Raw genomic sequence first — 70,742 nt, forward strand, 5'->3', positions numbered from 1 at the left:
CACTAGAGTTAGGCATATGCTAGCCCAAGTCTGGCTTCTAGATCCATGGTTCCACCCACTGGTCATTTCCCCATTCCACAAATGTATAGTTGAAATAGACATATTAGTGGTTGTTATTATTCTTATATTCACTTTCTGACCCATAGAGTAAGAGCTTTGTAGTAGGACAGGCAAAGAAGAAACCTCCGAAACTGCCCTTTGACCCCATACCAAGATAATAAATAAAAAGCAAAAACAATATTGCATCCCGGGTTGGGGGTGGAGATAGCAGATATTGGTGCTACCCTTTAGGACCTAAAGGACACAAGAGTAGGGTCCTTGTTATATCTCCATTGAAATAATTGATCTGACTCCTGCAAAAACCAGACAGAACCTGGAGATGACAGTGGAAATTCAGTGAAGTGGTAGAAAGCACAGCTGCTGTGCCACACGGGGCATCCTTGCTAGCGCAAATTATCGGGACCTCAGTACATGATATTTGGCTATTGATCTGAGAAATGCATTCCTTTCCACCCTTATCAGAGAATAGTTTACATTCAGTTGGAATGGATAACAGTACACATTTACAGTCTTGGCCCAGAAATATGTTAACTCTTCAGTCCTCTGTCCCATTACAGTTCAAAAACACCCGGATTATCCAGACATCCTGCAGAACATTGTATTTTTCTGCCATATCAATGACCTCATGCTAATCGGAATGGATAAGCAAGAAGTGGCTAGCACATCGTAGACCTTAGTGAGACCCATCCACCCCAGAGGGTGGGAGGTAAGCCCAGGAAAGTTTCAGGGTCCTGTCACATCAGTACAAATATTTGGAGCCCTTGTGGTCTACAGCATGCTAAGACATCCCAAGTAAAAGGCAAATAACGACATCTTGCACCTCCCTGCTCAAAGAAGGAAGCGCGATACTTCTAGGCCTTTTGGGGTTTTGGAGGCATTGTCCACGCACAGAAACACTCCCCAGACCACATCTGAGGATACAGGAAAAGCTGCCAGATTGGAGTCAGCCCAGAGCAGGACTGCAGTGCAAGAGGTACTAACTCCTGGACCATACGGCCCAGAGGACCATATGGTGGTCGAGGTGTCAGTACTGGGGAAAGACACCACATGGAGATTTTGGCTAGCCTCAGAGGAAGAATTACAACGCAGACTCTTAATGTTCTGGCACAAAGCCATTCCATGCAGAGAATTATAAACCTTTGGAAAAGCAGCTCCTACTATGCTCCAGGGCCTGGTATAGACAGAGTTTCTGTCTATGTCTATTAGTCTGTTTTCACACTGCTATGAAGAAATACCTGAGACTGGATAATTTATAAAGGAAAGAGGTTTAAGTGACTCACAGTTCCACATGGCTGGCGGGGCCTCAGGAAACATACAATCATGGTGGAAGGGGAGGCAAACATGTCTTTCTTCACATGGCAGTATGAGAGAGAAGTGCCAAGCAAAGAAAATGCCCCTCATAAAACCATCAGATCTTACGAGAACTCAGTATCCCGAGAACAGCATGGAGGTAACCACCCTATGATTCAGTTACCCAGCGTTAGGTCCCTCCCACGACACGTGGGGATTATGGGAACCACAATTCAGGTTGAGGTTTGGGTGGGGATACAGCCAAACCATATCACTCTGCCCCTGGTCCCTCCCAAATCTCATGTCCTCACATTTCGAAACACAGTCATGCCTTTCCAACAGTCCCCCAAAGTCTTCAATCCAGCATTAACCCAAAAGACCAAATATAAAGTCTCATCTGAGACAAAGCAAGTCCCTTCTGCCTATGAGCCTGTAAAATCAAAAGCAAGTTAGTTACTTCCTAGATATGATGAGGGTACAGGCATTGGGTAAATACACCCATTGCAAATGGAAGACATTGACCAAAACAAAGGGGCTATAGGTCTCATGCAAGTCCAAAATCCAATAGGGCAGTCATTAAACTTAAAGTTCCAAAATGATCTCCTCTCACTCCATGTCTCACATCCAGGTCACGCTGATGTGAGAGGTGGGCTGCCGTGGCCTTGGGCAGCTCCACCCTTATGGCTTTGCAGGATACAGCCCCAGTCCTGGTACCAATTTACTGTGTTAGTTCATTTTTATGCTGCTATGAAGGAAAGAGGTTAAATCGACTCACAGTTCCACATGGCTGGGGGTGCTTCAGGAAACTTACAATCGTGGCAGAAAGGGAAGCAAACACGTCTCTCTTCACATGGCAGCAGGAGAGAGAAGTGCCGAGCAAAGGGGAAAAAGCCTCTTATGAAACCATCAGATCCAGTGAGAACTCACTCATTATTACAAGAACAGCCTGGGGGTAACCGCCCCCCTGATTCAATTACCTCCCAGTGGAACCTTCCTGTGACACATGGGGCTATGGGAACTACAATTCAAGATAAGATTTGGGTGGAGACACAGCCAAACCATATCACCGTGGGATCTCAGTGAAACTGCAGCCATAGCTGCCCGTCATGAGCTGGGTCCTGTCAGAACCACCAAGTCAAAAGGCCAAGTGAACTCAGCAGCCTCCTATCAAAAGATGGAAGTTGGCCAGATGCAGCACTCACACCTGTAATCCCAGCAGTCTGGGAGGCCGAGGCAGGAGGATCGCTTAAGGCCAAGAGTTTGAGATTGGCGTGAGCAACATAGCGAGACCACATTTCTAAAAATAAAAAGTCAAAAATCAGCCAGGTTTGGTGGTGCACACCTGCAGTCCCAGCTACTCAGGGAGGCTAAGGCAGGAGAATCGCTTGAGCCCAGGAGTTGGAGGCTGCAGTGAGCTATGATTGCATCACTGTGCTCTAGCCTGGGCAACAGAGTGAGACCTTGTCTCTATATAATAATAAGATAGAAGTGGTACACCCAGGATCAAGTGTGAGCAGGGTGGGAGGACACAAGTGAGCTATGTCAGCAGGGAGCCTGGGCCCATGAGATCCCCACTGCTGCACTAAGACCTCTTCCTCAGTTTACCTCTGAGGCCATATGGTGAGGGGTATGATCAGCTAATGAAAGAGGAAAAGGCTAGAGCTTGTTTCACAGATGTGTTGGCTTGTGCAGAAGCAGGTAAAAAGTGGACGGAGGCCTGGCATGGTGGCTCATACCTGTCATCCCAGCACTTTGGGAGGCTGAGGCAGGTGGATTGCCTGAACTCAGGAGTTTGAAACCACCCTGGGCAACATGGTGAAACCCCGTATCTACTAAAATACAAAAAAAAATTGGCCAGGCGTGGTGGCACATGCCTGTAATCCCAGCTACTCCGGAGGCTGAGGCGTGAGAATCACTTGAGCCCGGGAGGCGGAGGTTGCGGTGAGCCGAGATCGTGCCACTGCACTCCAGCTTGGGTGACAGAGTGAGACTCTGTCTCAAAAAAAAAAAAAAAAAAAAAAAAAAAAATGGGTGGTGACCAGGGTGCAGTGGTCACACCTGTAATCCCAGTACTTTAAGAGGCCAAGGCAGGAGGATTGCTTGAGGCTAGGAGTTAGGCAGGCCTGGGCAACACAGCAAGACCCCCATATCTTTTTTTTTTTTTTGTAAATAAAAATTCAAAATAAAAGCTGATGGTGTCTGCACTGCAGCAGTGGATGGTGTGTGCACCACAGCTCCACCCAGGAGTGGCCTGGAAAGATGGTGGTAAAGTGAAATCCTTCCAACGGGTAGAGCTTTAGACACTGGTCATCCACTTTGGGGGAAAGGGAAATGGCCTCAGTTCAGAATACACATGGACTCATGGGCAGTGGCCAATGGCTTGACCAGATAGTCAGGAGCCTAGAAGGAGAAAGAGTAGAAGTTAGGAGACAAGGGGAAGTCATGTGGACGGGACTTGGCACAAAGTGTGGCCAAAGTCTGTCTCTCACATTAGCACTCATTGGAAGATGTACCAAGCAACCAAGTAGGCAGAACTACTTGGGCACGCAACATCAGCCAGCTTCTGTCATTGGCCTCTTCACGGCAGGTACAAAAGGCACACGCAAGGAGGACGTGGTGACAGGGATGGAGGCTATGCATGGGTCCAACAACAGGGGTGCCCACTCACCATGGCTGATTTAGCTGCTGCTATTCCTGCTGCCAAATCTCCAATTCTCCAGCAACAGAGACCCACGCTAAGTCCCAAATGCAGCATCATTCCATGAGGACACCGGCCCGTCACTTGGTGGCAAGCCCATCACACTGGATCCCTTTCATCCTGGAAGGAGCAGTGATTCATTTCATCAGGAATAAACACAAAGTCTGAGGATGGGTTTGCCTTTCCTGCCCGCAGGGCCTGAGCCAGACCACAAACCCAAGGGCTTACAGAGTGTTTGATGCACAGCACGGCATCCCACGTGCCATTGCATCAGATAAAGGGACTCACTTTACAGAAAGGAGGTGTGAGGGTGGGCTGGTCATCTCATCCCTCCAAATCTGTCAATCTGATAAGCAATGGACGGGCCTGTTAAAAGCACAACTTTTTGCAAAGATGAGGTGCTGTTCTCCAGAGCAAAGTATGTACCTTAAATGAACAACAGGTGACATGGGTCTACCTGGGTGTGGTAGGCAGAATGATCACCCTCTTCCCCTAAAGAGATGTACATCCTGGCTCCCAGGACCCGTGGTTATGTAACCTTACGTGGCAAAGAGAACCATCTCCACAGGACGTGATGAAGTGAAGGATCTTGACGTGGGGAAATTATCCTGGATTACCTGGGGGTGAGGGGCAGCTAATGTAATCACAAGGGTTCTCCTAGCTGCAAGAGGAAGGCAGGAGAGTCATTGGGAGAGTGATGCAGTGTGAAACGGACTCGACCAGCCTTTGCTGGCTTTGAAGATGGAGGGAGCCATGAGTCACGGGAGCAACAGGCCCCCAGAAGCTGAGAAAGACAAGGAAATCGCTCCTCCCTGAAACCTCCAGAGGTAATGCAGCCCTACCTACACCTTAATTTCTACCCTGGAGACTCATGTTGGACTCTGACTTTCTGAGCTATCAGGTAATAGATTTATGTTGTTCCAACTCACCAGATCTGTAGTGGTTTCTTACAGCAGCAATAGGAAACCAATGCACTATGTCCTAGGTAAAATGGGTCTGGGAAAAAAAAGAGTAGATGCAAGAGGTCCTGCTTACCCTCATGCTCATCTGCCCACTTGAAGAATGTGTGCTTCTTATACCCACAACCCTGGGCTCTGAGGATTTGGAAATCCTGCTTCCCACATGAGCAATGCGTCTGTCGATGAACACAGCAAGAGTCCTGTGGACTTGTAAGCTGTGGATGCTGCCTGGACACTTTAGGCTCCTTGTGCTAAGACACCAGCAAGCAAGACGAGTTGCCCTCTTGGCAACTTAACTAAGTGACATCAGCCAGCTTTTGTCCTTGGCCTCTTCATAGCTGGTACAAAAAGCACACGCAAGGAGGACATGGTGAACAGGGATGGAGGCTGTGCATGGGTCCAACAGCATGGGCTCCCACTCAGCATGGCTGATCTAGCTGCTGCTGCTGCTGCCAGATCTCTGATTCTCCAGCAGCAGAGAACGATGCTAAGTCCCAAATGCAGCACAATTCCATGAGGACACCCATCCATCACTTGGTGGCAAGCCCACCACACTGGATTCCTTTCATCCTGGAAGAAGTAGTGACTCATTTTGTCAGGAATAAACACATATTCTGAGTATAGGTTTGCTTTTCCTGCCACAGGACCTGAGCCAGACCATAAGCCCTGATCATCAGCAAGAAGGAGCATTTTTATTATACAGTGGAGCCGGGAGAAATCTATTTGGTGCCTGGTTAATCCACTTGGATGCTTTTCGGTACTCCCTTGCCCAATTTTGACAGTGAATGGGCAAGTGCAGCAACTCTGGTCTGAGAAGTGATGTTGGCCAGAGTCTCAGACCCCTCAAGGATGAAGATCTGGTTTCCCCACCAGGTAAGCCCCAGAGACCAGGTTGCTATTCACTGAGGGTACAGGAGTCCTGAAGAGATAATAAGGAGGAGAGAAGATGAGTATCTATTGCAGCTCCAAGACCAAACGTGATAGTGGAGACTGTAGTTAATCTTTTTTTTTTTTCTTTTTTTTTGGAGACAGAGTCTTGCTCTGTTGCCCAGGCTAGAGTGCAGTGGTACAATCTCGGTTCAGTGAAATCTCTGCGTCCTGGGTACAAGCGATTCTCCTGCCTCAGCTGGTATTACAGGCATGTGCCACCATGCCTGGCTAATTTTTGTATTTTTAGTAGAGACGTTGTCCAGGCTGGTCTTGAACTCCTGACCTCAAGTGATCCACCCACCTCGGCCTCCCAAAGTGCTGGGATTACAGGTGTGAGCCACTGCACCCAGCCAGCTGTATAATTGAATCTTCTTCTAAGTTCCCCCATGGAGAGGCACACCAGAATCCTGGAGGAGCCGCTCATCAACACATGAAAAGTTCATTAAAACATGGGTTCCAGGCATGCAAGAATTGGGCTGCGTTGGACACTGCAATGCATCAGCCAGATCCCTTTTTAGTGATGAAGGGCATAGCCCCCTGGCTTCTGGGAGTAGTGCCTGCAAAGTCTTCAGCCATCAGTTCCCTTCAGGGAATGCCTCAGGTGAAGAGGAATGCCTCACACAAGATCATACTTCACATCCAATGACATATCCAACAATCAATGTGGGGACATAGAGGCCCAGCTCACTCACCGCAAATCGGGGGACAACTCCTTGTTGGGGCTTCTGTAAAGGCTGCATAAGAGTTCAACTTCTCCTTGTTCCCACTCCTTCCTTGCCCTTCCTTTTACAATTGGTTGATGCAAAACACATTCCTACTCAACCTCCTACACGCTAACATCCACCTCAAAGTCTACTTCCCAGAGAGCTCTGTCTGCAACAGAGAATGAAGAAGCAGAGGCAGCAAGGCTAGAGAAGTAGGTATAGCAGTCCATGCATCCCATGTAGGACAGTGTTAACTTTATCATGAGAACAAGGGAAGCATTTGCAAGGTGTTGTTGTTGTTGTTGCTGTTGTTGTTTTGAGGCAGAGTCTTGCTCTGTCACCCAGGCTGGAGTGCGGTGGTGCAATCTCAGCTCATTGCAACCTCTGCCTCCTAGGCTCAAGCAATTGCTTCAGCCTCCCGAGTAGCTGTGATTACAGGTGTGCGCCACCATGCCCAACCAATGTTTTGTATTTTTAGTAGAGACAGGGTTTTGCCATGTTGGCCAGGCTGGTCTCGAACTCCTGGGCTCTGGTGAGCCACCCGCTTCGGCCTCCCAAAGTGCTAGGATTACAAGCATGAGCCACTGCACCCGACCCTTTGCAAGGCTTTAAGCAAGCAGTTGCATGATCTTTGGAAAAGATTTCTCGGCCGGGTGCGGTGGCTCAAGCCTGTAATCCCAGCACTTTGGGAGGCCGAGACGGGCGGATCACGAGGTCAGGAGATCGAGACCATCCTGGCGAACACGGTGAAACCCCGTCTCTATTAAAAAAATACAAAAAACTAGCCGGGCGAGGTGGCGGGCGCCTGTAGTCCCAGCTACACAGGAGGCTGAGGCAGGAGAATGGCGTAAACCCGGGAGGCGGAGCTTGCAGTGAGCTGAGATCCGGCCACTGCGCTCCAGCCCCAGCGACAGAGCGAGACTCCGTCTCAAAAAAAAAAAAAAAAAAAAAAAGATTTCTCTGACTTCCAGGGAGAAACAGACTGTCAGGGTGGGATTGAAAGCCAAGGCAGAGAAGGGACCCTGGAACTGACACCAGTTCTTGATGTTTCTGTCTCCTATTTTGCCGGCAAAGCAAGTTACATGGCCTTGTGTAGCTTCAGAGGAGGCAGGGAAGGACAATGCCACCACACAGCCCTCAAAGGAAGAGAGCTGGGAGTTCTTGGGCAGCACTTATCACTAACACGCTAAGGAAAGAGCACTAGAGGCAAAGGGGTGGCTGTCTGAGCCACATGTTGCTGAGGGGTCAGGTAGCTTGAGGGCTGAGAGCTATCCTTTGAATTAAGCTACACAAAGGTCCTAGGTCATGCACCATGCCTCTCGCCTGTAGTCCCAGCAATTTGGGAGGCCAAGGCAGGAAGATCACTTGAGATCAGGAGTTGAAGACTGGCCTGGGAAACATAGAGAAACCCCATCTTTGCAAAATACAAATTTAAAATTGAGCAGGGTACTGTGGTATGTAACTGTACTCCTGGCTAATCAGGAGGCTGAGGCAGGAGGATTGTTTAAGCCTGGGAGGTCAAGGCTGCAGCGAGCTATGATTGCATCCTGGCACTCCAGCCTGGGCAACAGAGCAAGACCTTGTCCCTAAAAAAATAATAATTTTTTTAAAGGATAAAGGGGCCAGGCACAGTGACTCACACCTGTAATCCCAGCACTTTGGGAGGCCAAGGCAGATCACGAAGTCAGGAGTTCGAGACCAGCCTGGTCAACGTGGTAAAACTCCATCTCTACTAAAAATACAAAAATACAAAAATTAGACAGGTGTGGTGGCATGTGCCTGTAATCCCAGCTACTCGGGAGGCTGAGGCAGAAGAATTGCTTGAACCTGAGAGGTGGAGTTTGCAGCAAGCTGAGATCGTGCCAATGCACTCCAGCCTGGGTGACAGAGCGAGACCTCCATCTCAAAAAAAAGGATAAAGGTCTCTGATGACCTGACAGAGCAGTATTTGGAGACCTTAAGGGAACAAAGGTCAGATGGCAGACTGGAATTGGCTGGGGAGGAACTGGGAGGTGGACAGAAGATGAGAAGTGTCCCCTGGGAGGGGTGGAGGGAGACAGGGAAGAGGCTGGAAGCAGAGGCCACGAAAGGTTAAAGTTTCGTTTGTGGTTTTTAGTGGGAGGTAACTTGAAAATATTTGATGGTCACTGGAAAGGAGCCACTGAAAGAGAGAGGCTGGCTGGGTGCAGTGGCTCATGTCTGTAATCCCAGTGCTTTGGGAGGCAGAGGCAGGAGGATCGCTTGAGGCCAGGAGTTGGAGACCAGCCTGGATAACACAGTGAGACCCTGTCTCCACAAAATATTTTTAAAATTAAAAAACAAAGAGAGGCCGGGTGCAGTGGCTCATGCCTGTAATCCCAACACTTTGGGAGGCCAAGGCGGGTGGATCACCTGAGGTCAGGAGTTTGAGACCAGCCTGGCCAACATAGTGAAACTTCATCTCTACTAAAAATACAAAAATCAGTTGGGTGTGGTGGTGTGTGCCTGTAATCCCAGCTACTTGGGAGGCTGAGGTAGGAGAATCACTTGAACTCAGGAGGCAGAGCCTGCAGTGAGCCGAGATTACGCCAATGCATTCCAGCCTGGGTGACAGAGTGAGACTCCATCTCAAAAACAAAAAACAACAAACAAACCAAAAAAAAAAAAAGGGAGAGATGAATTATGCAAGAGAAAGAAAAGATGATCAACAGGGTTAGAGGTCATACGGTCTGTATATATTGGCATCCCTGGGACCCTGAAATTTGCTGCCTATACTGTCCTGAGTATGCAGCTAGGGCCTTTGTGGATCTCTTCCTTAGGGCCACTGGCCTGAGTGGGGACAGCATCCACTAGTGTGTGCACCCCAGGCTCGAGAGGTGGTCAAGGGTGGCTGGTTGGGGGCATGTAGACAGAGCCTGAATGTGCAAGCTAGGGCCATGCACATGTGTACACACAAGGCCTCCACAGTGGGGTGAAGCCGGGGCCAATGAATTACCCTTTCTGAGTTTCAATTTTCCATTCGTAAAAAACTGAGGAAACCCCCTGTCTCCCACAGGGCTGCTGAGGGATAGAGGGATGATATAGACAGATACAAAAATACATAACTATAGGTATCATATGAACATATAAGAGATAGATGAATAAAGTGTATATGACAGAGAGGATACTTGGGGTTAATAAATGGCACTACTATTTGTGACTCCTTCCTTCCCACTATGTATTCTCTCTTTTTTTTTTTTTTTTGAGACAGGGTCTCACTCTGTTGCCCAGACTGGGGTGCAGTGGTGTGATCACAGCTCACTGAAGCCTTGACCTCCTGGGTTCAAACAATCCTGCCTTTCAGTCCCCAAAGTAGCTGGGACTACAGGCGTGAACCATCACATCTGACTAATTTTATTTTATTTTTAAAATGGAGTCTTGCTCTGTTACCCATGGTGGAGTGCAGTGGTATAATCTTGGCTTATTGCAACCTCTACCTCCCAGGTTCAAGCAATTCTCTTGCCTCAGTCTCCCAAGTAGCTGGGATTACAGGTGCCCGCTCCTATGCCTGGCTAATTTTTTTTTTTTTTTTTTTTGAGATGGAATCTCGCTCTGTTGTCCAGACTGGAGTGCAGTGGCTAGCTCTTGGCTCACTGGAAGCTCCACCTCCCAGGTTCACACCATTCTCCTGCCTCAGCCTCCTGAGTAGCTGGGACTACAGGTGCCCGCCACCATGCCTGGCTAATTTTTTTTCTGTTTTTTTTTTAGTAGAGACGTGGTTTCACCGTGTTAGCCAGGATGGTCTCAAGCTTCTGACCTTGGCCTCCCAAAGTGCTGGGATTACAGGTGTGAGCCACCACACCCGGCTATGCCTGGCTAATTTTTGTATTTTTAGTAGAGATGGGGTTTCACTATCATGGCCAGGCTGATCTCGAACTCCTGACCTCAAGTGATCCACCTGCCTCAGCCTCCCAAAGTGCTGGGATTACAGGCGTGAGCCACCACTCTCGGCCCTACCATATATCTTTACTAGCTTTATGATGGCACTCAGGGGAGCTGGATCCCTTTTCTCTTCCTGCCTTTCTAGAGAGGGTTCAGCCTGGTCAGGGGGATAGCCTGCTAGAATTGGGACTGGTTGGCTGGGACTTTGTGGTCACTTAGGTCCAGAAAAGCATATTGTGGGGACAGGCACCAGGTTTTAAGGACATCGTTAAATAGCTCACAAGGCAGACCTTGGCTGCGTGTCTTCTAACACAAAATGGCCTCAGCTCAATGAGTCCTAAGAAATAATTAGCCCTCCTTAAGTCATTCCTAGAGCTCTTCAATAGCAGCCAAACTATACACATGAACCAACCCCTCCAAACAGCGTGGCTATGCAGCAGGTCAAAAGAGAAATGCATGTTGGACTTAGCATTGGGCTGTGGGGGGAGCTGCTTCACCTCCCTGGGCCTCGGTTTCTCCATGTATGGAAACGGCCAGTGATATGGTCTGGATCTATGACCCCACCAAAACTCATGTTGAATTGTAATCCCCAGTGTTTGGCCAGGAGCGGTGGCTCACGCCTGTAATCCCAGCACTTTGGGAGGCCGAGGCGGGTGGATCACAAGGTCAGGAGATCGAGACCATCCTGGCTAACATGGTGAAACCCCCATCTCTACTAAAAATACAAAAAATTAGCCGGGCGAGGTGGTGGGTGCCTGTAGTCCCAGCTACTCGGGAGGCTGAGGCAGGAGAATGGCATGAACCCCAGAGGCGGAGCTTGCAGTGAGCCGAGATCGCACCACTGCACTCCAGCCTGGGCGACAGAGCAAGACTCCATCTCAAAAAAAAAAAAAAAAAAAAATCCCCAGTGTTGGAGGTGAGGCCTGGTGGGAGGTAATTGGATCACAGGGGTGGTTTCTCATGAATGGTTTAGCACCTTTCTTGATGCTGTTCTCGTGATAGTGAGTTCTCCGGAGATCTGGTTGTTTAAAAGTTCATAGCACCTTTCCCCCTCACTCTCTTGCTGCTCCTCCAGCCATGTGATGTGCCTGCTTCCCCTTCACCTTCTGCCATGATTGTAAGTTTCCTGAGGTCTCCCCAGCCATGCTTCCTGTACAGACTGCAGAACTGTGGGCCAATGAAACATCTTTTCTGTATAAATTACCCAGTCTCAGGTATTTCTTTATAGCAATGCAAGAACAGACTAATACAGCCAGCTCTTCCCAAGCCAGCACATTCCAGTACCCCACTCCAAGGAACCCAAGAATTCCAGACCGAACCTAGTCTTCCAGGTCATTATGAAGGTATATTTGTCAAGGTGGGAGAATACAATGTATGTTATTAAACAGTTGCTAGCTCGATTTATACCTTTTAGGTATTTAGACATATCATATGTGGATCTCTATTTATCCTCTTCCTCTCAGCCCTGAAATGTTAGGGTTGGGCCAAGACATGTAATACATACACATATATAATTTTATATAATATCTATAGTATATATAACATATTATATATATTATATAATTATAAATAATAGAGTAACGTGTATATCATCCCAGTCTAATTTGTGTATGGATGTGTATATACACACACACACGCACACACAGATATAGTTTATAGTAGTCAGCTATTGCCATGTGACAAAGACACACGCAATTTCAGTGGCATACAGTGATAAGCACGAATTTCTCCTGTGTCTGTGGGAGGCTTATGCAACCCCACCCTGTGTATCTCACTCTGTGGCTCCAGTCTGCAGCTGCCTGGAGCTTATTCTTATGGCCACTGCAGAAACTCCAAGTCCAGCCACAGAGGCACACTTTAAGCCTCTGCGTAGTCACTACCTGCTAACTCCCCCTTAGTGAAGCCCAGTATCAGGGTGTGGAGAAGTTATTTCTGCCAACCACGAAGCTGTGGCGAGGGTGTAGTTGTCTCTAGGTACCACAGGGCAGGGAAAAATTGCAATCAATAATTTAACCTATCACACATACCAAACAGAGGTTCCCTAGGAAGAAGAAAATGAGATTGCCAGGGTGCGGGGGATTAATTTGTAATTAGTTCTAATTACTAAAAGAATCGATGTTTTAATTTTTTACAACGTATCTGTATTCCCATATTCTTTCTGTAATAAAGCAAAAATCAGAAGCCCTCAATTCTCCCCAATTCCAGTTAAAATCCTAATAAATACAATTGTTACGAGTTGATTTCTTTGGAAGACTGCCTAGCCATTTTGAAAAATAAATTCTTTTTTAGATGCAGACCTCAAGCCATAGACACGAGTTAATTCCAAAAGGATGAGAGACCTAGATGTAAAAACAGAACTGTAAAAATTCAGAGGGCGATAATATTATGAAATACATCAAGATGCTTTTTCTTTTTTGCACTTCCTTGGGTGACCTTCTAGCTTTTCAGCCAGAGGCTTGCATTGCCTGGAGGTGGTGGGGGATGGAGGGAGGGAGATGAGAACGAGGGAGGGAGGGAGGAGGGAATGGGGAGGAGGAGAAGAGAGAGAGGACAGGGAAGGGAGGAGGGAGAGAAGGGTGACAGGGAGCTGGTTGAGGGAGGGGACACAGAGCAGGAGACAGAGGCCCCATGTGGATCAAAGGAGTGACAAGGGAGGGCGCCTCCCATGCTCAGTGATGTGAGAACAGCAAGAGGCAACAAACAAGATACAAAAGGATACATACTTCCATCCCATTCATGTACAAGTTTAAAACCTACACAAATATAACCATTGTTTATGAACACATTCCAATGTTGCAAAAAGTATAAAAGGGTGCACAGGAGGGATACAACTGGCTGGGGAAGAAGGGAGGGGTTTAACACATCTGTATCATTTCGTATTGTTTTTTAAAGAGGAATCTGAAGCAAATATTCAAAACAGTTTGTTACATCTGGGTGTCTGTTACATCATTTTTTTACATTTTGAAATACATGCATGATAGAAGAAAGGCAGGCTGTGAATCGGTATGAACAGATTGATCCCATATTTTAAAAGCACACATGTGAGTGCATGTGTGCATGTCTGTGTGCTCAGGTGTTACGTACGTGTGTCTTTTTGCCTGTAGTTCTGTGCACGTCTGTGTCTGTAGACTGTGTGTGGGGGTGTGGTATGGGTACGTGTGTGTCCCTTTGTGTCGCTTGTGTGTGTGTGCATGTGTCTGCGTATCTGTGCAACTATATGTCTGTGTCTCTGCATATTTGTTAGTATGTGTGTCCATGTCTGTGTCTGTGCAATTGTGTCTATAGTTGTGTTTCTGTATATGTGTCTTTGACTGTGTGTATTTGCATGTTTTTTTGTTTGTTTGTTTGTTTGTTTTTGAGACATAGTCTCACTCTGTCACCCAGGCTGGAGTGCAGTGGAGAGATCTTGGCTCACTGCAACGTCCACCTCCTGGGTTCAAGCAATTCTCCTGACTCAGCCTACCCAGTAGCCAGGATTACAGGTGCCCACCACCATGCCCAGCTAATTTTTGTATTTTTAGTAGAGACGGGGTTTTGCTATGTTGGCCAGGCTGGTCTCGAACTCCTGACCTCAAGTGATCTGCCCTCCTCAGCCTTCCAAAGTGCTGGGATTACAGGCATCAGCCACCACACCCGGCCATTGTATGTGTGTATCTGTGTGAGTCTGCATAGTTGTGTGTCCGTGTGTGCCTGCACACCTGTGTGTATATAAATAGAAAAAAAACTAGATGGACAAACATCAAATCATTGACACAGTTCTTTTGGGAAGGGGAGAAAGAGGATTTTTGTTTCCCTTTTGTACATTTCATGGTGATTCATTATTTTTTGATGATGACGATGTATTTATTCTTTATTTAAATTTTTAAATACTTTTTTAAAAGTACACGGAGGCCGGGCGCGGTGGCTCACACCTGAAATCCCAGCGCTTTGAGATGCTGAGGCAGGCGGGTCACTTGGGCTCAGGAGTTTGAGACCAGCCTGGCCAACATGGTGAAACCCCGTCTCTACTAAAAATACAAAAATTAGCTGGGCGTCGTGGCGCAGACCTATAATCCCAGCTACTCAGGAGGCTGAGGCCCGAGAAACACTTGAACCCGGGAAGTGGAGGCTGCACTGAGCTGAGATTGTACCACTGCACTCCAGCCCGGGGGGAGAGTGAGACTCTGTCTCAAAAAATAAAAACAAAATAAAAGACAGTACACAGTTTCACAGCTTGAAAAATAAGAATTTACCAGCCGATTCTGCACTCTGCTCTGGGGCTCCTCCTTTGAGCTATACTTTGCTTTGCCTCCCAGGCCTGGATCATCCATCCCACCCACCCCCAAGGGCCCTGGGGACAGAGGATCCTGGGACACTTCCTGGCCCAACCCCAGGGGCACAGCCCAAAGCAATCATGTCATTTCTCTGGAGTCTTGTATTTTATCTTTAAACGTTAGGCAGATTTTACGTTCTCCCCTGTAATGTACACATTTGTCTTGCTGACTTGTTTGTCAATTCTGTAGTCAAGGGGGCACTCAAATGGACTCCACTGGGCATGTGTCTGTAAACCCAGCACTTTGGGAGGAGAAGGCAGGAGGATCGCTTGAGGTCAGGTGTTTGAAACCAGTTTGGGCAACATAGCAAGACCCCAACTCTACCAAAGGTTTTTTTTTTTTTTTTTTTAAATGGAGTTTTGCTCTTGTTGCCCAGGCTGGAGTGCAATGGCACAATCTCGGCTCTCTGCAGCCTCTGTCTCCCGGGTTCAAGCAATTCTCCTGCCTCAGCCTCCCGAGTAGCTGGGATTACAGGCACCCGCCACCACGTCCAGCTAATTTTTTGTATTTTTAGTAGAGATGGGGTTTTGCCACGTTGGCCAGGGCGGTCTCGAACTTTTGGTATCAGGTGATCTGCCTGTCTCGGCCTCCCAATATGCTGGGATTACAGGCATGACCCTGGCCTACTAAAAATTTTTAAATTGGCCCCTGATGTGGTGGTGCACGCTTACAGTCCCAGCTACTCAGGCGGCTGAAGTGGGAGGATTGCTTGAGCCCAGGAGTTGGAGGCTACAGGGAGCTATCATCATGCTGCTGCACTCCAGCCTGGGCAAGGGAGTCAGCCCCGTCCTCTTAAAAAACAAAAAAGGTGAAAGGGGACTCTGCTGTACTCACCTTCCTGTGCTCCGGTGCACCTCTTGTGGGTGGGCTCTGGGCAACAGTACCTGAGTAGGGGTGGAGCTGAAACCATGGCTTGATGGGATCTATGTTGGAAGAGGAAACGAGCCATCAGCTCTAAACAACCGCTCCGACCTACAGAGCGCTCGCTCTGGCTGGGCTGAGTGCTTTACTTTGCTGTGTTCTCCCATTTAATTCTTCCAGCAACCCCCCCCATTAGGTCCTATCTCTGTTCCCACACTACACAGGACGACACTGAGACTGGAGAGGCAAAGCCCAAGGTCACCCAGCTGCACTCAGATTGTCAATGTCATGCCCTGCACAGACTGCGTACTACAGGGCAGGCCCAAGGAGAAGGAATTGCCTGTCACATGGAAGGGGCTCCACGTACTGGGCTTGGGTCCAAGGAAGGAGAGCCCTGGGTTTCTGACTGAACAAAGGCCACTCTCCTCATGATCTAAACTTTTTTCACGGGAAAAACTCCCTTGGACCCTTGCAAATGTATCTGCAGAGCCTCAGGTGGTCACTTGGAGCCAGAGTGGCAGCCACACACAGTCACTTGGGGAAGGATTCTATGGAAAGCCATTCTCCCAAGGATCCAGTCTGGGCTTATATTGATTGAGAAAAGTGGAGGACTCCCCCCACCTCCCTGGAGAGGGCCTCCCTGGCATCCCTTGACTGCAGCAGCCTAATATGTTCCAACAATTTTTTTTTTTTTTTTTTTTTTTTTTTTTTGAGACAGAGTCTGGCTCAGTCGCCCAGGCTGCAGTGCAGTGGCGCGATCTCGGCTCACTGTAAGCTCCGCCTCCCGGGTTCACGCCATTCTCCTACCTCAGCCTCACGAGTAGCTGGGACTACAGGCGCCCGCCCACGCCCGGCTAATTTTTTGTAGTTTTAGTAGAGACCGGGTTTCACCGTGTTAGCCAGGATGGTCTGGATCTCCCGACCTCATGATCCGCCCGCCTCGGCCTCCCAAAGTGCTGGGATTACAGGCGTGAGCCACCGCGCCCGGCCTCAACAATCGTTTCAGCGCTGTTGCACTGAAGGGCTACGGGTCCCTCGGAATGCTCTTGAACTCTCCCCAGTGTCAGGCCAGCTCAGGGTCCTGTGCTTAAACATTCAGGGGTCCAGCCCTTAACACAGAATCCATCCTCTCCTCCCCACCCCCGACCCCCGCCCCCAGGGAAAGTCTGACTTTGCCCAGTACCCACTTCCTTCCCAGGGTTCAGGTCAGCAGTCCCATTGGCTTGCAACTTGGCATGTGACCCAGTTTTAGCCAATAGGACGTGACAAGGAGGCCTGTGGGAGCCACTAGGAGAATTCCCTTGTTCTCAGTAGGCGTCCAGGCAGGTGTGAAGCTTTGAGCTCTGTTTATCTTGAGACCACAGAAGCGCTGGCATGAGAACAGGCCAACGTGCTGAGGATGGCAGAGGAAAGTTGGGGAGTCCTGGTCCTTGAATAGTATCACAATCCACTGATTCACCTCTGGGCGCATTCTGTGAATCAGGTGTTCTATCATGAAGCTCTTCTGTTGCAGCCTTTGTTACTTGCATCCAAATCCATATAGCATTTGAGAATTTGATGGAAAAGGCTCAAATGCAGTTTTGAACAATTTAGGGGGCGGCTGGCTCCCCCACAGGCTGCAACAGTGCCAGTCAACTCTTAATGATAGAGCAAGTTCTGATTGGACTCACGTCCGATATCATCTCTTGAACCACGGTAATGAAACAGGATGTACTCCATGAGATATTTCAATATGTTCTCAGTCCAAATTCTACATCTTTCAATTAAAAAATGCATCACCATTGCATTATATACCACAGATCATTAAATACCTGTCACTGTCCATATCCAAGTCTCCCAGTGGAAGAGATGGCTGACATTTAGCTAGGAACTTTTAAAACACTTGAGAATAAATTATGACCCAAACTTACTGTTCTTAATGACACGTATAAAGTTCAGCTCTTAAATAAAAGGATTCAGGAATACAGAAACAAAGTCCCCAGCCATATTAAGGAAATAAAAGTCGTCCAAAATGGTCAGTTCTTGTTTCCACTAAATCGTACATTTTTATTATAATTGGTATAAAGTGAAACTTAAAAAAAAAAAAGTAGGAATTTAAAATAAAGTAGAATATCCTATTTTCAGGGTCATCAGTACCATGGTGAGATTTGTCTCTTAAACAATGACACTTAGTATCTCTGTAGTTCCACGAATACTTTTGAAGTGTCATATTAAAACCAATCTCATGGCCTTGAGGCAAAGAGAAGCAATTAGTCTTGGAGTTGTGAATAAATAAAAATCCATTTATACACCCGTCCTTGACATGTACCTTGCAAATCTTAGAAACTTCATCTAGTGGGAAAAGAAATGCTAAATCATGAATACCAATACTAATCACATTGCCATGTGGCTTCCTAAAACAGTTTTGCTTATACCCATCTTTCAAGTATTAATTTATATGTATATATTCACCCATATTGAACACAAAACAAAGGCGTTCCCGCAAGCCACCTAGGATGAGGGACAAAAGAGGTGTGAGGGGCGCTGGGGGCCACAGGGGCCTTGACAAGCGGATTTTCAGTGAGTCCCTGATCATCCAACAGAAGCCTGCTCCATTTTCCCTCATTCCATCCTCCTCAAAGGCCTGGTGCTGGGAAGGACTTTTCTGTCCATGAAGCTGGGGGTACCCACACACACAACCTCCTCCGACGGTGATTCTAGCCAGCATTTAAGGGTGATCTCAGGAGATCAAAGTATTTGAATACTTGCTTCATTTTCTATTTGGGTCTGGTCCCTCAATGCTGAGTGGGATGTGCGTTGATGGAGGGCTTTGTTGTTCCTATGTCGTGCTTGGGACAGTCGGCCACAGAGCTGGGCCGACCTCTCGGGCCGGGCCTGGCCAGGGTGCCGAGCGCGCAGAGAGAGCGCTGCTGAGCCGAAGCTGGGAGCTGGAAGCCCGGGGGTACCGGGGCGTGGGGAGCAGAGTGGGCAGCCCTTGGGCCTCGCGGGAGCCCCTCCCAACCCCTGCACAGATCCCTGACCTACTTCCAGGGCCTCTTTCTGTTACAGGAGCAGCTCAAAATCCATAAATTAAGGAAATTAACTGATGGGGCCTGCGGCATCTTTGTAAGCTATTTAAATCTATAAATTTACAACATCTTCTGCATATATCAAGTAATTGAACTAACTGCAGGGATGTAACTTTAATGAGAAAATTTCCCCCTTTCTCCTGTAGTTCGAGTTCGAAGATAAATAAATAAATAAAACCTTCCCTTAGGAGGAAAGTTTCGGCTGATTCCCGTGTGGAGAAGTTACGGAAGTGCGGTCCGGACGCTCTCTCCACGCGCACGAGGTCCTCTAGTCGAGGGAGAAAGGCCCCCCACCCACTTCACCTTCCTCCCACTGGCACCCCGAGTTCCCCTCACCCCAACTCCAGGCCGACCCCGAGCGCACCCCCACCCCGGGAGTGCGGCCGCTAGGGGGCGCCCAGGACCGGCCGGAGCTCGGGGTCGGGGCCCAGGCGCCGTTCCGGCCCGAGCGCACCCGCCCCGCGGCCTCAGCCGGTCTCCGGCCCGGGAGTCCCGGGAGCCAGGCGGGGGCGCAGCGCCGGCCGGGCGCGCGCTCCGTTTCTTAGGAGCGGGGAAATGATCGCGGAGGAGGAGGAGGAGGCACGGGCGGGGCGCAAGGGAAACCGGAGAAAGAGGAAGGGGAGGAGGAGTGGGAGTCGGAGAAGAGGAGGAAGGGGCGGCCGAAGTGGAGACCTGGGAGGGGCGCCCGGGGCGCGGACCTCGGCCGCTGGGAGTCTTGGCCGCCGCCGTCTCCATCGCGCCGCGCGCGTAAAGGAAATGGCGCGTCTTGCCGCGAGCGGTCGGCCCGGTGCCCCCGCGCGTCCCTCCCCCGCGGTGGCCGACCGCGTGTCCGCAGACGTCACCGGAGAGGGGCAGAGGGGCAGGGACCCTGGGAGGGCGGCCGGGGAGCGGGGGAGGGGCTGCCTGGCCCCCGGCTCCGCTCCAGCCCGGGCCGACTCGCAGCCCAGTTTCTTCCCAAGTCCCGCCCCCAGCCCCGGGCGCCGCGGCGGCGGCTGCTCTCCCCTTTGTAACCGAGGAGTCAAGAAATGTGAGAAACGTGCCCTGTGTTACTTATTTGGGAGCCGAAAATTTATGCCCAGCTGAAAGCGCCCGGGGAAATATTACATCAGATGAAATGACAATGATTAAAATCAGCCTCTCCCCCGCCCCCTCCTCGAGCCCGGAGGAGGCCCGGGCGCCGCGTGGCCGGCCGGCGGGGGGCGGGGGGCTGGGCCGCGGAGGGCGCTGGGGCCTGGGCGCACCGCTCCCTGGAGGGTCCTGGCCGCGGCCCCGGCGGGAAGGCGCGGGCTCCGGGAGAGGAGGGTGGGGATCGCCCGGCGAAAGGAGGGGAAACGACGCGTTTTTGTCGCCGAGCGCGGCAGGCGCGGGCGCGCGGAGCTAATTGCGACTCTAATCCTCTGCCCCGCGGCGCAGCCGAGCCCCGAGCCAGGAGTCGCCGCGCGCGCCCGCTCGCGCTGGGTAATTTGGGGCCGGATCGCTGCCCTTTGCGTCCGGGCTGGGCCGCGGCGAGGCGCGGGCTACGGGCTGGAGTGGGGGGCTGGTTTTCTCTCCAGCAATCGAAGGAGGCCGCCGGAGAGAGAGGAGGGAGGAGAGGAGGTGGGAGCGGCGGGAGGGCAGCCGGAGAGCGGCGCGAAGAGGAGGCGGCGGCGGCGGCGGCCGCGAGGAGGGGAGGAGGCGAGGGGAGGGTGGGGAGGGGAGGCCCCGGCGCGCCGCGCCGCGAGGGGCCGCGCGAAGCGGGGGCCGGGGCGGGAGGGGTGGGTGGGGGGAGGGTTGGGGGCGAGAGAGAAAGTAACTCCAGGACGAGACCGGAGCGACCCGCGCAGCGAGCATAGGCGGCGAAGCTGCGCCCGGCGCCCAAGACCGGCGGCTGCGGGGGGCGGGGGCTGCGCCCGAGCCCGATCTGCCGCTCCGGCTCCGAGGTAAGCCTAGCGCGGGCGGCCACCGCTCAGCGCCGCGCACCCCTGTCCCCGAAGTGGCTGCGATACTGAGAAAGTCGCCCGGCCAGGGTCCGGACCTGGGCGGGGGCGGCCGCTTTGTCCCTCTGCTGGGCGGCGGGGGCTGGCGGCGCGGGGGCGCCCAGCACAAAGGCCTGGTGCGAGAGTGGGGCTGCCCACGTGGGCTGGTCCTGGCCGCGGGTGGACCCTCCCCACGCGGGCGGGCTCGGAGCTTCCTGCCGCGCGGTGTGTGTGTGTGTGTGTGTGTGTGTGCGCGCGCGCGCGCGCGCGTGTGCAGGTCCCCGCACTCTGGCCCCTGTTCTGGGCCGAGCGCCCTGCAGAGCTGGCGAGTTTCCGGGGTCAGAAACGGGCTCACGCAATTGGGGCTTCGAGGTGGACAAGGCCCGGCTTGGCGCCCAAAATCAGAGAAACTCTCCAGCGGGACAGATGTGCGTCCTCTGACGCCCACCCCAAGAGTCTGAAACCTGGCAGGAGGGGCTGTCGCGCTGGTGGTGGTCCCGGGCGCGCAGGGTTTGGGGCTGGGAGAGGGCCGCGATGAGACGGGATCGCCGCCTGCAGATCCTGTTCCCCGCTGCCCGCCCGCACCCCCTGACCTGGACGCGCGCACCGGGCACACTCGCACACACACCCGGGGGCGGACCCCCGCCGCTGCAGCGCCTTTTCTGTCTTCTGGCGGCCCCACCCCCGACTGCAGAAAGATAAGCTTCAAGTTTTCGCTCCGTATCTCAAATGTGCATGAAGGAATTTAACTGCACGAGTGAATAACAGCATTAGTTTCAATTAATTTTTTTTAATCCCGGCAACAATAAACTTTGAGAACAAAAGCGCTTTTACGTCCTTAATTAGGCGAGCTTCCCATCTGTGGTCTCCAAGTGTCTGCCTCTTGATTTAACTTTGTCCCCGCCCCGCCTCCACCGCAACCCCTCCCAGCCCAGCCCGGCGCTTCGGGTGCCGCGGCCACCCCGCCCCGCGGCGCCTCCAGCTCTGGCCCAGCCGTCTCCCGTCGCCCCTAAGTTCACACCAGCCGGCTGGCTCCGCGGCGGGGCGAGGGAGGTGGGGGGAGCTGGCGCGCACCAGGTGGCCCGCCTGCCTCTCGGGGGCCACCCCTGGGACAACTGTGCAGGCCCCCGGGACTTTCGCCCCGGGCCAGCGCCCTGAGTGCGGAGCCGAAGGGAGCTCGAGAGGCGCCTTCTGTTTACCTTTCATGGTTAAAATAACAGCTTAGCAAAAAAGCGACTTCACGAAGAAGCGATTTAGTGAAATCGTCTCAAGCTGCCGCAGCTCAGCCAGTTTAATCACCCCCAGAGAGCCGAACAACTGCGAGCGCAATGGGACACAAAATCATTTTGTGTGTAAATGAGCGTGGCATTCTGCTCACTTCTCTCTGCTCGGGCGGGCGGGGCTCGGCGGCGGGCGGGCGGGGACCCGGGTCTCCCGCCGCAGCTGGAGAAGCGGGTCACTACCGGGCCAGTTTGGAAACCTGTGGGCCCTCCCGACCACTATCGCTGAGGCCCCTGCAACAGGCGGGCCAGGGCGCACTGGGGCTGGGTGGTGGGTTTGATGCTAGTGCTGGTGGAATGAACTTGTATCTCTCACTGCACCCACTTTTGTGCTTCTGACTTAAGCAGTGGTCTCGGAAAGAGGGTCGTGGTCCTGCACAGATGCGCTTGTTGGGGGAAGCCTTGGAGATTCACGGCAAGGCGTAAAGCCTGGGGCTTCCAACGGTAAGTTTCTGGTTTGCCACGAGCATCAGGTTGTGCTTGGGAGGTAAAAGGGGCTAAGAACGGTGGATCGGCTTCTGTGATGGGGGCTTGGTGTTCGTGTCACTTTGGAATAGTGTCCTGGTATTGGGTAAAATATCTTGCAGTCCGCTTTGATAGAATTTCGGCCAGAATTCCTTCCTGTTCAGTTTATCCTCAGCACGTCTTCCCTTCTGACTCCTCCCCCAGCAGAGCCTCCTAGGGCAGGATAATCCATTCCTGAGGTCTGTTTTGGTTCTCAGAACTCCTTGAGCTAAGTGACCTGGTTTTGTTTTTTTAAGCTTCTGGAACTCAGGAATGCCAAAAGCAGTGGACCCTGAGCCCACAGGCCCCAGTGAGGGTATACATTACACATCACTGTCTGCCCATTGCAACCTCCCACCCCAGTTTTATGTCAGGAAACTTCCCCGGGCACTCAGGGCAGACTAAGTCACAGGAGAGCAACCTTGCTTACGTTTGCAGGATTTGATTCTCATTGGATTAAAATTGGATGTTGAATTTCAAGGCACAGATTTTGATCCCAGAGTTTTAATGGGCAAAAGCAATCCCATGGGTCCCAAGAATGTCATGTGGTTGCTCTCTTAAAGATTAAACCTTCAAGAGTCGTCCAGGGTAGGTTTGTGGAAGCCAGTGTCTGTGGATGTGTGAAGGGGGGTGACTATTCACGTGCAAATCTCCTCCTTCCTCCCTTTTGAGACAGCTGTAAATCAGTGAACGGGGCTGCAGAATTCTGTTCCTCCTGCATAGGGCCTGCAAAGCGCCCCTGGGTGTGGCTTCCGGGGACTGAGGGACAATCTTATTTCAGGTGGCTACAGCACGGAGGAGAGTCACTGAGTGCCTCTGGGGAGGAGCAGTAGAAAGGGTCCATTGGTTGATCTGCTTGCTCTCTGCTTCCTCCTGGCCATCTCCTGATGCCTCAGGGGTATGTGATGGCAAGGGGTCTGGAATGCATCAGGCACAGACAACGCCACTCTGGGAGTCTGGGGAGAAACTGTGAGGTGCAGACTAGGCAAACAAAGACAGGTTTTCTCTGCTATTGGGAGCCACAGAGAAGAGGTGGCTTCCCAGGTGACTTGCCCTTATCCGTGTGCCTGGACTTCTGCATAAAGGCTTCCCTGTGTCGGGGCAGATGCAAGCTGTATCTTATCACCATGGGGATGGTACTAAGAGAGGTCCTAGGTTCCCCAGCCCATGGAGGGTGAGGGGTGCTTTCTGAGCCTTGGTCCACGAGGCTTTTGCAAGAGGAGACACGCTTGGTAACATGGCTTGAAACAAAAATACCAGGAAAATCTGATTTGTTCTGAAACATTTTGGGGCAATAATGGTGAGCATATGTTTCAGTGCTGTCATTAGCCGAATTAGCAGACATGGAGCTGCCCAGAAAACACATGTGTGAGTGTGACCGTGTGTGTGTGCATGTGTATGTGTGTCATCTGCTACAGCCTGGAGGCCTGCTTCGGGGTGTAGAGACAGATAGAGAGATAGTGGTGGTGGAGTCAATCAGGGAGGGCTGCATGGACCTCGCAGGGTCCCAGAGAGCATGCAGAAAGAACGATTCTAAGTGTCTTTGACTCCATGGTAGATGACTATGAGGAATAAGCCTTCTCTGGTTTCGTCGATGCCTCCCGCAGATACTCTGGGCAGGGATGGAAGCCTAGATGCCTCACCGCAAGGAGCGGCCGAGCGGGTCCTCGCTTCACACACACGGCAGCACCGGCACCGCGGTGAGCCTGCAGGGTGGGCTGGGTCCCCACCAGGGGTCCCCTCTTTCCCTTCTTCCCCAGCACCTGTTCACTGGCTGCCCTTCCTTGGGGCCATGACACTCAAGGTGGCTGTTGACTGGCTGTAGGATTATGTATTTTTGAAACAAAAATGCTCTTAATTTGATGTGAAATTTACTACATGTATAAAACTCAACGCCTTAGGTGCTGAGGAAGTCACTAATTTAGAGGTGTCTCGTTACTGAGACAAACTTGCAAAAAACCCCTGAATCCCAATTCACAAATTGGTGATTCGTTTGTCAGGGGATATTTCACATCTAACACATAAGCCCATGACCTTTAATTAGAATTTTGCAGTTTGTTTTATGCCCCTGGAGGCTGACACCTTGAAAAATTTTTTTTCTTGGTTTCTTATTGCTAATAAGCATCTTTCTTTTTCCCTCTGGTACTTTGAAGAAAATGATGCAAATACACTTAATTACAGTGGTGGCCATAATTTGTCAGCTGAATATGTGATCAGGCACCGGCAGAAGTGATCTGATTAGATCTGTGATCACACTCGCAATAAAGGGAGTGCATGGCCATGTTGTGGAGAAACTCTTGTGTTCCGCTTTATTTTCATCTCTAGGAGGGAGGAAACATGTCCCGGCTGTCTCTCACCCGGTCGCCTGTGTCTCCCCTGGCGGCCCAGGGCATCCCCCTGCCAGCCCAGCTCACCAAGTCCAATGCACCTGTGCACATCGATGTGGGCGGCCACATGTACACCAGCAGCCTGGCCACGCTCACCAAGTACCCTGACTCCAGGTAAGAGTAAGCCCCTTGAAACATCAGGCATGTGTGGGTCAGGGCAGCAGCTGTAATCTGCTGCCTGGGGGATGGGGTCTCTCCCCCCTGTCACTCCACCCACCAGGCTCTCCAGGGTGCACAAGCTGACACAGCCTGAGGGAGCTGGGGTTGGGGAGTGCGAATCTGCCTGTTGAAAGCTGCTGTGCACCGAGGCTTGTGACCCTGACTTGGCAGCATTGGTAGTGCAAGGTGCACCTCCTGACCCACCTGCAGGGGCCTAGGGCTTATTCAGAGCCAGCCCTGCCTGAGCCTGCCAGCAGCGGGCTGGGTAGTCTCACGTACCTTCAAGGTTCCTCTGGAGGAAGACTTAGGCCTGGCCTCTGCAGAGGGTAATTTGTGAGTGATAGTGAGTAGGTAAGTCTTGGGGTTATGGGGGTGGGTATTTAATCCTATTTCCTATTCCACCCCTGGGAAATTCACAAGCGGGGGGAGGAGGAGCTGCGATAAGCAGCAGTGTGTCATCTTTGTCATTTTCGGTGGCCACTGCTGGGCCCTAGAGACTAGCAGCAGGCTTTCCTTGGAGCTGGTGTTGCAGTGACTAACTAGGAATGAACCACATACCTCAGCAGTGGATAAAGGATCTCAGGCCAGGACTCTGGTTGGGGGCTCACAGGTACCCTCCATGCTGCTGAACTTACAGGCTGCCCAGGCCCTTGGCCTGCGAGAGGAACGGGGTGCTGGGTGCTGCCAGCTCTCCTGCTCTTCCCTGCAGGGCATTTCTCTCCTGGGTGAGGGACCTGCTTTCCCCGTTGGCACGGCAGCAGGACTGACCCGAGGTGGGGTGGGTCTCTGAGCAGCTTGCTCAGCCGAGGATGTTTGCTCCTGGCACAGAGAGGCGGTCACCGCTCCCCGGGGCTGCTGAAGGCTGAGCGTGGGATGGCCAAGACTGCGGGCATCACCCCTGTGTTACGCATTTAAAATAACAGGAGACGTTAATTAATCCCCCAGACACTGAGGGATCGTCTCTGGGGAGCATACGTGGCAGGCTGCATTGTCACTGGTGTGGTGGCTCAGAGCAGGGAGGATGGTAGTACGTGGCAGTGGCTTTCCGAGCCTGTTGGGGCTGCAGGGGAGTCTGTGCAGGGGCTGGCATGGTCCCTTGAGGAGGAAAAACTGGAAATGGATGCAGTGTCTAATTCCAAATTCAGAGAGTCTAGGGTGCAGATGGTGACTGGTGTTCCAGTACCCCAGGTGGACAGAGACTTAGCCTGGGGTCCTGTGGCCTTGGGGCTTGTGGGGTGGGGACAAGAGCCACGGGGCCAGGTGAGCAGTATCGGCCTGTGTGCTCACTCACAGAGCCCTGTCTAGGATGGGAGATGGATTCTGCTTATTTAATTTCCATTTTGCCTTCTGCGGCATTTCCGAGTTGTTTGAGATAGATCATCTCTTAATCGGTTGACGACATTTGTGAAATTCATAAAACCTTTGCCCACAACCCTCTCTGAAGAGTGTTTCCTGAAATCAGAGTTTCCTGTCTGGAGTAATCACAGCCCAGGCCCTGGGGGAGGCGGGTGGGAGGGGCTTCTCATTCTGGGCTCTTGGCTGCTGCCTGAGAGCCGGAGGGCAGGGGGCCATCTCCCCTCACCCAGCTGCACTGTGCTGCTCACCCATTGCTCTGCTCTGCGATGTAGGGTGTGCTCTCATGGGGAGCTAGGGCCCCTGTGGCCCTGTGATCTGGCACTTGGGACCCTCCTGGCGTGCCCAAGGGGTGGCAGTCTATGTTCGTTCTTCCCCATGGCTGGGGCTCAAGGTGAACCTGTTGTTCTGCCTGGATGGCCTCTGGCTGCCATGGGGGCGCTCTGCAGGCCTGAAGCTTTGGACTAGAGATCAGGAATGGTGTGACCTGTAGGACAATCAGGAGCCAGGGGGCCGGGGGGCCTGAGAAGTGGGTCAAGCAGCTGTGCTGGCAAGAGCCCCTCAGATCTCTCTTGTCCTTCTTGTAGTGAATTATTATAATACAAGCACTGTTTGCCACCAATTCTGGAAAAAAATCAATCTCACCTAGTGTCACTGATCTATGAGACACCTGGAGATGGAGGACTAAGAGTGCTAAGGTCCTCAGGGTGTTTCTGGATGGTGGTGATGACCTGCCCTAGGCAGCACTGTAAAAGCTGGGACCTCCACCCTCAGTTCCCACCGGGAACTCTGCCTGGACTTCTGGGTCTCGGCGGTCGGGGTGGCCTGGGTGCTGAAGAGCCTCGTGCCGGGTGCCTCGTCTGGTCTGCCTAGGAACAGTCACTGGTCCTCACCTGAGACAGCTGAGTGCAGCCGGGGCTGGGAGTGGACTCCCTGGGCCGGCCCCCTTGCTGGTGTCCTGCCTGCTTGACACCCATTAGATGCCGCCAGCACAGCCACACTCTGACATCCATCCTGACTGTGGGAAGCATCAAATGAAGATGGTCAAGAGCTTCAGAACTCTTAAAGCCTCGTGCCTGAAACAGCCAGGAAATTGGAGCCAGAGCTTAAAAAAAAAAAAAAAAAAAAAAGGAAATAAACAAGAAGACGAAGGCCATCCTGATGTTCCCCCTTGTGCACACAGGGCGGGTGATTGGAGGCATCTTTTCTGTCCCTGAGGCTCCCAGCTGTTGCAGCATGAACTGGTCACCTAATTCCGTGGAGGACTTCGGAAGCTGGCGCCTCAAACCCTGCAGCCTCTCTCAGAGGGTGACCTGGGCCGTTTTCCACGGGGAACGTGGAGCCCCTGACAGAGCTGGGAACTCACACCTGCAGGGCTGAGAATGGCTGGGGCCTCCTCCATGGTGATTATCCTCACCTTTCCTCAACCTGCTCACGTCCTTGGCAGCCTTGGACGCCGAGGGTATGAAAGGCCTCTGTCCTGGGAGAGGCTGTACAGCTGCCGGTTGATCCAGGAGTCGACACTGAACCATGGAAAGATCTAGAATCAGCCTGTCCTGAAATAAGGCAGATGGAGAACCTTCTAAACTTGGACCAATGAGACAGCCTAGAACCTATCCAGCCCTGGAATGTGGGTGCATGAGGAGTCTTCTAGACCAACAGGACCAGCTAGAGCCTCAGCCAGACCTGACGTCAGAAGGGTCGGGAACTCAGCCAGGCCTAGAATGCTGCCTGCTTACATGGACTTTGGCGCTCCACTGGGAATGGTGGGGAGAGTTCCCAGAGAGGCCGAGGGTTTGGATCTGCTGACTCCCCTGTGGATGTAGCTCTTACTTCCTACCGGTGCCACACGTGGACCTCAGCCACTTGCCAACCACTGCCCATGGTATCTGGCAGCCTGGGCCAGACCCATCTGTCTCCAGGAATGCCGGGTGGCCCTCACTCTGACATCTGGATGCCCACGCTCTGCTAGGCCAGGTCCTAGGGCCTTTGTAACTGGAGCCAGCTGTGGAACCCACAAGCCTTTCCAGCAGGGGCTGTGACCTGCAGTGCCATTGTCACCAGGCCTAGGGGGTTGACAGGGCTCTTCGGCTTTTACAGCTCTGAGATGAATTGTATCTGGGTGGCTGCAGCTCTGGTTCCACAGACTCAGGCTCACAGCAGACTCTGACATCCCCATGCCCATCCATGAGACAGCCTTGCCCTTTTCTTTCTTTCTTTCAAACAACAGTGTTTGGCTTTCTTGGTCAGGCTGGAGTACGTGGTGTGATCCCGGCTCATTGCAACCTCAAACTCCTGGACTCAAGTGATCCTCCCACCTCATCCTCCCAAGCGGGCTACAAGTGCATGCCACCATACCCAGCTAACTTTTAAATTGTTTGTAGAGATGGGGTCTTGCTGTGTTGTCCAGGCTGGTCTCGAACCCCTGGCCTCAAGCAATCTTCCACCTCAGCTTCCCAAAGTGCTGGGATTACAGGTGTGAGCCATGGTGCCCAGCTAAACTGTGTCCTTTATACTACCCTGTTAGGCCAGAAATCTGCACTGCGTTCCCAGAGACTCCATACCTGGACAGACCATCATGGCTGATGTATTGAGTGTTCCAGGCCATCAGAGCATAGGATGGTGTGGACGGGAGGCCCTGAGGGCAGACTTGGGTGCTCTAACCCCCTCAGCTCCTGCCCAGCTAGTGTGTCCTGGGTGCAGGTGGCAGTGGGGCAGGACCCTGGAGGCAGCTGACTTGGAGTGGACAGAGGAATGGGCTGCTGTTGGGACAGGGGGCATCCCTGCAGGGCTCCCTGCTGGTGCAGGCAGAGAGTGAAGGGTTTAGGCTCCAGCTTGTGTGCAGGCCAGGCTCGGAAGCCTGGGTCCCAAGCTGGAGCTACTGTTCTCCCAGCTGTGCAGAGAAGCTGCCACCTTGGCAGGGTCCAGCTGGGCAGGAGTGTGGCCCTGCCTGCTGAAGGATGTGGTGGTGCTGCCTTTGGGGAAACAATGCCAACCTCCCTCCTGTTCGAACACCAAGCCAAGCCCTTGGCTATCCCCACCCCTCTTTAGGGTTCCTAGTTATCCATAGCTCGACCTGGGTTCTGCCAGGGCAGTTTCCAAACCAGAGCTGGCCGCTCTGGGCACTGGGGAGGTGGTATCAGTCCTGGCTCTGAGACCTGGCTCCTTCTCCCTGGAGTGGACAGGGACAGGCATCAGGGGCTCCCCAAGACCCTTCTCCTGGTCTTGCATTTGTTAGAACCACTGCCCTTCAGAGGACAGGGTACCGGCACCTGCCTTCTCTCCAGTCCCCATCCCCCACCACTAGATGTGGTATGCATACACTCCGGCATGTGTGCACATATGTATGCACTGTGGCGCATGTATGTGCATTTTTTCTGTGTGTGTACATACTGGTGTGTGTGTATGTCTGTGTTGTGGCATGTGTGCAAGGGCCCTGTTGCTTGTGTGTACCGTGGCACACTTGCCATCCCTCCTGTCTGCCTCTGTTTTCTCCCTGTGGGCTCCCTGAGTGAGCGGCAGTAGGGGATTTGTGCCGTCATGTCTCTAGGTACCTGGTATTGACAGGTGCGTGTCCTTTACTGGATGTGTCTGGGTCCGCGTGATATGTGTGTGTTGGGAAGGAAGGGACCGTGTGACCCCGTGCCTGTTGCACAGGCCTGTTGTGTCTCACACTTGTTTACATGGGTTGAGTGGGGAGGATGTATGTCCTGGCTGGTTTACTGGGTGTGTAGCTGTTGGCAGGGGTATTGGATGGTTCATGTGCATTTTCTGGATGGATCTGTCTGGCAGGGTGTGTGCACCAGGCCTGTGACCAGCTGGTTTGTGTGTAGGGGATAAGGTGCCTGTGTCTTCCATAGCTTTCCAGGCCTGTAACATAACATGTGTTGGCGGGCTGGTGTGTACAGCTGGGTGTGCCCCTCTCTGGCTGTGACTCGCGGGTGTAGGCAGGATGTGTGGTGTGTCCTGTCAACTGTAGCCTGGCTGCCCCGGGTGTGTGCAGATGTTGCCAGGCCTGGAACACTTCCAGAGTCACCTACGTCAGGTCCCTCGCCCCTCCAGCCGTGTGGGCCCTAAGGAATGGGGGCAGGGCGTGGGAAGACAGGTGGACTTGGCCCCATCCTTCAGACATCCCACCTCACCTGTCTCTCCTAGAATAAGCCGCCTCTTCAATGGCACTGAACCCATCGTCCTGGACAGTTTGAAGCAACATTATTTCATTGACCGGGATGGGGAGATTTTCCGCTACGTCCTGAGCTTCCTGCGGACGTCCAAGCTGCTGCTCCCGGATGACTTTAAGGTAAGTCCATGGCTGGCGGCCCCCCTGCGCTGCCTGTGCGATGGCATTACACAGGGGACGCTGTGACTTAATAAATGGACCCCTGGTTGTCATGGTAACCATAAAAAGTTAAACGATGAAGCCGAGGGCTAAATCAGTTTTTCTAAACTAATTTTGTTTTCTCACATTTTTAGCTTATTTATCAGGGTATATAACAACAATTAAGCTGCGGAACGTACCCCAGCTGAACATTTGTCGTGTTTAAACATGGGCGCATGCCAGCGATATAGTAGTTAGAGGTTCATAAATCTGTTCCATCGGCCAGGCGCGGTGGCTCATGCCTGTAATCCCAGCACTCTGGGAGGCCAAGGTGGGTGGATCACTTGAGGTCAGGAGTTCGAGGCCAGCTTGGCCAACTTGGTGAAACCCCATCTCTACTAAAAATACAAAAATTAGGCCGGGCATGGTGGCTCACGCCTGTAATCCCAGCACTCTGGGAGGCCAAGGCGGGTGGATCACTTGAGGTCAGGAGTTCGAGGCCAGCTTGGCCAACTTGGTGAAACCCCATCTCTACTAAAAATACAAAAATTAGGCCGGGCATGGTGGCTCACGCCTGTAATCCCAGCACTTTGGGAGGCCAACGCGCGTGGATCATGAGGTCAGGAGTTTGAGACCAGCCTGGCCAAGATGGTGAAACCCTGTCTCTACTAAAAATACAAAAATTAGCCAGGCGTGGTGGCAGGCCTGTAATCCCAGCTACTCGGAAGGCTGAGGCAGGAGAATCACTTGAACCCAGGAGGCAGAGGTTGCAGTGGGCCAAGTACTCTAGTCTGGACGACAGAGCAAGACTCCATCGCAAAAAAAAAAAACAAAAAAAACAAAAGAGGAAAAGAAAAGAAAAAAATAAAAGGATAGCTGTAATTAGACTTTGAAAAATAAAGTATTAAAAAAATACTAAAATTAGCCAGGTGTGGTGGCAGGCGCCTGTAACACCAGCTACTTGGGAGGCTGAGGCAGGAGAATCTTTTGAACCCAGGAGGTGGAGGCAGAGGTTGCAGTGAGCCGAGATCACATCACTGCACTCCAGCCTGGATGACAGAGCAAGACTCTCTCTCAAAAAAAAAAAAAAAAAAGTCTGTTCCGTGTTGGGCAATTTGCAGGGAGAAAAGCCCTGATGACCGAAACAGATACCCTTTAAACAAGGTAACCTCCAGGTCTCAGGGTGAGCCCGTCAGGGCAGGTGACCTGGTTCCCTGGGTCCTGCCTCAGTGGTGAGCCCCTCTCATGTGTCAGGGACCCTGGGAGAAAGGAAACTCAGACCTAGGGTACACTGGCATATACTAATACTAGCAAATATCTGTCCTTCCTTCCTTCATTCCATCCTCTATTCAAAGGACCAGTAGCCCTGGGGCCTTGTCTTTCATCCAACGCAGTTACTGGGTGCCAGCCACTGAATTCAGGCTGAAAACAGTGAAACACACACATTAGGCCCTGCCCCACAACACTTACAGTCTAGGAGGCAGACAGATACTGAACTTGAATTCCATGTGACCTGGGCTGGGTGGGTTTGAAAGACACAAAGTTCATCTGGGTGGTAAAGGCAGAACAGGGCCAAACAGGTGTGACGGCCTTGGTGCAGGGGATGGGGGCGGCAGATGGCTTGATGCATTCCAGAACTGGAAAGAAGGTATCAAGCCTGGAGCCTTATGGCCTGGGAGGGGAAGGGCAGGAAAGGAGGCTGCTGTTTGATGTCAGGACCTTGGCGGGTGGCCCAGTGCCTGGCATTTAACTCTGAATGCAGTGGAAGGGGTGTGTGCAAGGGAAGGGCAGTTAAGTCTGCAAATTGGGAAGATCTCTCTGACTGTTGTGTGGGGAAGGAGGCAGGGAGGGGTGGGGGTGGGTGCAGTGAGGCAATTATGGATGAGGCCCCTTCCCCAGGCCAAGGGAGGCTGGGTGGAGGCTTTGGATGGACCAGGATGGAGATAGAGAAGATGGCGCAAGGTGGCACATCAGACTTCTGTTTAGCACAGGCACAGTGGTTCACTACGGTCATCCCAGCACTTTGAGAGGCCGAGTGGGGAGGATCCTTTGAGGCCTGGAGTTCAAGACCAGCCTGGGCAACATAGCGAGACCCTGTCTATACAAAAATTTTTTTTTAATTCAAAAAGGCCAGGCGCAGTGGCTTACACCTGTAATCCTAGCACTTTGGGAGGCCGAGGTAGGTGGATCACCTGAGGTCAGGAGTTTGAAACCAGCCTGACCAATATGGTGAAACCCCATCTCTACTAAAAATACAAAAATGAGCTGAGCATAGTGGTGGGCACCTGTAGTCCCAGCTACTTAGGAGACTGAGACAGGAGAATTGCTTGAACCCAGGAGGCGGAGGTTACAGTGAGCCAAGATCGCACCACTGCACTCCAGCCTGGGCGACAGAGCGAAATTAAGTAAGTAAGTAAGTGAGTGAGTAAGTAAGTAAGCACCACTGCACTCCAGCCTGGGCAACAGAGCGAAATTCCGAAATTCTGTAAGTAAGTAAATAAATAAATAAGCAAGCAAGCAAGCAAAAGCATGTGGTTGTGGCAGTGTAAAGGGCCTCTTGCGGGTGCCCCGGGGCTTGTGGCTTGAATTCTGAGTTGGTAAGTCGAGACCCGGGGTGGACCAGGCTGTGGGAGTGGGGTTTCTGCCCCTGCATGGGCAAGCTGGTGGGGCATCAGATGGAGAAATTCTGGGCCATGACAAAAGATGGGATTGTCTGGTATGCAGTTATCATTTAAAATCTCAGGAGAATGGCCAGGAGAGGTAGCTCACACCTGTAATCCCAGTGCTTTGGGAGGCCAAGGCAGGAGGATCATTTGATCCCAGGAATTCCAGACCAGCCTGGACCTTGTGTCTACAAATAATAATAATAATTATTATTATTCTGGCATGATGGCTCATGCCTGTAGTCTCAGCTGCTTGGGAGGCTGAGACAGGAGGATCCTTTGAGCCTGGAAGTTCAAGGCTGCAGAGAGCTATGATCACATCACTGCACTACAGTCTGGGCTACAGAATGAGACCCTGTCTTAACAAATAAAATAAAAATCTCAGGAGCAAGTGAGAGTGGAGAGAGCAGAGGCCCAGGATAGAGCCCTGAGGAACCCTTGCATGGGGCAGAAGAGGCGGGAGGGGCCACTGACCAATGAGAGGCTCAGGGGTCAGGGTTAGAATCTAGGCCTCCCTGGAGGCAGTTCCAAAAGCCAGGACCAGCAGGTGGAAGGGACTTAGGGCCTGTAGGTCAGGGGGCTGGGCTTCCTTGCCTCTTCCTCAGGCATGAGTCATGGGACCTATGGGACCTTGGCCACTCCTGGTGGGGTGGGTATGGGTGAGCGTGTATGGTGTGCATATGTGACCCGGGGCATGGGGCCACTATCAGTGCCTGAGGGACGGTCTGTGTGAGCCTGCTCCGCCCAGAAGGGGGCTGCCTGGCAGGGGGCAGGCTTCCCCTCCCTGGACACTTTATCACACTCTGCTTGTTTGGGCAGGGGCTGGACCAGGCACTTGACACATCTTGCATCCTTTGATCCTCACTTTAATTCCCTGAACTGGTTGTTTATATCCATTTTATACATAAGGGAACTGAGGCCAGGTGCAGTGGCTCACACCTGTAATCCCAGCACTTTGGGAGGCCAAGGCGGGTGGATCACATGAGGGCAGGAATTCAAGACCAGCCTGGCCAGCATGGAAAAACCCCGTCTCTACTAAATATAAAAGTTAGCTGGGTGTGGTGGCAGGCGCCTGTAGGTCCCAGCTACTCGGGAGGCTGAGGCATGAGAATCGTGGAGTTTGCTTTGAGCCAAGATCGAGCCACTGCACTCTAGCCTGGGTGACAGAGAGAGTCCGTCTTTAAAAAAAAAAAAAGGGAACTGAGACGTTCAGTGAGTGAGGTATAGAGGTTTAGAGGTCTCAGGGCTGGTTGATGATAAAGGTGAAAATCTGACCCAGGCAGGCCTGGCTGGAGAAGAACTGTTTTTGCTTCCAGGTGGGCTGTGAGCTTCTCCAGGATGGGCACAGGCCGGCTGCCTTGTGCCCAGCATGATCTCTTCTCTCGGTGGGATTCTAAGGCAGCAGCAGGTCCCCAGGCATAGGCACAGCCTCCTCCTTTAGTGGAGCTTCCGGTCTTTCCATGGGGAGGCTTCACTGCCCAGTCCCTGGGGCCAGATGGAAGAGTTCAGGAGGGCTGGCACAGGTGCACATCAGCGGCTGCCCTTGGGACAAGGCTAGGTTCCTTATACTTGCAAACACTCAGTTGCCCCATCTGTACAATGGGTGCAACCGGCCCAGTCCACACGATGCCCTGGGAGTCGCAGTTCCTGCAGAATTGGTTGGAACCGGCAGGCCGCCTCCCACCTCCCCCTTCCCCCGCTCCCCCCACCCACCCCTACCCCGACACCTACATCAACACCCTGTGCGCCTGTCCCCAGGACTTCAGCCTGCTGTACGAGGAGGCGCGCTACTATCAGCTCCAGCCCATGGTGCGCGAGCTGGAGCGCTGGCAGCAGGAGCAGGAGCAGCGACGCCGCAGCCGGGCCTGTGACTGCCTGGTGGTGCGCGTCACGCCCGACTTGGGCGAGCGGATCGCACTCAGCGGCGAGAAGGCCCTTATCGAGGAGGTCTTCCCTGAGACCGGAGACGTCATGTGCAACTCCGTCAACGCCGGCTGGAACCAGGACCCCACGCACGTCATCCGCTTCCCGCTCAACGGCTACTGCCGGCTCAACTCGGTACAGGTGAGGGCTGCGCGCTGCCCCCTCCCCGCCGCACCCCCGGTGTCCGCGGAGCCCTCCAGGGGCAGAGTGAGCTGGAGGGAGGCGCGATCCCTGAAATGGTGAAGCCCTCCGTGCCATCCTACAAAAAAGGCCAACAATGTGTGGATGCATAATTTATGTCCCTCTCATAATTAAATGATGGTGCCTGGGGGATGGACTTAAAAAAATCGATCTGAACTTTTTTTTTTTTCTCCAAAAGGATGTTCTATAAAAATGGCCCAGAGTATTTTCAACAAAGTGTGCTTCATTTGACACCCACATTCTGACTTTGGATTCGAATTAAACCCAGGCAACAGGCGAGGCAGGACAGAGGCTGAATGGAAAGGTGGCCTGGAGCCCCTTCCCTCTCCCTGCTGACCTGGGAGCCGCAGGCACCCACCAGCTGCCAAGAGAATCCCTGGACCGGCTCTTCCTGGATGGGTCCAAGAATTGGACAGCTCAGATGGAGTGAGGGCCTATTTTCCAACAGCTCTTCGCAGACCCAAGAGCTTGGCACATTTCCGGTTTAGGGTAGAATGGGCTTTGCAGGGAAGAGGTCCCCCCATGCATGCATTCCACAGCCTGTTGGTCAGAACTTGCTAGTTGCAGGAGACAGGTGTTACACACAGTCATCAGACCTCACCCTCACAGAGACACAAACCCACATAGTTGTGGATGCCTGCAGAGACTCAAATATTGAGAAGACTTCTCCTTTTTCTCTCCCTCCAGAGCTCCCACTAGCTGATGTGCCCCCAGGCCTCAAACTACCTGGAATGCACAGCTCAGGGAAGCCGCTGGATGCCTAGAGGCTGAAGGACAGGGAACTCTCCATTATTGGGGCAGGACTCAGTTAGGCAGGATGCTTGGGGCCATGTGTCTGGAGAAAGGGCACAGGTTACACCCTACAGAAGAAAGAAGGGACCCAAAGGCTCTTTTTGCCTCCTGGAATCAAGGCCCTGAGGGCAGCAGAATGGTGACCTGGGTGAGGTCATCCAACTGGGTTTGGTAACCTGAGGGGTCACTGGGCCTGGCAACTTCTGTCCCTCTGATGGTGGAACCCAGCACGTGGTTCTGTAGGGACCTTTGTTGGTGAGCGAGACTGATACCATCACAGAAGGTGCTCTGGCTGGCTGCTCCAGCAGGCACCCACCTGCCTGCCAGGCCAAGCCAGGTGTCCTCTTGCAGCTTGGCCTTGATGACCTCTGTTTCTTCCTGGGCAGGTCCTGGAGCGGCTGTTCCAGAGGGGTTTCAGCGTGGCCGCGTCCTGTGGGGGCGGTGTGGACTCCTCCCAGTTCAGCGAGTACGTGCTTTGCCGGGAAGAGCGGCGGCCGCAGCCCGCCCCCACTGCTGTTCGGATCAAGCAGGAACCCCTAGACTAGGCCCTGCTTCCGTGCCTACCTGGGCCCCCCCAGGAACCTGGAAACAGTGCTGGGGAGTTCTGCCTGTGTATGCTTGGCCATGGGCATGAGACTGAGGGTGAGGCTAGAGGGTCCAAAGCTGGCCCAGCAAGCACCAGGGCCCCAGGTGTCATGGCAACAGAATGTAGGATGCTGGAGGCATGCCTGCAGAAGGACTGTTGATGTGACCCAAAGATGCAGCAGTGGGAACTCGGCTGCCAGCTCTCCCAGCCCCTCAGCTTCCCAGCCTGGCGCAGCATCCTCTGAGGCCCCAGGGCCTGCTGGGGTGAGTTTGGAAGAGTCGTCTGCAGCTACTTCAGAGGAGCTGTTTATCCCTCTCCACGCAGGGCAGACTCTGGCGGGTCTCCTAGCGTCCGAGATGGCTTATTTTTCTACAGTATTTAAAATGGATGCAACCCTAACTGCAAAAGTCAGAGAGGATGACAAGGACCAACGCTTCTTTATCTGGTGCTCAGTTCTCAGTCGGACGTGCAGCATGGCCACAGGGTGGACCAGCTGCCTGGCATTCAGGCCCAGATGCCTGCAGGGCTGGGGCTCTCGGGACAGATGCAGGGATGTGTGCTGCAGGGCTGCTGGGAGGAGAGTGGTGGGGGCCTGAGGGCTGAGTGACTCTGTAACCACCTGAGACCTTCACCTTTGCTGCCGTTGGGGGCTCAGGCTGCACTCCCCAGGTCACCTGACCTCCTACTGCCCGGGGGCTTCTGGTTCTGTCTGTGTGGACCGGCACCTGGGCTGCTGGAGAAGTCTCCTCCCATTCGGACCAGGCTCAGGGCTGCACCTTACCTCAGGAATGGGCCCCACCACAAAGGGGCCCATCTGTCAGCAGCGTCTTCTAGGTCCCCAGCTCAGGGAGCCATCCCCAGCTCCAGTTTTCTCATGCGAATATGCACAGAGTTTTAATTAAACTTGTTACACTAGCCTGCCGATGAGACCTGGACACAGGCAGACCTGGCGCTCTTGAACCCCGATTCCAGTGAGGACTGGCCCTGAGGAGTCCTTGCAGCCCTGCTGCCCCCACCACGACAGGCCCAAAGATGGACACTGCCCCCCCGGCCTTGTGACAGCTCCCGGAGTGTTCTCCAGTGGAGAAACCACAGAGGACTGGTGGGCGGGGCTCCCCAGCCATCACCATCCTGTGTACAATGGCTGTAGACTTGTATATGGCTCCTTTAATATTGTAAAGATGCTGATGTACAATTGTCGTGCGTTTGTGTGAACACATTGCGTTCCCAGTCCATGCCATAAATGATGCTCTCAAGCAAAAGACTGGAGGCTCTGTCCTGTGCAGAAGCAGCAGCCGGACTCCCGCATTCGATGTTGTGCAGGGAGGTTTGGGGGCGGAATGGATTCCTCCCTTGGATCTTCAGTTCACATCGAGGAATAACCCGCAGCGGTGGTGGGGGAAGGTCAGTCGCTGGGTCTTGAGCTTGGTGTTATTTATTGCATTTGGGTGCCTGTCCCCTCCGGGCAGCACAGATTCTGAATCCTGATTCACAGCCCCTAGCCAGATGGGAACTGGGAAAGAGACAGAAGGCGTCTGGGTGCTTTTGAACCCTGTCTTAAATGTTTGGGATTTTCTCTCTCACTGTTCCTTGGTTGGGGATGATGTCCTCTCTAGACCCCCACGTAATGGTATGAGGAGGTGGCAGGCGGTGGCTCAGGCCAGCTGGGGGGGGGCCGAGTCGTGCTGCCAGCGTGAGACCTGCAGTTCACCTGAGCACAGAATGAGATCTCAGTATGCCTCTATGTAAACAGATTCACATAGGCCTCCAATTTTAATGAGACTTTTTTGCATTTTTTTCTCAAAGCCCTTATGTTCTAACCCATGAGAACCATTTTACCTGCCCCCTAAGGGCCACCAGCTTCGACTTGCCTCAGGGGACAGCCGCACAGACCAGCCGCTCCCTGTCCAAGGCCGCAGAGCAGATGCCATTCCATTGTACAATCGAATTTGCTGGACAAACTTGATAGGTTTCTTTGCTTAGCAACGAGCCTATAGTTGGCACATCTGCGTTTTGGCATCTGAGGCTCCCATCTGAGTGGAGGAGAAAGTGTTGTGTTTATTAGCAAGGAAGTCTTGTGAAAACAGCTCGCTGCTGTGTGTGTTTATGGATTTTTCTGATATAACAGCCAGCATGGTTACCAAGTGGTAGAGATTCTCGAACATTCTCAAACTCTCTTTTTGGGTAAATCATTGTGCTAAAAATAAAATTTATTAATAAAGAAGGGGAAAAAGGAGTAACTACCTGACTAAATGTTACTCTAATTTATTTATTTCTTTACTAACTAAGTAAAACCAGGAAGTATGATTTTACATCAACCAGAGAATTTCTGAATTTATAGAGAAATACTATGTTCCCATAATGATGCTATAATTCTAATATATCTAGTCCCCATAAACAGTAAGTACAAATTATCATTCCTTTAAAGCATTTTTACACTTCCTGGAATGAGTATATTATAAGCAATCTTTTGTCAAATGCCAGCAGTATAAATGTTACTTCTGCTCTTTGTAAACCTCAAAACTCATTATTCTTGATTATAAGCAACTGGACAGAACCATGCCAAAGCTTCCCAGTTTCCCACCAAACCCCTGCCAGTGAGTACAGAGAACTCGCAAAGCCACAGCAGGTGGCCCCAGCCACTGTCCCACTCACTGGGGGCCCAATGCCAGGTCACAACACTAATAATATCTTTCAAAAAATGTGTCTTTTTTTTTTTTTTTAAAGCTACTGCTTGACTGTTCCTTAGAATAAATAAAGGATATTTTATAAATTACAGCTCTAGCCCTTGGTTTGTAATTCACGGAAGCAGCCACAATCAGGTACTCCGGCATGAGTCCTCGGGAACCACCACTCCCCACACTTGGGACCTGGTGTGGCTACTGAATAGGACCTTAACATCCCAAGTCCCAAATCCCAAAGCTTCCTGATTTGAGGACCGACCAGAGAGCAGCAGTGTGGTCTCTATGTGCTCGGTGCATATGCTGTTGGCAGATCTGGTGGGGAAGGTGGTACAGGCATGGCCTCCCTTCACCTCTCCAGACCCCCAAGCCTGGACTCAAGTGTTCAGGCTGTGATGAGCGTGTTGCACTATGTTGGTTTTGCTTATGTATATATCTGTGAACCAAACCACTAACACATTTGAAAAAAGGAAAGTGAGCGGGTCACAGTGACTCATGCCTGTAATCTCAACACTTTGGGAGGCCGAGGCGGGAGAATTGCTTGAGCACAGGAGTTCAAAACAAGCCTGGGCAATTTGGTGAGACCCCATCTCTACAAAAGAATTTAAAAATGAACCAGGCATGGTGTCCTGTGCCTATAGTCCCAGCTACTCAGGAGACTGAGGTGGGAGGATCACTTGAGTCCAGGAGGTTGAGGCTGCGGTGAGCCATGTTCGCATCACTGCACTCCAGCCTAGGCAACAGAGCAAGCCCCTGTCTCAAAATAAAATTAAAAAGAGAAAGCACAGCCGAGTGTGGTGGCTCATGCCTGTAATCCCAGCTCTTTGGGAGGCTGAGGTGAGTGGATCCCCTGAGGTCATGAGTTCAAGACCAGCTTTGGCCAACATGGTGAAACCCCGTCTCTACTAAAATTACAGAAAAAAAAAAAAAATTAGCCAGACATGGTGGCATGTGCCTGTAGTCCCAGCTACTTGGGAGGCTGAGACACGAGAATCGCTTGAATCCGGGAGGCATAGATTGCAGTGAGCCGAGATCTCACCACTGTACTCTAGCCTGGTGACAGAGCGAGGCTTCATCTAAAAAAAAAAAAAAAAAAAAAGGGAAAGCACAGATGTGAGAAATGGGGAAACTGTATCCATTAAGCCACTGACCAAGAGAATATTTAACTTGACTAAGCCCATCAGAGCCTGCTCTCTTCCCCTCCCTGGAGGCCAACCCACGTTCTTGGGGGAATGCTGTCTGCCAAGATAGCCCCATCCCATCTCAGCCCTGCCTTCCCTCCTGATTCTCCAGAGACAGGAAAATGGCTGCATTGGCCCTGGAAGATACTGTTTCTCCTAAGTAGATGACCAGGTGGAAAATACAAAAATGGGAACTGCCAGGGGATATTCAGTTGGAGGCAGGAAAACTGCCTCAGTTCAAAACAATAGGGAGGTCTCGACAGAGCTAGAGGGACAACTGATGGCCAGAGAAGGCGGCCGCTGGCCTGGATGGAGTCTTGCCTCTGGGCTGATGTAGCTGTTGTAGGAAGTAGGATGTCACAGTTTGATGGACATCTCAAGGGGGGTTGGCAAATGTGTTTAGCCACGAGGCTCAAGTCAGTCAGGTAATATTGGTCTTGTCACATGTGTGACAAGAATGTGGGTGGCTCTCTTTGCTCACCCCAACCCCGCCCAAAGGAGAAGACTCATTGTAGAGAGAAGGCTTGCCCTCACCTGGAGATCAGCGGCTGGCAGCCATCTTATCTCTGATGGGAGATTTGATGTGGAGTTACCTGCACTGAAGAGTCTGGGTCACTGTATAAGGTAAAAACCCACATCGTTAACTGCCACAAATTTTAAAATTATCTACAAATGGATATGCTTAGAACAAATGGTAAGAATAGGGTCAGGGCGGTGGCACACACCTGTAATCCCAGCACTTTGGGAGGCCGAGGTGGGTGGATCATTTTAGGTCAGGAGTTCGAGACCAGCCAGGCCAACATGGTGAAACCTCGTCTCTACTAAAAATGGAAAAATTAGCCAGGCATGGTGGTGCGCACCTGTAGTTCCAGCTACTTGGGAGCCTGAGGCAGGAGAATTGCTTGAACCTGGGAGGCGGAGGTTGCAGTGAGCCGAGATCTCACCACTGCACTCCAGCCTGGGTGACAGAGTGAGACTCCTTCTCAAAAAACAGGGGAAAAAAATGGTAAGAATAGAAAGATGATGTTAATGCATATGTGTCAAAAGCAGCTCCTGCCTTTATTAGTGAGAGATTTCTCATTAGATCAAATGAACTTTCTTGTCAGTATCCAGAGAAACCTACAAAGTCATCACAAAGATAAAGCTCTAATGTCCAACATAAAGCCCGAGACAAAAGATGGTCTAGGGCACCTGCTTGGAGGAAGTCTATCCAGAAACAACGGTATTTAGGTTAAACTGCTAAATTCACTAACTAGGGCAGAGAGGCACTGAAACATTCCCTCCAGAACCCCTTTCCATTAAGAGTTCACTCCTGTCACGCCGGGCGTGGTGCCTCACGCCTGTAATCCCAGCACTTTGGGAGGCCGAGGCGGGCGGATCACGAGGTCAGGAGATCGAGACTATCCTGGCTAACACGGTGAAACCCTGTCTCTACTAAAAATACAAAAAATTAGCTGGGCGTGGTGGCGGGCGCCTGTAGTCCCAGCTACTCGGAGGCTGAGGCAGGAGAATTGCGTGAACCCAGGAGGTGGAGCTTGCAGGGAGCCGAGATCGCGCCACTGCACTCCAGCCTGGGTGACAAAGCGAGACTCCGTCTCAAAAAAAAAAAAAAAAAAAAAAAGAGTTTACTCCTGTCACCACATTCTAGGCAGCCCCGATGTTCTCTGGAGGACCGGTTGAGGTAAGGTGATGCTTTGTGGACCAAGATTACAGTAGCTGTAATCCCAGCTACTGAGTAGCTGGGATTACAGGTGTGCACCACCACGCCCAGCTAATTCCTCTATTTTTAGTAGAGGCAGGGTTTTACCATGTTGGCCAGAAAAAAGTGTTGGTGACAGCTAAGGACAGCTTCTTGCCAGCACCAAGACTAGCGCTGATGTTCTCTTAGAAGCACCAGAGTTTTCTAAGGTGACCCAAATGGAACACAACCCCAGGGAAGGTTGAAGGTCAGAAAAGAAGAGCGTGTCCCTGCTCTTTCCGGATCTCACAACCAGTGAGTTCTCGCAGACATGGCTTCTGTTAGCCCAGGGACATTTCTCTGTGAGCTTTCAGTGGCAGGGAAACCCCAGCCCCAGAGAAGCCTACCCTGCCGCATCCCAGGCTAATCCCTGGATCTGGTTCAGGAGCTCTCTTTCCGCAAGCCCCAAAGCTAGACAAGCAGAGCCCTGCCGGGCCCACGGTCAGCTCCACAGACCTAGAAGCTGCCCGCAGAGTTGGGGGCTCGTTCCTGGGGATGGGCCCACCCCTGAGGTTGTGCATCCAGGCACGACTGCCTGTTGGTAACTGTTTACCCACAGGGAAAGAGAACCTTCTGTGTTTTTATCTCCACCCCCCAGTGGAAGGATATGTTGAGTAGAGTTTTTGCTTTTTGAGGAAAAGTCATGCTTTGGAAAGGGGTGCTGATGTATCTATTGAGGCTTTGGATGTTGATTATCAAAGGGTCCCTGCTGCCCTGCAAAGATCCTTATCTTCCCAACCACCCAAGAGCACCATTTATTGGTGGCCAGCATGTGCCAAGCACTGCAGGTGCTTGGGAGGGCAAGATAGCTCACAAGGCTACGAGCAGACATTTGTTTATATGCACAGGAATTGTTTACTTTTTTTCTTCTCCTTTTTTTTTTTTTTTTTCCGTGAGACAGGGTCTCACTCTGTTGCCCAGGCTGGAGTGCAATGGTGCAATCTTGGCTTACTGCAACCTCTACCTCCTGGCTTCAAGCGATTCTTGTGCCTCAGTCTCCTGAGTAGCTGGGATTACAGGTGTGCACCACCATGCCCAGCTAATTACTGTATTTTTAGTAGAGGCAGGGTTTTACCATGTTGGCCGGGCTGGTCTTGAACTCCTGGCCTCAAGTGATCCTCCCACCTTGGCCTCCCAAAGTGCTGGGATTACAGGTGTGAGCCATTGTGCCCAGCCAGGAAGTGTTTACTTTCAATTGTGTACTTGAGGCGCTGTAAATTTATCAGGAAGAGAGACCACATTGCAGTTTTCCACTTCATCATGACACGGAACATGGATTACCCCAAATGCATTGATCTGCATGTAGACAGAACCACCTCTCAGGCCTCAAGACTAGCGTCTCCATAGCAAAGGAAGCTTCTCTGAAATTCTAATGAGAGACCCAGAGAAAGAGGCAGGCACACTCCCGGGGACACACAAAGGAGAGGGGTTAGGGGTCAGCTGCATTTGGGATTTTGTCTTTTTTTCCATTACACAGAACAGCCAGTCCCGACAGAGCCCAGGCCCCACAGGACAATGCTGTTCCTGGACCCAGAGCCATGGCCCTGGAATAAGAGCTAGGTCATTAGGGCCTCCTCCTAGGATCCTTCTTAACATAGAAATCACAAACCAGGCCAAAGGCTTAAAAAGCAGAGCCTGGGAGGGGCGGGGACGCCCAAGCCACGCTAGGGCCCGGGAGGACGCCCGCCCTGCCCGCGGGAGAACCCAGGCCGCGCATCCCTGGCTGGACCGGGCCCGAGGTGCGCCACCAGCGGTAGCTGGGCCAGGCCTGCTGCTCGAAGCCCGTGTCTAGAATGTCACCAGAGCTTCCTTTTCTGTGTTCTGGACTTGTTTCAGGGCCCCCGAGGAAGCTGCGGTTTGGGGCGAGCCGATTGCACCGGCAGGGCCGGGCTGCTGCTCCCGGGCCTGACGCGGGCCACGCCCTCCTGGACGCGGACACACCCCCATTTCCCGGGGCCCACAGAGCCACGCCTGGCCCTGCAGCTAAACAGCAGGAAGGCAGATTGGTACGAGTAGGTACAAAGTCCTGGAATTCTCGCCCGGTTGCCACACTCTGCACGGAGCATAATTGGGGGGGTTGTGCAACTGCCCGGGAAGCCTGGGCGCGCAGCGAGGGCTGTCTCCAAGTCCCCATCACAGGCCTCCGGGGAGCCTCGGGACAGAGCCTGACGCCACCTTCGGGTGGCACCGATGGCCTCGCTCTGGCAGAGGAGTAGTGTGGCTCTGCCGAGAACTGGGGAGCCCGGGTCCCTGCAGGGCCAAGGGGAGGGAGGGCTGGCGGAAGGGGCCACGCCCACAGCCCCAGGTGGCAGCAGCGGCGGTGGCCGCCCCGACTGGCAGAGCCTAACGAGAACAGGGCCTATCCCCAAGGGGCCCCGGGCTGGACGCAGACCAGATCCCGCGGGATTGGGCTGGGAGGCGCCCGCCGGAGGCGGGAGACTGATAGTCCCTTTCCTATCCTGTGGGTCTATTGTGCGCCCGCGGAGCCCCCATGGGTGGGTCCATCCCCGGGCCCAGTGAGTCACTTCCCCAGGCCCCCGAGGCCTTCGTGGAAGGTGCCTCCCTTTCCGGCAAAGCATCCTTTGTTCTCCTGCTGGCTTTGCTTCCCAACCCTCTCTGAGTTGCAACCCTCTGGGTTTTAGGGACGCCAAGCTCCGAGGCTCACAGAGGTGGGCATGGGTGCCACCTGGAGAGTGGGCTCACCCCGCAGAAGGCTGCAGCTGCTTTCTTGCTTCCTCAGTTCCCTGCCCTCTCAAGGCCCAGGCTCTCCCACCTCCCCAGATATCTGGGGAAGCCGCCACTGCCCTGCATAGGTTGTGGTGTGCAGCCTCTGGACTGCAGATCCTGGACGCGCATCACGAGGGAGGGAGGTTTGGATGCTCTCGCCCTGGCTAGCACCGCCCTGAGCTGCTGAACTGGCCTGAAGGCTTCTCTTGCATCACGGAGAGGCTTCCAGCACCACCACTGGCACTCCTCCTTCCCCCTCCATTTAGCCTCCCCCAGTTCCCGTGTCCAGGTGGAGGAACCCATGTAGAAGCCCAGCCCAGGAAGGGAATTCATCAAAGCACCTTCCCACACAGCCTCTAGTTTGCCTCCTCTCCACTCCCACCTTCCAGCCCCAGCCTTGCTGGCCACGTGGGGGGGCTCCTGTGCCAAACAGTGCCAAGCTGCCGGGTGAGTGAGCAGCCCTGCAGAGAAGGCAGCTGACTACCATACACATTACATGTATGGAGAGCACCAGCCTTGCAGCCTGGCAAGGCTCTTGCTTTGAAGAAATAGAAGGCTAATTTATTTATTTATTTATTTATTTATTTATTTATTTATTTAGAGACAGAGTCTGGCTCTGCCACCCAGGCTGGAGTGCATTGGTGTGATCTTGGCTCACTGCAACCTGTGCCTCCCAGGTTCAAGTGATTCTCCTGCCTCAGCCTCCAGAGTAGCTGGGATTACAGGTGCCCACCACCACACCTAGCTAATTTTTGTGTTTTTAGTATATGTGCTGCTGAAGCGAGCATGAATTTTTGTGTTTTTAGTAGCGATGGGGTTTCACCATGTTGGCCAGGCTGGTCTTAAACTCCTGACCTCAAGTGATCCACCCTCCTTGGCTTCCCAAAGTGCTGAGGTTACAGGTGTGAACCACTGCACCCGGCCGGAAGGCTAATTTCAAAACAAAAAGAAAAGCACCCCCTGTATGCACAGATTCTCAAATTGTATTTACAATAGTCATAGAAAGGAAGGGGATCCCTTAGTGTCCTAAAACCAGGAGAGATGAAATCGATTATGGAATATCAGTTGAAGAAATACATGTATCCTTCCACAAATATCTACTGAGTGTCTATAATCAGCCTGGTTACTGGAGTCGTGAGTGTCCCATGCCTCACCAGCTCTCCAAACCCTGACAACTAACACCACCCATTTCCCACCTCCCCCAGGAAGAAACAATATTTAATAGTTTCATTTACACAGAAAAAGAAGGTGCAAGCTCTCTCCCTAAGGAAGAGCCAAAATGCAGCCTCAACTGGCTCCGGAGCCTGTACTCCTGGATTAAAAACAGAGATTAGTATGTTGGTTTCCTCTTGTGGCTATGCCAAGTTACCACAAATGTGGCTTAGAACAATACTATTTTTTTTTTTTTCTTTTTGTAGAGACAGGGTCTTCTTGTGTTGCCCAGGCTGGTCTTGAACTCCTGGACTCAAGCGATCCTCCCTCCTCGGCCTCCCAAAGTGCTGGGATAATAGGTGTGAGCCACCATGCCTAGTCCAACACTGATTTTAAGATGATACATTTTCATCGTACAGTTCTAAATGTCAGAAGTCTGACATGGGTCACACTAGGTTAAAATCAAGCTGTCAACAGAGCTGCGTTCCTTTCTGGAGCTCTAGGGGAGAATCTGTTTCCTTGTCCTTTCCAGGTTCTAGAGGCCACCTGCATTCCATAGGTTGTGGTCCCTTCCTTCATCCCCAAAACCAGCGGTGTAGCATCTTTAGATCCCCTCACCCTTGTTTTTCTGGACTCTAGTGATTCCATTGCTCACCCTCCACCCTTACCCTGCGGATAATCTCCCTATTTTTAAGGTCTACTCATTCACCTTAATTCCATAGGCAATCTTAATTCCCCTTTGCCACATAACCCAAGATACTCAGGTTTAGGATGTGGACATATTTGGTGGCATTATTCTGCCTACCACATCTAGGTAGCAACTTTATCTACTCAAACAATTGTTATTGAACACATGCCCTCTTTCGGGCACTAGGATATAGTAGTGAATGAATACAGAACAGCCCCAGTCTTGTGGAGCTTACACTCCAGTGAAGAGAGATGGACAAGAAACAAAAATAAGGCCGGGTGCGGTGGGTCACACCTGTAATCCCAGCACTTTGGGAGGCCCAGGTGGGAGGATTGCTTGAGCCCAGGAGTTTGAGACCAGCCTGGGCAACATAGGGAAACCTCATCTCTCCAAAAAAAAAAAAAAAAAAAATTAGCCAGGTGTGGTAGCATGCACCTGTGGTCTCAGCTAATCCAGAGGCTGAGGTGGGAGGATTGCTTGAGCCTGTTGAAGTCAACCCACCATTGCACTCCAGCCTGGGTGACAGAGCAAGACCTTGTCTCAAAAAAGAAAAACAAAAAATAAACAACAAAAACCCAATAACAAAAATAAGTAAAATGTGTCATAGGTTAAATAATGCCAAAAATAAAGCAAGGAAGGGGCATAGGAGTGTGTGTGTTGCTATTTTGGACAGTGTGCTGGACATCTCCCATTTACCCCGCCCCCTGCCCTGGGCCTGGAAGCTGACATTGTAAACAGTGTGAAGGGGCTCCCTTATCCTCTGGCTTCCTGTTGGGCATGGCTGATGGGAAGCATCTTCAGGAGACTGGAGGGCAGAAGGCAAGTCAGCCTTTCTCATCACTCCACTAAAGACCTCAGCCCTGGGCCAGGCCCAGTGGCTTATTGCCTGTAATCCCAGCACCTTGGGAAGCCAAGATGGGAGGATTGCTTGAGTCTAGAAGTTGGAGACCATCATGGACAATACAGTAAGAACCTGTCTCTATAAAAAAATAAATAAACAATTTTTTTATGGTTATGGTGACATACACCTGTAGTCCCAGCTACTCAGAAGGCTGAGGCAGGAGGATCCCTTGAGCCCAGGAATTTGATGCTGCAGTGAGCTGTGATCATGCCACTGCATGCCCACTGCCTGGGCAACAGAGCAAGACTCTGGTTCTAAAAAAAAAAAAAAAAAGAAAGAAAAAAAGAACCTAAATAAAATAAATAAATAACAAAGACTTCAGCCCCTGCCAAAGGCTTTTCTCACATCTCACACAGCCCACCTGGCTCTGAGAATACCTCTCTCCATTCTCCCCTTCCAGCCTAGGGATGGTAACGATGGTTGGCTATACTACCCCGGGAAGGACTCATTACGCCTGATTTCTCTATACCTTGCCCTCACCTTTGTAAATACAGGTTGAGTATCCCTCATCTGGAAATGCTTGGGACCAGAAATGTTTTGGATTTTGCTTTTTTAAAATGTTGGAATATTTGCATATATGTAATGAGATTTCTTGGGAATAGGACCCAAGTCTGAACACAAAATTTATCTCTTTTATATACATCTTATACACATAGCTGGAAGGTAATTGTATAGAATAGTCTAAATAATTTTGTGCATGAAACAAAGTTTGTGCACACGGAGCAGCAGAAAGCAAAGGTGTCACTATCTCAGCCACTTGGGTGGACAATCTGTGGTGGGTTGGCATCAACACCATTCCTTTTTTTTTTTTTTAGACTAAGTCTCACTCTGTCACCCAGGCTGGAGTGCAGTGGCGCCATCTTGGCTCACTGCAGCCTCCACCTCCTGGGTTCAAGCGATTCTCCTGCCTCAGCCTCCCGGGTAGCTGGGATTACAGGCTGTGCCACCACGCCCAGCTAATTTTTGTATTTTTAGTAGAGACAGGGTTTCACCATGTTGGCCAAGTTGGTCTCGAACTCCTGGTCTCAAGTGATCCACCCGCCTCGGCCTCCCAAAGTGCTGGGATTACAGGTGTGAGACACCATGCCCGGCCATTCCTGACTGAATTTGTATGCTGCCAATAAAGAGCAGAGAATGAGCAAAAGAACACAGTGAGTAATGCAAGTAGGTCTTGGCCCCACGTGAGACGTTGTGGGGAACCTGCCGTTGGCGCGTCCAGCCTGAACACGTGCTGTTTTATTACACTTTGTGGGTGTGCTTATGTGGGGATCTGGGTGAGTGTGGAAAAGATATATTGCCACTAAAGGGAGCTGGGAAGTCTTTTATTCCTTGGAGACACTGAATAAACTGTGTGTTGTGTGCTCATGTTTTGGCTCCAAACCATTACATGAAGTCAACTGTGGAATTTCCTACTTGTGACATCAGGGTGGCACCCAAAAAGTTTCAGATTTTGAAGCATTTGGGATTTCAGATGTTCAGTTTAGGGATGCTCAGCCGATAGTACTTTATTAATTGGCGAGTGCTATCTGTTTTTACCAGGAAGGCCTCGCTAAGCCATATGCAAAATTTAAATAAAGCCCCAAAGAAGGTGTAAGGCAGGAGACTGGGCGGGATGACTCACGCCTGTAATCCAGCACTCTGGGAGGCCGAGGCAAGTAAATCACCCGAGGTCAGAAGTTTGAGACCAGCCTGACCAATATGGTGAAAACCCATCTCTACTAAAAATACAAAAATTAGCTGGGCGTGGTGGCCTGCGCCTGTAGTCCCAGCTACTTGGGAGGCTCAGACAGGAGAATTGCTTGAACCTGTGAGGCGGAGGTTGCAGTGAGCCGAGATGGCACCACTGCACTCCAGCCTGGGTGACAGAGCGAGAGTCCATCGCAAAACAAAATAAAATAAAAATACAAAAATTAGCCAGGCATGGTGGCTTGCGCCTGTAGTCCCAGCTGCTCCGGAGGCTGAGGCAGGAGAATCATTTGAGCCCCGGAGGCGGAGGTTGCAGTGAGCCGAGATGGCGTCACTGCACTCCAGCCTGGGTGACTAGGCTGGAGTGAGACTCTATCACCGCCCCCGGCAAAAAAGAAGAAGGTAAGGTGGGAGACATGTAGATTCCTGGCAGAAGAGCATTTGGGGCAGAAGGGCTGCAAGTTCAAAGGCTTTGAGGTAGGATTGTGCAGGATGTGTCTGAGAAACAGCAAGAAGGAGGTTATGTGGCTGGAGTGTGTGAGGGGCTGGGGAGTTGCAGAAGGTGAGGTCGCAGGGGTGCTTGGGGTAGGAGGGAAGTCAGATGGTGTAGGGTCTTTGAAACAGGTGCTGCCAGTACTCCACCCATTTCCCCTCAGCACTTGCCTTCAGGTGCACACAGACCCTACGGCTTGCTCCTGTAGCTCTCCGCCTGAGGGTCTTTGTTGGCCAGGAGTGCAACAGCTCCTCACTCGTGGGGCAGGTCAGGAAGTTAATGCCCCCTTAGCTCTCTACTATTGTGGAGATGGCGAATAAACACCCAGGTGTCTTGCCTTTTGTGTCTGACAATGGGGAGGTCTGCTCTAGGCTCTCTCAGGGCTCTCCAGTGGGGCTGGTGTGCAATGGCACGATCTTGGCTCACTGCAAACCCTGCTTCCCAGGTGTAAACGATTCTCCTGCCTCAGCCTCCCAGGTAGCTGTGATTACAGGCATGTGCCACCATGTCTGGCTGATTTTTGTATTTTTAATAAAGACGGGGTTTCACCATGTTGGCCAGGCTGGTCTCAAACTCCTAACCTCAGGTGATCCATCCGCCTCAGCCTCCCAAAGTGCTGGGATTAGAGGCATCAGCCACCACTCCCGGCCTCATTTGTTATTTCTTAAGAGCCAGGGTCTTGCTCTGTTGCCCAGGCTGGGGTGCAGTGGTAGATCATAGCATACTGTAAAGCTGAACTACTGGCCTCAAGCAATCCTCCCACCTCAGTTTCCCTAGTAGCTAGAAGTGCAGGCACATGCCACAGTGCCTGGCTAATTTTATTTATTTATTTATTTATTTATGTATTTATTTATTTATTTATTGAGACCTAGTCTTGCTCTGTTGCCCAGGCTGGAGTACAGTGGCGCGATCTCGGCTCACTGCAACCTCCACCTCCTGGGTTCAAACAATTCTCGTGTCTCAGCTTCTCAAGTAGCTGGGATTACACATGTGCAGCACCACACCCAGCTAATTTTTGTATTTTTAGTAGAGACGGGGTTTTGCCATTTCTATTCATTGACCAGGCTGGTCTCAAACTCCTGACCTCAAGTGATCTGTCCGCCTCGGCCTCCCAAAGTGCTGGAATTACAGGTGTGAGCCACTATGCCCAGCCAATTTTTAGTTTTGTACAGGTAGAGGGGCCTTTCTGTGTCGCCCAGGCTGGTCTCAAACTCCTGGCCTCAAGTGATCCTTCCACTTCAGCTTCCCAAAGTGCTGGGATTACAGGCATGAGCTGCCGTGCCCAGACAAGTAGCTCCCTTATTAGCCCTCCCTTTCTTGGCTTCCTTCCTTGCCCTGTCTTACTTCCCTCTCTCTCTTCTTATATACTAGGAATCACCTCCCAGTGAATACTGTGTTCAAGGTCTTGTCTTGGCATCGACTTCCAGAGCATCCCAATCTAAGACACTGCAATGAGCCATGACTGGGACTTGGGCTTCTATTTTTGTTTTTATTTTGAGACAGTCTCGCTCTGTCTCCCAGACTGGAGTGCAGTGGTGCGATCTCAGCTCACCACAACCTCTGCCTCCCGGGTTAAATTGATTCTCCTGCCTCAGCCTCCCAACTAGCTGGGACTACAGGCATGTGCCACCATGCCTGGCTAATTTTTTGTATTTTTAGTAGAGACGGGGTTTCACCATGTTAGCCAGGATGGTCTCGAACTCCTGGCCTCCCAAAGTGCTGGGATTAGAGGTGTGAGCCACTGCGCCTGACTGGGACTTGGGCTTTTCCTGAGTGTGAGAGCAGTGGCCACTGCCCAGTGGTGAGCAGAGGAGGGACATAGACTGAAGGGGACTGGGGAGGAGCAGGGAAACCAGTTGGATGCGACCGCGATCCTTCAGAGCGAGCTGAAGGTGGCCTGGAGCAGGGTGAGAGATGTGGGGGTAGGGAGAGGCAGTTCCATCCTGGGTACACTTGGAAGGAGGAGCAACACGACTTGATGCCTGATTAGATATGAAATGTGGGAGGCAGTGAGGTATCTAAGGTGGCTACAAGGGCTTGGGCCCAAGCAAAGGAAAGATGGAGTTGCCTTTTGCTGGGATGAGAAGATTGACGGTGTTGGGCAGATGGGGTGGGCTGTTGAGACGCCTGTTAAGTACAGGACTGGCAAAGCTGGGCTGGGAGACAGGCAGGTACTCCAGAACTCAGGAGGGAGTCCAGGCTGCAGGTGTACGTTGGAGGGTCCTCACAAGTTAGACAGCATTCAAAGCCAAGACTGGATAAGGTCTCCAAGGCAGTAAGTGTCAAAAGAAGAGAAGAGACTGGCCAGGCACGGTGGCTCACGCCTGTAATCCCAGCACTTTGGGAGGATGAATCTCGATCTCCCGACCTCGTGATCCGCCCGCCTCGGCCTCCCAAAGTGCTGGGATTACAGGTGTGAGCCACCGTGCCCAGCCAATAAATTATTTTTAATTAATTTTGTTGTACTTTGAACCAATCACAAATTTACCAAAAAAATTGCAAGGACAGTACAAAACTGTTTTGTTTTGTTTTACCATGAACAAAAATATTTATTTAGAATGAGAAAAGTCAAAACATATTACAAATTTAAGATACCACAAAATGGCCAGGTATGGTGGCTCATGCCTGTAATCCCAGCACTTTGGGAGGCCAAGGCAGGAGGATTGCTTGAGCCCAGGAGTTCGAGACCAGCCTGGGCAACATAGCAAAATTTAGCTGGGCATGGTGGTGCATGCCTGTAGTCCCAGCTATTCTGGAGGCCGAGTAGGGAAGATCCCTTGAGCCCAGAAGTTCCAGGCTGCAGTGAGCTGTTGATCATGCCACTGCACTCAAGCCTGGGTGACATAGTAGGACTCTATCTCTAAAATAAAAATAAAAATAAAAATAAAATACTATGAACATCACAAAATTCAGAAGAATACCATATTAGTATTTCATTCCTATATTATTAATCAACTGGCTGATGTAACATTCTTCCTACATAATTTAGCTATCTACCCTGATCACTTCTTCAAATAGCTACAATAATATATGTTTTTATTGAGAGAACAGAAAAGCAATTTTGTATTTCCTCTAGAGTGGTTGATCCAAAATTGTGATTTTTAAATTATTGATATTGGAGGAAGCAAAACTTTTTTTTTTTTTTTTTTTGAGACGGAGTCTCATTCTTTCACCCAGGCTGGTGTTGAACTCCTGGGCTCAAGCAAGCCGCCTGCCTTGGCCTCCTAAAGTGCTAAGACTACAGGCATGAGCCACTGCACCCAGCCCAATACTATTTTTTGATGAACCATTTCATATTGTTGCGGACATGATGCCCCTTCACCCCCAAAATACCATGTGTTTTCTATAAACAAGGATATTCCCCTCCATAACCACAAACAGTCATCAATACCAGGAAATCATACAGCTGCATTACTAACACCTGCTCTTCCAACCCACACAGGTTTTACCAATTGTCCTGGTAGCATCCTTCGTAGCAAAGCATCCACCCCAGGATCAACACATTTAGTGGTCACATCTCTTCAGTTCCTCCATCTTTCCCTGACTTTCATGACCTTGACACTTTTGATTATTACAAGTCACTTATTTTGTAGAATGTCCCTCAATTTGGGCTGGGCTGGTATTTTCTAATGATAAAGTCATATTATGTGACCCAGCAATTCCATTCTTAGATACATACAAAATAACTGAAAACAGGTGCCGAAACAAATTTTTTTCTTTTTGAGGCCAGGTGTCACTCTGTCTCCCAGGCTGGAGCGCAGTGGCACAATCTCAGCTTACTGCAACCTCCACCTCCCAGGTTCAAGAGATTCTCCTGCCTCAGCCTCCCGAGTAGCTGGGATTACAAGTGTACATCACTGCGCCTGGCTAATTTTTGTATTGTTAGTAGAGACGGGTTTTCACCATGTTGGCCAGGCTGATCTCAAACTCCTGACTTCAAGTGATCTGCCTATCTCAGCCTCCCAAAGTGCTGGGATTACAGGTGTGAGCCACCACACCTGGCCTCAAATACTTCCACACAAATGTTTATGGCAGCGTTATTCACCATAGCCAAAAGGTGGAACAACCCAAATCCCCATCAAAAGATGAATGGATAAACAACGTAAGGTATATCCACACAATGAAATATTTAATTCAGCTATGAAAAGGGATGAAGTGCTAACACACACTACAAAATGGACAAACTTCGAAAACATTGTGTGGCCAGGTGCAGTGACTCACACCTGTAATCCCAACACTTTGGGAGGCCGAGGCGGGTGGATCACCTAAGGTTGGGAGTTCAAGACCAGTCTGGCCAACATGGCGAAACCCCGTCTCTACTAAAAATACAAAAATTAGCCGGGCGTGGTGGTGGGTGCCTGTAATCCCAGCTACTTGGGAGGCTGAGGCAGGAGAATCACCTGAACCCGGGAGGCAGAGGTTGCAGTGAGTCGAGATCAGGCCACTATACTTCAGCCTAGGTGACAGAGCGGGACTCTGTCTCAAAAAAACAAAGATAAAAATAAACCTGGATCAGAATACAAAGTTCTTCTGGATTTTAAAACTAAAACTTGAGTTCTGGTTCTGGAACAAGATGGTACCTTTCCTTGCTCCTCCGTTTGGTATAAAGGCTCACTCCCATATGCTACCTTACATCTGGTAAAACCAGGAGAGCCTCGAGTGGCCTAACTGCAACATTCCGTCCTCACTCTGCTCTCATTGATAGGGTCCTTTAGCTAAGCAGCCCTCCTCATCAGGGACACTAAGAGCAGTTCTTGTTTGTCCCTGAGTATTGGCTTTTGGTCCCCGTTAGCCCATGGAATTGTCCAGAAGGACCATCACAACCTCCCTTGGAAACCAGGGAGCACCCCATTCTCTTGATATTGCAAAGCCTGCCTCCCACAGACCCTGGCTGCTCCTTCTGTCCCCAACACCCATGTGACCCTGTGTGGCGTGTGGTGCTCTCCACCCCCAGGCCATGAGTATATGTAACTAACTGTGGATGTCATCTGTCCAGTCTCACCAGTTGTATATTTGACTATCCCCACAATCCCAGGGCAGGAATTCCTCCCCCGCCCCAAGGGAGTGAAGAGGAGGCAATTAAAACACTCCCCTCTAAATAGAACTAAATATCCTGGGAATTATTTAACAGCCATAAAAATGACTTAAAGCTGCAAAGAGAAAGGTGAGCTAGCTACGGAAAAATAATGTAGTGAGTTCCCCGAAATTTTTTTTTTCTTTTTATTTTTTTGAGACAGGGTCTCACCCTGTCACCCAGGCAGGAGTGCAGTGGTGTAATCTCGGCTCCCCGCAACCTCCACCTCCTGGGCTCAAGTGACCCTCCTGCCTCAGCCTCCCCGGTAGCTGGGATTACAGGCGCACACCACCATACCCGGCTAATTTCTTTTTTATTTTTAGTAGAGACAGGGTTTCACCTTGTTGGCCAGGCTGGTCTCGAACTCCTGACCTTAAGTGATCCACCTGCCTCGGCCTCTCAAAGTACTGAGATTACAGGCATGAGCCACCATGCTTGTCCGTGTCTTCTGTTTTTTAATCTTCCATATACCCTAGACCAGGTGCTGAAGATTCCCACAACCTAGAAATTCCATTAAGCACTTAAAAAAAAAAAAAAAAAAGAAAAAAAAAGAAAATCTTGCTCTTTCTGGACAAATGGACAAAGAACAACTTAAGGAAAACCCAAAAGACGCCTAGTGGGGAGTCCCCATGCCCCCTCCACAACAGAAGCACTGGCAGGCAGCCTCACCTGACCCACCTGTAATCACAACCTGCAGGGGCAGCGTCAGCTCAGCCCTGTGTCTATTTGCCCTCCATGCACTGGCAGAAGAAGACCCAGGCCCTCTAAACCATTTAGCAGAAGGATGTAGCTCACAAACACCAAGCAGCTCAGGGAAGTGCCTTCTGCCTTAAGTGATGACATCAACAGAGATGGGGCAGGGCTAGAAGTAGCCCTAGCAGTGCTAGAAGAATCAAGCAATTCCAAATCACATTGAAAGCATTCTGATGGGCGGGGCGCGGTGGCTCACATCTGTAATCCCAGCACTTTGGGAGGCTGAGGTGGGTGGATCACCTGAGGTTGGGGGTTCGAGACCAGCCTAACCAACATGGAGAAATCCCATCTCTACTAAAAATACAAAATTATCCGGGCATGGTGCGGCATGACTGTAATCCCAGCTACTTGGGAGGCTGAGGCAGGAGAATCGCTTGCACCTGGGAGGCAAAGGTTATAGTGAGCTGAGATTGTGCCATTGCACTCTAGGCTGGGCAACAAGAGTGAAACTCCATCTCAAAACAACAACAACAACAACAACAAACCAGAAAGAAAGTGTTCTGATGACCAAACTGTCCCTGGAACTAATGCCTACAAATGTATGTCAGAACCTATATACTAAAACTAAATAGAGTGACTGCCTGCTAAAACACATTAAGAAACCATTTTTTTTTTTTTGAAGAGGCAGTCTTTTGTTCTGTCGCTAGACTGCAGTGTAGTGGTGCAATCACAGCTCACTGCAGCCTCAATCCTCTGGGCTCAAGTAATCCTCCTGCCTCAGCCTCTCAAATAGCTGAGACCACAGGTGCACACCACCATGCTTGGCTAATTTTTATCCTATTATTATTTGTAGAGACAGGGTCTTGCTATGTTGCCCAGGCTGGTCTCAAACTCCTGGGCTCAAGCGATCCTCCCACCTCAGCCTCCCAAAGTACTGGGATTATAAGTGTGAGACAACATACACAGCCCTAAAACAGATTTAAATAGGATCAAGAGTGTGTTAACATAATATCCAGTGTCCAGAATACACTTGCAAAACACTCATCATACCAAAGAACCACCATTTGAATGAGAAAAGACAAACTGTCTCCAAAACCTAGATAAATCTGATGTTGGAATTACCTGACAAGAATTTTAAAGCAGCCTCATAAAAATGCCTCAACAAACACTTATACATTCTCTTGAAATAAATGAAATAATTCTTTTGAAATAAATGAAATAAATGAAAAAAAAAGTTTAAAACTCTCAGCAAAGAAAGAGCAGTAATTTAAATAAAAAACCCAATGGATATTATAAAACTGAAAAATAAAATAACTGAAATTTGAAAAAATGTATTAGATGGACTCAATAGTATAAAGGAGAGGACACAAGATAGGAACGATAAACTTGCAACAGATCAATGGGATGTGCTCCATCTAAACAACAGAAAGAAAACAGACTGAAAAAAAGGAGAAAGCGCTTTGGTGTTCTGTGGGGCAGTAACAAAAGACATAATGCTTTTATATACAATCAGAATCCCAGAATGAGAAAAGAGAGTGTGGACTAACAAAGTATTTAAAGAAATATGAAAAGAAATCCACCCCAAGATATATCATAATCAAGTTCTGAAAACTAAAAACAAAGACAAAAATCTTAAAAATAGCCAGGCAAACAATGTGTTCCCTATAAATGCATACCAATTCAAATGATAATGAATTTCCCACTGGAAACCATGGAGGCCAGAAGGAAGTGGCCCAACTGTTTTTTTTTTTTTTTTTTTGAGACAGGGTCTCACTTTGCCACCCAGGCTGGAGTGCAGTTGTGTGATCTTGCTTACTGCAACCTCTGCCTTCTGGGGTCAAGTGATCCTCCTACCTCAACCTCCCAAGTAGCTGGGACTACAGGCACATGCCACCAGGCTTTGCTAATTTTTTAAGGTTTTTATAGAGACAGAGTCTCACAATATTGCCCAGGCTGGTCTCAAACTCCTGGGCTCAAGCAATCCTCCTGCCTTGTTCTCCCAAAGTGCTGGGATTACAGGCATGAGCCACTGTGCCTGGCCAGCCCAACATTTTTTAACTGTTGAAAGAAAAGAACCTCCCACTGCAAATCCTCTATCCAATGAAACCATCCTTCAGGAATAAAGGGAAAATAAAGTCATTCGCACACAAAGGAAAACTAAGAGAATTGTTGTTAGTGGATCTATCCTTAGAGGAATCTCCCCAGACAGAAATAAAATGGTAACAGAAGGAGGTTGGAGCATTTAAGTCTTATGTTAGAAAAAAGGAAAAGTCTCAAATCAATCATTTAAGCTTCCTTCTCAATAACCTAGAAAAAGAAGAGCAAATTAATCCCGAAGCAAGCAGAAGGAAGGAAATAATAAATACAAGAGCAGAAATCAACAAAATTAAAAAAAGAAAGCAATAGAGAAAATTAAACCAAAATTTGGCTCTTCATAAAGATCAACAAAATATATAAAACTCTAGCAAGACTGACAAAGAGAAAAATGGAGAAGACACACATCATCAATATCAAGAGTGAAACAGATGATATTGCAATCGATCCTGCAGACATTAAATGGATACTAATGGGATACTATAAATAACTTTACACTCATAAATTCAACAACTTAGAAGAAATAAGACTATTCCTCAAAAACCATAAAACTGGGCCAAGATGAAATAGATAACCTGAATTTTTCCATAACTGTTAAAGAAATTGAATTTGTAATTATAAAACTCCTGAAAAAGGAATCTCTACAGCCAGAATGTTTCATTAGAGACTTGTGCCAAACATTCAAAAATTAATGTTTTAAAAGATTCATAAACATCAATTTTGCACAATGTCTTTCAGAAAGCAGAAGAGGAGTGAACACTTTCAAACTCATTTTATTGAGGCCAGTATTACCCTGATACCAAATTTTGATAAAAAAAGAAAACTACAAAGCTGGGCATGGTGGCTCACACCTGTAATCCCTGCACTGTGGGAGGCCAAGGTGGGCAGATCACCTGAGGTTGGGAGTTTGAGACCAGCCTGGCCAACATGGTGAAACCCTGTCTCTACAAAAAATACAAAAATCAGCCAGGCGTGGTGCCTTGTGCCTGTAACCCCGGCTACTCGGGAGGCTGAGGCAGGAGAATTGCTTGAGCCCAGGAGGCGGAGGTTATAGTGAGCCGAAATCACACCACTGCACTCCAGCCTGGGCAACAGAGCGAGACTCTGTCTCAAAAGAAAAGAAAAAAAGAAAACTACAGACTAACATGTCTTATGAACTTAGAGACATTCTCGACAAAATTTTAGCAATTGAATTCAACGATGTATGAAAAGAATAATACACAACAACCAAGTGGAATTTCTTACAGGTACGCAAGGTCGGTTCACTATTCAAAAATCAATTAATGTCATCCACCAGATTAACAGGCTAAAGAAGAAAAATCATATGATTATGTCAATTGATGCATTGGACAAAGCATTTGAAAAATTCAGCACCCATTTGTGATAACAACTCTTGGTACGCTAGGAATTAAAGGGGATGTCTTCAACCTCATAAAGGGCATCTAACAAAAAAGTCTAAAGCTTACATCATACTTCATAGCAAAAGACTGCATGGTTTCCCCTATGGTCAGAAACAAGATAAGAATGTTCACTCTTATCATTCTATTGAACATAATATTGGAAGTTCTAGCCACTGCAACAAGGCAAGGAAAAGAAAGAAGAAGGATACAAGTTGGAATGGAAAAAAATAAAACTGTCTCTATTTGCAGATGACATGTTGTCTACAAGAAAAATCCCAAGGAATCTATAAAAAACTCCTAGAACTAATTAAAAAGTTCAGTGAGTTCAGTAAGGTTGCAGGACACAAGATTAACATACAAAATCAATTGCATTTCTATATACTGACAGCAAACAAGTGGAAATCAAAATAAAAAACACAATACCAAGTAAAACTGCTCCAAAGAAAACAAAATCCTTAGCTATAAACCTAACAAAACATGTACAGAATCTGTATGACGAAAATTACAACATGGTAATGAAAGAAATCAAAGAAAACCTAAATAGTTGGAGAGACATACTAAGTTCATGGATTGAAAGACTTAACATAGTAAAAATGTCAAGTCTCTCTAAATGATCTATAGGTTTAATGCAATTCTTACCAAATTCTCAGCAAGAATTTTGTAGACATAAACAAGCTTATGCTAAAATTTAGGCTGCTCATGGTGGCTCAAGCCTGTAATTCCAGCACTTTGGGAGGCCGAGGCAGGCGGATCACTTGAAGTCAGGAGTTTGAGACCAGCCTGGCCAGCATGGTGAAACTAATTTTAGTCTTTACTGAAAATACATAAATTAGCCGGGCATGGTGGCAGGTGCCTGTAGCCCCTGGGAGGCTGAGGCAGGAGAATTGCTTGAACCCAGGAAGTGGAGGTTGCAGTAAGCCAAGATCGCACCACTGCACTGCAGCCTGGACGTCGCAGCGAGACTTTGTCTCAAAAATAAATAAATAAATAAAATAAAATAATAAAATTTATAGGAAAAGACACAAGACCTAGCTTGACCAAAACAATTTTGAAAAAAAAAAAAAGAATATAATGGGAGGAAACATTCTACTGGTGTTAAGATTTTAAGATTTTACTACATAGCTACAGTGAGTAAGACAATGTGGTACTGCCTAGGGATAGACATATGGATCAATGGAACAGAATAGGGAATACAGAGGTAAATTCACATAAAGATGCCTGACTAACAGTTGACAAAGGAGCAAAAGGAATTTAATGGAGGAGAAAGAGACTTTTCACTAAATTTGCTGGAGCAATTGGACATTCATAGGCAGAAAAGTGAACTTCAACTTGTCTCACACCTCATACAAAAATTAACTAAAAATGGATCATGGACTAAAATGTAAAATGTAAACTTATCAAACATCTAGGAGAAAATATAAGAGGAGGCCAGAGCACAGTGGTTCACACCTGTAATCCCAGCACTTTGGGAGGCTGAGGCGGGCAGATCACTTGAGGTTAGGAATTCAAGACCAGCCTGGCCAACATGGAAAACCCGTCTCTACTAAAAATACAAAAAATTAGCTAGGCGTGGTGGCAGGTGCCTGTAATCCCAGCTACTTGGGAGGCTGAGGCAGGAGAATTGCCTGGACCCGGGAGGCAGAGGTTGCAGTGAGCCGAGATCATGCCACTGCACTCCAGCCTGGGTGACAGAGCGAGACTCTGTCTCAAAAAAAATATATATATACACACACACACACATATATATACATGTGTGTATATATGTGTATATATACATATATACAAACACACACATATACATATACACATATATACATATACATATACATATACACGTATACATACATATGTATATACACGTATACACACATATGTATATACATATATACACACATATGTATATACATATACACACATATATGTATATACATGTATACATATACGTATATATGTATACATGTATACATATACACACATATACAAACATGTATACATATATACATATATACATATACACATATATGTGTATATGTGCGTGTATATATTTATGGAGATGTTCAGGATCTAAGACTGAGTATTATCTATAAAAACATGATCCATGAAAGGAAAATCTGATAAACCAGACCTTATTAACATTAAAAGGAAAAACTTTTGCTTTGCATAAGGCTCAGGATGAAGAGGCAAAATGGATACTATTTGCAAATCACATATATGACCAAGGACTAGTATCTAGACTGTAAGAAAAACCCTCAGAATTCAATAGTAAAAAATGAAACAAAACAAAACTCTCCAACAATCCAAATTAGAAAATAGGCATAAAATCTGCACAGACATTTTGCTGAAGTGGGTATACAGATGGCAAATAAAGATGCTCAACATCATTAGCTGGTAGAGAAATGCAAATTAAAACTTATCGAGATACTACAGCACACCTATCAGAATGGCTAAAATAAAAAAGTGGTGATAACACCAAATGCTGGTGGGTGTGTAGAAAAACTGGATCACTTATACACTGCTGATGGGAGCACGTAAAATCGTTCCGCCACTCTGGAAAATAGTTTGGTAGTTCCTATGAAAACTAAAAGTGAACTTATCATATGACCCAGCAATTATACTCTTGGGCATTTTTTTTCCAGATAAATGAAAACTTATTTTTATGTGGAAGCATGTACATAAATGTTCATAGACGCTTTATTCATAATAGCTCCAACTTGAAAACTACCCAAATATCCTTCAGTGGGTGATGGTTAAACAAACTGTGATAGATTCATACCATGGAGTGCTACTGGCAATAAAAAGGAATGATCTACTGATGCACACAACAACATGAATGAACCTGCAGAAAATTATGTTGAAAAAAGCCAGTCTCAAAAGAATAATACTGCATGAATCTGCTGGTATAACATTTGTAAAATAATATAATTATAGACATTGAGAATAGATTCGTCATTGCCAGGGGTTAGGGTTAAGGGAGGATGGAGAAGAAGGAATGGGTATTTGTATAAAAGAGCAACACTACGAATCTTGTGACGGCATAGTTAAGTTTTTTTGTTCATTTGTTTGTTTGTTTTGAGACAGAGTCTTGCTCTGTTGCCCAGGCTGGAGCGTAGTGACGTGATCCCAGCTCACCACAACATCCGCCTCCCAGGTTCAAGTGATTCTCCTGCCTCAGCCTCCCAAGTGGCTGGGATTACAGGCACCTGCCACCACGCCTGGCTAGTTTTTATATTTTAGTAGAGATGGGGTTTCACCATGTTGGCCAGTCTGGTCTCGAACTCCTGACTTCAAGTGATTCACCTACCTTGGCCACCCAAAGTGCTGGGATTACAGGTGTGAGCCACCGTGCCCAGCCCAATTAAATATCTCGATTGGGGTGATGGTCACACAAAGCTACACGTGTGACAAAATTGCATAGAGCTACCTGCACGCACACATGCATGCACACACACAAAGGCATGGATAATCAGTAAAATGTAAATAAGCTGTGCATGGCACCAATGTCCATTTCCTAGTGTTGACATTGTATTAGATTTATATAAGATGTTACCATAGCAGGGAATCGGATGAAGTGTACACAGGACATCCCTATACATTTATTTGCAATTTCCTGTTAATCTATAACTATTTCAAAATAAGCAGTTTTAAAAAATAAAGCTTGAGGCCTGGCATGGTGGCTCACACCTGTAATCCCAGCACTTTGGGAGGCTGAGATGGGCGGATCACCTGAGGTTGGGAGTTCGAGACCAGCCTGACCAACATGGAGAAACCCCATGTCTACTAAAAATACAAAATTAGCCAGGCACGGTGGCGCATGCCTGTAATCCCAGCTACTCGGGAGGCTGAGGCAGGAGAATCCCTTGAACCCGGGAGGCAGAGGTTGCAGTGAGCCGAGATCGCACCATTGCACTCCAGCCTGCAAAACAACAACTCCAGTTGTTTTGCACTCCAACAAAAGCAAAACTCCATCTCAAATAAATAAGTAAATAAAGTTTGAGAGTTTGAGTCCACGGAGGACTTCACTTTGGACTCTGAGAGACCTGTCTCTGTGCTCTGCTGCCCCTCTGGAACAGGATATCAGTTTTAGTCTATGTCCTCACACAGTGCCTGACTCCTGTGGGGTGCTCAATGAATATTTGCCCAACGAGAATGGTAAGGAATAAGGACACTGGGACTCCTCAGGGAGAAGTGAGGGCCCAGGATGCCCAGCTCCCCAGCCTTTGTTGGCCTTAATGTGTATCTATACCAGGGGTCACCTGAATAAGCTCTAGGTACGGAAGAGAGCTTGCATTATTCCAGCAATGGGTATATGAAATGACACCAAGCTAGAGTTTGTTTATTCCTTCAGTATCTTCAGTAAAGGCAGGAGGTGAAAGGACCATACAGCTAAGGTGCTGGGGATGTGGAGGGCCCATTCCCCATCTTTCTGCAGGGCACATTGAATACAGGTTGTTTTGGTTGTTGAAGTGCATTAGAAACCAGCTGAGGGCAAAAACACAAGGGTGTGAGGAGGTGTGGCTAAGAGAGGGGCATTCAGAATTAGCTGGGCAGGAGAGGAGGCAGGGAGGTAGGGACGGTGGGGTCTGTCCCAGCATGGCCACGAGAGAAGTCACAGCCCTGGCGGGTGTGGTTGTTCACATCTCTGAGCCACAGGCACAGGCCCAGGTGGGGCAGCCCTCGTGCCTCCAGTCCCCATCCCCTAAGCCTTAGGGTTTACACCCAGTCTGTGGGTGGCAGGGAAGTATTTTCTGCCTTCTCTCTGTTCTCTTTCTTCCTCATGATGGTATCACCTCCTGAACTCTCTTCTCTCACTTGGGTAACACGAGCTCCATTATGTCACAATGGATGTGAGTAGTATTGAGGAGGTAGGAGTAGAGGGTGTTGAGGTAGGAGGCGGGATTCAACTCCAGAGGTGGGGTTCAGATGCCGGACCAGATTGAGGACTAGCTAAAACAGGGATGAGGTGGAAGCAGCTTTCCATAAGACACGCCCACCAGTGTGCCATGTCGGTTTATCTTGCCACGGCAACCCCCGAAGGATACCCCCTGCCTTTTCATGGCAATGAACCAGTGACCCAAAAGTTACTATCTCTTTTCTAGAAATTTCAGCATAAAACACCCCTTAATCTGCTTGCAGATAAGAGTGGGTATAAATCTGACTGCAAAACTGCCCTGAGCTGTTACTCTCTGCCTATGGGTTGCCCTGCTCTGCAGGAGCAGTGACAGAGCTGCAACAGGGTTTGAGCTGCAACACTGCTGCTTCAGGAAAGCTGTTTTCTTCTACCTCTGGCTTGCCTTTGTTTTGTTTTTTATTTAGACAGAGTCTCACTCTGTCCCACAGGCTGGAGTACAGTGGCACGATTTCGGCTCACTGCAACCTTCGCCTCCCAGGTTCAAGCAAGTATCCTGCCTCAGCCTCCCTAGTAGCTGGCACTACAGGCGCCCGCCACCACACCTGGCTAATTTTTGTATTTTTAGTAGAGACGAGGTTTCACCATGTTGGCCAGGCTGGTCTCGAACTCCTGACCTCAGGCCATCCGCCTGCCTTGGCCTCCCAAAGTGCTGGGATTACAGGTGTAAATCACGGCACCCAGCCTCTGGCTTGCCTTTCAATTATTTCCTGGGCAAAGCCAAGAACCCTAACGGGCTAAGCTCCACTTTGTGGCTTGCCTGTCCTGCGTCAATCTGAGTGAACATTTTGCATGGGCCCAGCACACAGTGCCTCCCAAACGATAAATCGGACCTGTTCTGAGGACCCTGTGCTCTCATCTCAGTTCTTGGCACCCAATGTGGGCCTGTCTCTGGCTGAGGACAGTGACTAGGAGCATGTCACCACCCTCCCCATCCACAATGACTGTTTCAGAGATGGAAGTGTTATCCAGGCAGCTCCAGAGGGAACTTTACTGTGTGCATGGGGTCTCCTGCTTCTGCTGGAGCCGACAGCTACTTTCTCACCTCTGGGAAAGACCAAGAAGGAAACAGATGCCCAGGAGGGGCAAACAGGGCTCAGGGCTGGGGCAGGAGACTGGGCCCTCCAGCCACAGCTGAAACAGCCTGAGCTTTTTCAGTTTATGTGAGCAAATACGTTTCCTTTAATGGCTTATGTCAGTTTGAACTGGGTTTTCTCTCCCTTGCAATACGGAGTCCTCACCATATTGGACGTGGAGGGGCCATTCCCCATCTTTCTACAGGGCACATTGAATAGAGGTTGTTTTGGTTGTTGAAGTGCATTAGAAACCAGGTGAGGGCAAAAACACGTGTGTCAGGAGGTGTGGGTAAGAGAGGACATTCAGAGTTAGCGGGGCAGGAAAGGAGGCAGGGAGGTAGGGACAGTGGGGATGATAAAAGGATGAGCTATCCTCACATTGTCACAGGCCTAATGTGGATTTTCAGCATCACATCTGCTTTTTAACATGATAGGGAAAACTCCCCATCGCTATGAGAAACTAGGAAATGGCACGAGACTAGCCCACGATTCCTGCAAAGGGAAATCTCATCTGAGAAGCCGATGGATAGCAGAGTCTAGCAGAACGATGCTAAGACCTCAGAACTTCAGGGGCTGGGGATGAGGGTGAGCTATAGGGCAGTTATTAAAAGTTCTAAGAAGTATATTGGACTCTGGAACCCCCAAATTTAGGATTTGGGATGACCCCCACAGTGGTCCAACAGAGATATGCAAGAAAGAGTAAAATTTGTAAAGAATCTAATTCATATTCACAATTTTCAGAGGTCATTGCATCTAAAACATAAGAGCAAAAAAAAAAAAAAAAACACGAAAATGGAACAATCTAGGGACAGAAATGTTCTCGGAGATGAAAAAGCTGATCACTCAATTTTCACATGCAAGAGAGCCTGAATGTCAAATAAAAAAATAAAATGCAAAAGAGGCAGGAGGCAGTGAACAACAGACTAGATAATGAAAAAAGAAAACTGAGGCAGTGAATTAGAACACAGGATCAAAAAATTCTCCCAGGGAAAATCCAAGACATAAAAAAGACTAAATAATACATATGAAGTTTGACTGAAGATAGCTCTCAGCTAGACAAAGCAGAATCACTGGAAGAGAAATGATCGTCAAAAAACCGATATAGAGCTTTCAATCCCAGCACCATGGTGGGCTGAGCTAACAGAAACCCCTGCCCAACACACACAAACAGAAACATTTGGTGAAATGTAATAATATAGACTGAGTATCCCTTATCTGAAATGCTTAGGACCAGAAATATTTTGAATTTCAGATTTTTTTTTTTTCAGAGTTTGGAATGTTTGCATTGTACTTATGGATTCAGCATCCCTAATCCAAAAATCTGAAGTCTAGAATGCTTCATTGAGTATTTCCTTTGAGTGTCATGTCAGCGCTCAAAAAATTGGGAGCATTTTGAATTTCAGATGTTTAGATTAAGGATATTCAGTCTGTAGTTAATAATAATTAATAAAGCATTTTAAAATGCATGCCAGCTGGGCATGGTGACTCGCACCTGTAATCCCAGCACTTTGGGAGGCCAAGGCAGGTGCATTGCTGGAGCCTGGGAGTTCGAGACCAGCCTGGGCAGCATGGCAAAACCCCATCTCTACAAAAAATACAAGAAGTTAGCTAGGCATGGTAGCATGTGTCTGTGGTCCCAGCTAGTTGGGAGGCAGATGTGGGAGGATTTCTTGAGCCCAGGAGGTCGAGGCTGCAGTGAGCTATGATTGCACCACTGCACTCCAGCCTGGGAGACAGAGTGAGACTCTGTCTCAAAAAAAAAAAAAAAAAAAAAAAAAAAAATGCATGGCGGATCATGAAAGAGCAAAAGAAATTTAAATCCCTGAGTACCAGAAATGGAGCAACAACTCAAGGCCAGAGAAGTGAGTTCATGGCAGAAGCTGAAGCAGCCGTGAGCCTATCAGACTAGATGCCAAGCCAGGGGCCAGGGACTGGGGGGTAACATCTGCTGAAAAAAAAGGACGAGGACACAGATAACTCCAGGGGGGGAGCTGGAACCACAGTATGTGTGTAAAGCTGGGGCTCTGGAAAGGCTGTTCCCCAATGTGAGAAGAAACTAGAGAAACACTACGGGAGGGAGGCAACAAGAAAATCTCTTTGCCTGAACCTCTAGATGGTAAAAAAAAAAAAAAAAAAAACAAAGCAAACAAAAGAACAAACCCCCGACAACCTCTCATGAGAAAATAAAAACCGAGAATATATATGTGTGGGTACCGGATCCAAATTCATACTACTCACATTCTATAAGCCCCAAGGTGAGGAAATTCAAAACCCAGCCCAGAGTAGTGAAACTTCTGGACTTTCTTGGCATTAAAATGCATAGTTCAGGCCGGGTGTGGTGGCTCGTGCCTGTAATGCCAGCACTTGAGGAGGCTGAAGCAGGAGGACCACTTGAGGTCGGGAGTTCAAGACCAGCCTAGCACTTTGGGAGGCCGAGGCGGGCGGATCACGAGATCAGGAAATAGAGATCATCCCGGCTAACATTAACACAGTGAAACCCCCTCTCTACTAAAAATACAAAAACTTAGCTGGGCGTGGTGGTGGGCACCTGTAGTCCCAGCTACTCGGGAGGCTGAGGCAGGAGAATGGCGGGAACCCGGAGGCGGAGCTTGCAGTAAGCCGAGATGGCGCCACTGCACTCCAGCCTGGGCGACAGAGCGAGAATCCGTCTCAAAAAAAAAAAAAAAAAAAAAAAATCCTAGTTCTGTTCCGTGGCAACACTCCTATGACTCCAAGTACACAGAGCTTCTTCCATCGACAAAGACAATCTCCACTGAAGATGAGCTCACAGCTTTAAAATGTACATGTGTGAAGAAATAATTCATCTTGAAGTAGAGTCAGCAGACACAACATACAAAGGAGTATTGCCCTGAGAATTCAAGGCAAAAGGACAAATTAAAAGAGACTGTAAAATAGTGTTGTAAAAGAACAATTTGAAAGGGCTCCAAGGGTGTAAGATGATAAGAGATAAAAGGACTGGGACTTACAATAAAGTAACTAGAGTCTACAAGGAAAAAAAACCCAGCAAGTTTGAAAAAGAGAATAATTTTGTATTTTATTTTATTTCATTATTTTATTTTATTTTATTTTTAGACAGAGTCTCACTCCGTTGCCCAGGCTGGAGTGCAGTGGCACGATTTTGGCTCACTGCAACCTCCACCTCCCAGATCCAAACGATTCTCCTGCTTCAGCCTCCCAAGTAGCTGGGATTACAGGAACGTGCCACCATGCCCATGATTTTTGTGTGTTTAGTAGAGATGGGTTTCTCCATGTTGGCCAGGCTGGTCTCAAACTTCTGACCTCAGGTGATCTGTCTGCCTCAGCCTCCCAAAGTGCTGGGATTACAGGCGTGAGCCACTGCTCCAGGCCAAAGAGCATACTTTTAAACATACAAAATTAGCAAACTTGAAGACATAGCAACAGAAAACATAGAATAGAGGCAAAGTGAAGAAGAAAGATAAGAGACTTTAACAAATAAACAGTCGCAGTGACACATGAGACAATATGAAATAGTCTAAAATACGTAAAAAAGGAGATACACAAGGAAGTGGGGGAGATTTTTCTCAAGAAATAATGGTCCAAGATTTCCCAGAGTTGATGAAATATTTACACTCATAGATCAAAGAATGTTGACATCCCAAAGCAGGATAATCACAAATAAATCGTAATTAAATGCTTGAAAACAGGTAATAAAAATAAACTTCAAAGCAGTTATATTAAAATATTTTAAAGGTACATTACATACAGGGCTTACAAAGATAAGAGTTAATGCTGACTTGTCAGAAACAATGCAATCAAAAAGAAAATGAAATAACATCTTCAGGTGCTAAAAGGAAAAAAAAGATCACTTTTGCTGGATATAGAATTATTGGTTGACTTTTTTTTTCCTTTTACCATTTGAGAAAATATATCACTAGTGACCTTCACCTCAAGGAATAGCAAAAAAAGTTCTTCAGGCTGAAGGAATATGACACCTTGGATCAAATCAAATAAGGAAACTTGGATCAAATCAAATAAAGGGCTAGCTGCAGTGGCTCATGCCTATAATCCCAGCACTTTGGGAGGCCGAGGTGGGGGGATCACCTGAGGTCAAGAGTTTGATACCAGCCTGGCCAACATGGTGAAATCCCGTCTCTACTGAAAACATAAAAATTAGCCGGGCATGGTGGCGGGCCCCTGTAGTCCCAGCTACTTGGGAGGCTGAGGCAGGAAAATTGCTTGAGCCTGGGAGGCGGAGTTTGCAGTGAGCCGAGATCACACCACTGCACTCCAGCCTGGGCAACAAATTGAGACTCTGCCCTGCTGCCCTACCCCTACTCCCCCAAAATAAAAATCAAATAAGGGAAGAGAGGTGGAAATGGTAGATAGGTAAATAAATTTAAGCCTTTCCTTTTCTCTTCTTTTTAACTTTAAAAATATATTTGATTATTTATTTATTTATTTATTTATTTATTTTTTTGAGGCAGAGTCTCGCTCTGTCACCCAGGCTGGAGTGCAGTGGCGCGATCTCGGCTCACTGCAAGCTCCGCCTCCCGGGTTCCCGCCATTCTCCTGCCTCAGCCTCCCGAGTAGCTGGGACTACAGGCGCCGCCACCTCGCCCGGCTAGTTTTTTTGTATTTTTAGTGGAGACGGGGTTTCATTGTGTTAGCCAGGATGGTCTCGATCTCCTGACCTCGTGATCCGCCCGTCTCGGCCTCCCAAAGTGCTGGGATTACAGGCTTGAGCCACCGTGCCCGGCCTATATTTGATTATTTAAAGAAAAACAGTAAAAATGCATTTTGAGGTTTATAACATATGCGGAAGTAAACTATATGGTGACAAGTGTACAGAGAGCAGGACGTAAATAGAGGTATACTACTGTACAGTTATTATACTATACATGAAGTAATATAATGTTACTTGGAGGCATTACATAAAGTAAACCTTACAGCATGACTAAAAGTAAAATGAAAAGTATTACTAATCAGCCAACATAGAAGTGGAATAAAGAAAAAAAATATGTATCTAAAAGAAGGCAGGAAAGAGGAGCAAAAGAACCATGAAGATGGAACAGAAAGAAACAAACAAGACAGGGCACCAACACTCAGCCATACCAATAATTAATTTAAACGTAAATGGTCTAACCGCTAAAAGGTGGAAATTGTCAAACTGGATAAAAAAGTACGATGAAATTATATGCTGTTTAAGAAACACTTTAAGGTAGAGCACAATGGCTCAGGCCTGTAATCCCAACACTTTGGGAGGCCAAGGCAGGAAGATTGCTGGAGCCCAAGCAGTTTGAGACAAGCCTGAGCAACATAGTGGGACCCCATGTTTGCAAAAAGGTGTTTAAAATTAGCTAGGTATA

At 49.5% G+C, this 70,742-nt stretch overlaps 1 protein-coding gene and 2 long non-coding RNA genes across 9 annotated transcripts; 1 reads left to right on the forward strand and 2 right to left on the reverse strand.

Annotated features, from left to right (window-relative positions):
* Window positions 1-3,391: 3,391 nt before the first annotated feature.
* LOC139360260 (uncharacterized) lies at window positions 3,392-16,361 on the reverse strand. The gene is made up of 3 exons (XR_011617541.1): window positions 15,689-16,361; window positions 5,084-5,926; window positions 3,392-4,168 (listed from the first exon to the last, which is right to left on the reverse strand). It is a non-coding gene; the product is annotated as an uncharacterized lncRNA (long non-coding RNA).
* Window positions 16,362-20,565: 4,204 nt separating this feature from the next.
* On the forward strand, window positions 20,566-39,680 carry LOC105495582 (potassium channel tetramerization domain containing 15). Of its 7 annotated transcripts, none has more exons than XM_011765310.3 (8): window positions 20,566-20,702; window positions 22,364-22,462; window positions 23,304-23,420; window positions 24,130-24,222; window positions 24,848-25,023; window positions 30,577-30,721; window positions 35,161-35,466; window positions 36,705-37,036. In XM_011765310.3, exons 4-8 carry the CDS (start codon window positions 24,157-24,159, stop codon window positions 36,861-36,863), a joined length of 852 nt encoding a protein of 283 aa, XP_011763612.2. In that variant the 5' UTR covers window positions 20,566-20,702; window positions 22,364-22,462; window positions 23,304-23,420; window positions 24,130-24,156; the 3' UTR covers window positions 36,864-37,036. The 7 variants fall into 7 exon arrangements, with proteins under 7 accessions (XP_011763612.2, XP_070942151.1, XP_011763606.2 ...); XM_071086050.1 differs by having other exon boundaries at window positions 22,367-22,462; XM_011765306.3 differs by lacking the exon at window positions 23,304-23,420 and adding an exon at window positions 21,959-22,086 and having other exon boundaries at window positions 20,610-20,702; window positions 22,367-22,462.
* Window positions 27,385-30,701, reverse strand: LOC105495581 (uncharacterized). Its single transcript, XR_003021298.2, has 3 exons — window positions 30,564-30,701; window positions 27,839-27,977; window positions 27,385-27,526 (listed from the first exon to the last, which is right to left on the reverse strand). It is a non-coding gene; the product is annotated as an uncharacterized lncRNA (long non-coding RNA).
* Window positions 39,681-70,742: the final 31,062 nt, after the last annotated feature.

The sequence above is a fragment of the Macaca nemestrina genome, chromosome 20 (genome assembly GCF_043159975.1).
Source record: "Macaca nemestrina isolate mMacNem1 chromosome 20, mMacNem.hap1, whole genome shotgun sequence".
NCBI classification, from domain to species: domain Eukaryota; kingdom Metazoa; phylum Chordata; class Mammalia; order Primates; family Cercopithecidae; genus Macaca; species Macaca nemestrina.

Excerpts from the sequence above, each read along its gene's own strand:
- LOC105495582 (XM_011765304.2), top strand. The coding sequence starts at position 24,157 with ATGCCTCACCGCAAGGAGCGGCCGAGCGGGTCCTCGCTTCACACACAC. Across the intron at positions 24,223-24,847 it reads ACGGCAGCACCGGCACCGCG|GAGGGAGGAAACATGTCCCG; the intron begins GTGAGCCTGCAG and ends TTTCATCTCTAG. Across the intron at positions 30,722-35,160 it reads TGCTCCCGGATGACTTTAAG|GACTTCAGCCTGCTGTACGA; the intron begins GTAAGTCCATGG and ends GCCTGTCCCCAG.